The following is a 65,400-nucleotide window of genomic DNA, read 5'->3' on the forward strand; positions in this document are numbered from 1 at the left end:
ACTTAATAGAGTTAAGTTAAACCAAGTGACAAAATACATAAAGCAACCCAGAAACCTTAAAGCACTATATAAATGGTACCTATTGTCATTATTATTAATTAGCTGTGTGACATTGGGCAAGCCATTTTCCTCTCTGAGACTCACTTTCCTCATTTGTAAAAGGCAGTGGGGGTAGCTAACTTCCAAGGTTCCTCTGAATGATGAAATTTCATAAGTCCATGAAATTACCTTGAAAAATAACACAAAGGGACAGAGAAGTCATGTGTTTCCATGTTTTATTTTTCACTTGAGAAAAAAACAACAACATATACATATTACAAGTCAATATTAACCCCACAGCTTTGGTCAGAAGCAGCTGGTAGAAAGGCACTTAGAGGGGGAGGTTTGTACATTGGTTTTCAACACTTAACACAAACCACTGAGGACAGGGAAAGGGAAGGACTGAAAGGCAGACAATTAACTTTTCGTCATTGGTAGCCATAAGCCATTTTGTGTGTGTTTCTGAAGAGCTAAGTCAGAGAGGACCTTACTCCTGCTTGGAGGAAGGATATGTCTGAATAGCACTGTCACCACTTCAAAGGCCTTTGGGACAATCAGCAACTGTCTTGCATTTCCCTCACCTGTCTACAAAAGGCAAAGAATCAAAAGGTTCTGACTCTGACCTTCTTCTAACCTGATGGACGGTTGTGACCAGCAGGGGTTGGGATTTTTGTAAAAGACTCAATTTTCTCAAAACTTGTAAACACTGAGTTGGTGATTTTTGAAAGGGGTCAATAGGTTTTTCTCTCTTGCAGGACAGAGGGGCACATCTTTGCGCTTTAGAAAGCATGTATTTCCCTATCCTGGCATTCAACAGAAACAATAAATATCCAGTCACAGCTGATGGAGCCATGGAATCACCCTTGAGAGATTCCCACAAATCACCAGCCTAGGACTTGGAGCAGCTGGAACAGCTGGAGATTTTGGAAGAAGGAAGATGTGGTTTTACTATGTCAGCTTCCACCGACTGCGTCAGGTCACTCTCATTGGCAAGTATGTGCTTCACCAGGCACCTGGAGGCTTCGTCGATGTTTATATTTTCCTAGAGGGGAAGAGCAAAGGACATTGCTTAGGCAGTATACAAAGATGACCACACATGAGTCATAGCCCCAGTGTGATTGAGGGGTGTACTTTAGTGGCTGATTTGAAAAAGCCTTTTTCTCTAATCTCCCCACTTCCCTCTTCATCCTATTCTGCTTTCACTCCTACTTTTCCTATTTAAACCGTTCCAGATTTTAGTTTTTCAATTCAACAAATGCTCATGAGCTACAAGGCATTGTTCTAGGTAATAGTGATGCAAAGGCAATACAACCTAGAACCTTTTCTCAAGGGGTTACTATTAAATAAAAAAGATGTAGCAAAATAATTAAGCTAAGGGAGACAAGTGGAAAGAGTGGTAGAAAAGGGCCAAGAGAATCAGAGGAAGGAAGGATCACTTTCAGGTAGGGTGGAGGAGGGGGTATGTGAGAGGGCTGCAGAGAGGAGGTGGTACCTGAAACCAGACCTTGAAAAACAGGAAACACGTCAATAGACAGAGAGGTAGTAGACTCGCAGAAGGAGATACACATTTTTGGACATGGCTAACGTGGGAATTTGTTTTGTTTGACTAAGCAGATTTGTTAAGAGGTTTTTCTTTTCCTTTTTCAATGCGGGAGGGAGGTAGTAAGAGAAAATGAATGCTTACTGAAAAAATAATTAAAAAAAAAATAGGGCGATGATAAGGAGTCCATTCCATAGGGAGGGGACGGTGCAAGCAGGGTCTGAGTTCAAGTAAGGTCTAGTTTGGGGTGGCACTCTATCCCATGTGCCACCCACTCCTAGTTCCACGTATTCTTCTGCAGAGAACAAGGCGCCTTCTTCAGATTCTATAATTGCTCCTTCCATTGTCCCACAATAGTATCTCCCACATCGAAGGATTAAACCAAACTAGGGCTGACTTTCTGTGTGATATGGACCAACCTACCCCACTTCCTTGGGGCCTGTTTTTTTCATCTGTAAAGTGAAGGTGCTGTACTAGCCTAAGGGTTCTTTTTGTGTCATGGACCCCTTGGATAGTTTGCAGAAGCCTAAGGACCCCTTCTCAAAATAATCCTTTTTAATGCATAAAATAAAATACATATAATTATGAAGGAATCTGATTATTTTGAAATATAGTTATCAAATATTAAATAAAAACAAAAAATAAGTTCACAGAACCCAAGGTCAAGAATCCCAATATGAGATAATCCAAAAGGTTTCTTCTAGTTCTAAAGTGTATGATTCTATATGCAAGAAATTCTTTAAATTCATAAATTTATGTGAGTTAAGCAGGCTTTTTTCTTTCAAACATGGGAATTGTAGGCCATTTATAAATGGTATAAAATTGAAGGAGAATGTAGACAGATCAGTGCAAATTCACTTTCATTCCCTTTCAGAAAAGCCACTAAAACTCTTGAACTATTAATTTTGGGTCAGCTGCATCATCATCATCATTAAAATGTAAGCAGTATTTTGCAATGGAACTAGATCCAGGTCTAAAAGAGCCCAGCTAAGTAACAAAAGCAGACATTTATTAGGCATTTTATGGTTACAAAACACGGTCATATACACCACCTCATCTGAGTCTCCCAAGAACCCAATAAAGAAGGGATGGCAGATATTACCGGCCCATTTTTTCATGAAGAAGGCCCCTGAGTTTCAGAAAGAGGGAGCAATTCACAAAAGGCCACAGAGCTATTAAGTGTCAGAGATGAAATCCAATTCTTAGGGTCTACGGATGATCATTCAAAAATATAGTCCAAATCATTGGGTTTCCTGTGTGTAGACACACCATTGGCCTAAATTGTGTAAAACAGCCCAGCTCCTGCACTGGTATTTTCAGTAACATTTGTACCTATGAATACATAGTACCACCATCAGCAGCAAGTTCTCTGTGTATGAACTGCCTACACACACACACACACACACACACACACACACACACACAATGACTGAATAAGAATAGGGATTATTTACATCCTTACAGTGTGAAAAGATACTGAGAATGCCTAATACTCTAGGCTGTCATCAGTCTGTTCACTTGCTGTGCTATGGTTTAATCATTGCCTCTACTGAGAATATGAGTTTTCATATGCATGGATTCCTTAAAAACAGGCTTTAAAAACCACCCACAAATTGTCCTTAAAAACAGATGTGCTAAAAACGGATGAAGGGCATTGTGGCTCAGTATTTAATTTTAAATCAAGATTGAACGCGTTTTCAAAGATGTTATTTTTATAAAGCTCTGACTGCAAGTTGTTGTGGAAAGAACAACAGATCTGGAGTCAAAGAACATGGGTTCAAACACCAGGTTCAGACATGTATTACCTGTATGACCCTAGGCAAATCATTTACCTCTCTGGGCCTCAATTTCCTTTTCAGTAAAATAGATTTTAGAATGGTTGCATTAAATATCTAACTCACAGGGCTGTCATAAAGCTCAGGCAAGATAATAGTCATAAAGAGATTTAAATGTCAGCTATTATAAAGTCATGGGATGTTAGCATGGAAATGACTTTGCAGAATATCTGTTCCAACCCTCTTATTTGCTAGCTGTATGATCCTGGGCAAGTCACTTAATATGCATGCCTCAGTTTCCTCAACCGTAAAATGAGGATCATAATAGCACCAACCTTCCAAGGATGTTGCGAGGATCAAATGTGATATTTGTAAAGGGTTTAAAGTACAGATCCTTGCACACAGTAGGCACTTAACAAATACTTATTTCCTTCTTCCTTCATCCCTTGAACCTTCTTTCCTTAAACCCTTCTCTCCCTCCCTCTCTCCCTCCCTTCCTTCCTTCCTTCTTTCCTTCCTTCCTTCCTTCCTATCTCATGTTGAAGATGAAGAAAATGAGTTTGAAATGACTTGTCCAAAGTCATGGAGTTAGGGACAGAGCTTAGATTAGAACCCAGTTTTCCCATTTTCCAGTCCCTGGATTATTGTGTTTATTTTTTTTTAAGGCAATTGGGGTTAAGTGACTTGCCCAGGGTCACACAGCTAGTAAGTGTCAAGTGTTTGGTCTGAGGCCACATTTGAACTCAGGTCCTCCTGACTTCAGGGCTGGTATTCTATTCACTGTGCCACCTAGCTGCCCCCCTAGATTATTGTTTTAAGAAACGCTATTTGATAGTTTGAGTCCAGAAAGTAGTGATTTTAATCTCTCTGCAGGGGTCCCTAACCTTTTTTGGATATGTGTCACAGACCCTTTTTGCATGCTGATGAAGCCTACAGACTCTTCAGAATGTTTTTAAATGCATAAAATAAAACACAGATGATTACAAAGTAAACCAGTTAAACTGTAATTGTTCTCCATCCATCCATCCATCCATCCATCTATCCAATCTCTCTCTCTCTCTCTCTCTCTCTCTCTCTCTCTCTCTCTCTCTCTCTCTCTCTCTATCTACCCACCTACCTACCTACCTATCAGTTCAGGTACTGAACCCCTGTTCTATAAAGGAGTCCATAAACAATAGGTAATAATAGCTAACATTTATATGGTGCTTACTATGTGTCAGGCATTGTGCTAAACAGTTTTACAATTATTATCTCATTTGATCCTCAAGGTGCCATTATTATTCTCACTTTAAAGATGAGGAAATTGAAACAAACAAAGGTTAAGTGACTTGCCCAGGGTCACACAGCTTTTAAGTATCTGAGGCTGGATGAAAATTCAGGTCTTCCTGACTCCAGGTTTGTTCCAATACCAGATTCTAAACAAGTGTCAGTTCTTAATGAATTCACAAAGCCCCTTTTTCAGTACTCCAACTAATCTCAAAGAATCACAGAGTTGGAACATCAGAAGTCAATCTATTCCAATTATACTCCGATATCCCCAACAAGGGATCATCTGAACGCTGCTTGAATATCTCCAGGGATAAGGAACTCTTTCCTTCCCAATGCAGCCTATTCCACACAGGGGCTGCCCTGATTGTTAAGGTTCTTCTTGAAAGGACCCAAACTTTGCCCCTCGGTGACTTCTCCTCATGGCTCCCAGCTTTGCCTTTCTGGTCCAGACTAATCCCTTTTCCCCATAACAATCCTCAAAAGACTTGAAGACAGCTCCAGTTCCTTCAGCTCATCCTCATACAAGATTGGTGGTCAGTTTCCAGTTTGCTTTTCCTGCCTAAAATAGGCCTGGCACTGAATACGATCCTGGGCAGTTCTGAGTACTAAGTTTCTATTACTGGAGGCTAATATCATGCTATACTTTTTAGCTAGCCATGGCACTTGCTAAAACATACTGAATTTGTAATATACTGGCCCCCTCCTTCCCCAGGTTCTTTTTACATGAAATAGCCAAGCTCCCCTATCTGGTACTTGTGAAGCTGATTCTTTGAAACCAAGTGCCAAGTTAAGCTATTTTGCCAAATGAAAACAAAACAAAGATCTTCCTTGGCACTCATTCAATATTTATATTTCGTGCTCCCTTAGTACTGTGATGCAAGAAAAGCCAGGGACAAAACATTTATATTCATAGTCAAAAAGCTGATAGGGGTCCATCTTTCCTTTCTTTCACCAAATAAACCAGATGTAAACGAAACACAAGTCTTCTGCGTGGCTGTGGCTCTAAATTCCTCAGCCCCATAGCAAGATTTTTCACAGTGCTGTTAAATTTAATTAGCACAAACACTTATAAACAGCCCCACTTACGGTTCTGCAGTGAGTGAAGAATCTTTTCAAACTGCCACCACAAGTGTTCTTTTCCAGAAAACCGGTCTTCCTAAAGTGCAGGTCTGACCATGTCACTCCCTCCCTACTCTGTTCAATAAACTACAGTGACTCCCTATTACCCTCAGGATCAAATATAAAACCTTCTGTTTGGCCTTTAAAGCCCTTCATGATCTGGCCCCTTACTACCTTTCCAGTCTTCTTCCATCTTCCATCTTCCTCTCCTCCATTTACTCAGCAATCCAGTGACAAAAGCTTCCTTGCTGTTCCTTGTCCAAGACACACCATTATCTGCTTATGTGCTTTTCCTCTGGCTCTCCCCCATGCCTGGATTTCTCTCCCTCCCGCTCTCCAGGATTCTCAGACTACCTTCAGGGCCCAGATAAAATCTTATCTTCTGCATGAATCTTTTCCTAATCCACTCAGAACTTGAAGCTAGGCCTTCTCTCTCAGGTGATCTCCAATTTATCCCGAATACAGAATTTTGTTTCTACAAAGATATTCACACAAGGGACTGTTGCTCTGCCTTTGTATCTCCAGATTTAGCTCTGTGACTGGAACATAGTAAGTGATTAATAAATACTTGCTGACTTGATTTGAGTCTCTCCTTGGGGTTGGCTGCATTGGCAACTCCCACAACTAAGGGTTAATCCAAAGCAAACCAGTTCCATGGAGTGGTGGGCCGAGTGATGGACTTGCAGTCAGGAAAACTGGGGCTTAAATCCCACCTCTTGCCAGGTACTAGATGGGTGACCACGGACAAGTCATTTAAAACCTCTGTGTCTGTTTCCTCTTTTATAAAATGAGGGTGCTGAACTCAATGACCTCTAGACCAATAATCCTTCATGCTGTAAATCTATGATCTCTTGGAAAAGCTAGTTTTTCACAATTAATGGATGTTTCAGGTAGCTTCTCATGCTAAGGCTTCACTGACACACTCAGAGGGAAATGAAGAATGAAGACAATTATCCATGGCGAACATATATCATTCTTCAATATGTTATTGAGGAATGCAGCAACAAAAAATTTGACTCATTTGAATGACTCCTCCACCAAAATCCTCCTCTGATGTCTCTTCAGGGCCTGGAGATGACCCTGGGTTCCTGAGGGCTAGGTCAGCAAGCTCTTGAAGGTCATATGAAGAAGAAAGTTTTGATTATGAGCCTAGTGGAAGGCTATGTTTCTACTGTTTGAGTATCAGCCTGGCAACATGTAGAGAGGTTCATTACCAGGTTAGGGTCAGGTAGATATGGAATAGTGGACAGATTACTACACAGATGTGAGGAAGCTCAGAGTGAGAATTCTGCCTTACATATTTATTGGCTGTGTGATCTTCAACATGTCATAATCACACTGCGGCAGCTAGGTGGCACAGTGGATAGAGCACCAGCCCTGAAGTCAGGAGGACCCGAGTTCAAATCCAGCCTCAGACCAAATACTTGACACTTACTAGCTGTGTGATCTTGGACAAGTCACTTAACCCCAATTGCCTTTAAAAAAAAACATGTCATGATCACAGAAGCATAGGAAAGGAGCTTAGAGGCAATCTAGTCATACTTGTGGTTTTATAGATGAGGAAACTGGAGCACAGAAAGGCCGAGTGATTTGCCCAGGGTTAAGGAGCTAGTAAGTACCTGATGCAGGATCTGGGGCCCACTTCATTTCCTGAGCATTAAGAGCAGTCAAGCTAGTCCAGTGAGGAAGCTAGGGCTACCTTTACAGGGGGAGAGGCCAAAGTCTCTTCCTGGGGTGGATAGGGGATAGGAGAGTGAGGAGCTTAGGATTTTCCTAAGGAGGTGGCAGGCTCAGGGCTCTTCACACAGGAGTGCTTGACTTATATAAGTTCACAAGCACTCTATAGCCTCTATTTGGATTGGCTTGGCCCATATCTGGGGTGGGAGAAGAGGGCACCAAGGATATTCCATGTTAGGTTGAGGGACCAGGACTCTTAATGGAAGATGGCAGGATCCCCAAGGAGCTAAGGGTCCCAGAGCCATCCCTACCATTTGGGTGACTATAAATACATCCTTCCCCCCCCGGACCTTTTTTCTCCTCTATTGAAGGAGAAGTGAATAGGATGAACTTGAAAGTCTTTTCCAACTCTAAGACACCAAGTTCCTATGATCCCTTATGAGTCCCTATGATCCCTTATGAGTCAATGATTGGCTCAGGTCTTTTCTTTAGAGTCAGGGACCCCAGTGTTATCCCTAGAAGATGAGAGGCCAGGATGACCCCTAAGAAGTAGTGAAGAGTCAAGAACATTCACAAGGTTGGAGTGGGGCACAATTCAAGTCATGATACAGGGCCTACTATGTGCCAGGTGCAGTTTACTGAGGACTGAGGATAGAAGAACAAAGCAAACAACACAGAAAGGAAACAGTCCCTGCTTTCAAGGAGCTCATGGAAGAGACAACGTGCCAACAACCATGGACAGACAAGACACATTACAGGACAAACTGGAGATCACCAACAGAGGGGAGATGCTAGAATTAAGGGGGATCAGGAAAGGCTTCTTGCAGAATGTGAGATGACCAAAGACCACCCCTAGCAATACACACTCATTGGAATCAGACCTACCTCTGGGCAGAATAAATTAGCAAAGCAGTGGACTTGAAAACAGAAGAACTGAGTTCAAGTTCTCACACAGACAACTCAGAGAATTTCTGAAGGCTAAGATTCCTCATCTTCAAAATGGGGACACAAATATTTATACTACCAATCACACAGGGATGCTCTGAGATTCAAATAAAATGCTACGTGGAATAATGATAATAGCAGATTTCTACGGTGCTTTAAGGCACTTTACATAGGTTATCTCATTTGACCCTCACATCCTAGGGGACGAGTATTATTATTATTCCCATTTTACAGATGAAGAAACTGAAACAGAAAGGTTAAATGATCTGCCCAGGGTCACTCAGCTAGTAAGTGTCTGGGGCAGGATTTGAATTCAGGTCTTCCTGATTTCAATTTCAACATTTACTCCCCTGTGCTACTTTACTTACCTAGAGAGAATATTTCTGCTGTAAAGTACTATATAAAAGAGAAAATCATCATGTAATCATTGATGTATCACAGTATAGAGTATATGGCCCTCTGAACTTAGGTTCAAGAAGACCTGGGTTCAAATCCTACCAAAGAAATTGGCTGGCTGTGTGACCATGGATAAGTTGTTTAAATTAATTCTCTGTGCTTCATTTTCCTCATCTGTAAAATGAAACTGGGCTTTTCCAGGTCAATCAACATCGCCTCCTTTCCAAACGTATTTGACCAAGCCTATATTTATGTACCAAGAACCAGAAAATTAGGGGGCTGTGTTTCTGTTCACATCTTAGTTCGCAATCTAATGAAGTATTTTCTTGGCAATCCTTAGCATATCGAGTATTTTTACAACATATGCAGTAAACACAAACACAATTTATCACTTAAGCTGGCTTAACAGGCTTATTTTGACGTGTTAGCAGCCCCTGATGAAAAGAAAAGTCATCAGTTAAATAAATCTATATCATCAGATTGAGCACGCAAATTTCAACATGGCATAATCAAATAGTTTCATTTATTTATGGACATCAGCTATGAAGTAGTTTACAATTCACTTCTGTTGTGAGTTCAGTGGTTTCACTGTTACTATTTATAAACATCAACCATTCTTAATGGTATCATTGTGTCTCAGATGGTCAGTAAGCAACTAGAATTAGAACTAGTCCCAGGTAGTTCTCTTTGCATAGTTTCCACCAGTGGACTTTGGGGGCTCAGATGCTTGCTAAAGGTTCTAAATAATGATAATCCTTAGAGGCAGATGAATAACCAAAAATGAAATTATATAATAATGGACTGTGAGAGCCAGAAGAGACTTCAGACATCCTCTACTTCAAAACCACCATTTATATGGAAAGAAAAATACAGATGTATGGGCTCAAGATAATATATTAATCGAGATAGTGGAAAAAGTGTTGGATTTAGGGTCAAAGGACTAGGGTTTACATGTGAGTTCTACTGCTTACTTGCTGCATGGCCTCAAGAAACTTGGACTGCACTATTCACCAAATACTCAACTTATGTGGGTAGGGATCATCTGTGTCACTTAGACCTCTATGACCCCTAGCAGTCACTTATATTGGCTCTTTAGTCCTCAGCTCCCATAATTCTAAAATGAAGGACTAGACTAGAAGACCTTAAGAATCTTTTAGGTTTAAATCTTTCATTATAGTCTCCTGACAATCCTAAAACCCTTTCCTCCCAACTGATTAGGCCAAGGAATAGTTAGATGAGAATAATAATAATAATAATAATAATAATAATAACAACAACAACAACAACAAACATGTATAATCGGTTAGATAAAAAGAAGAATATTCTGTTACCAAGGGCTTTTAGACACTGGGGTGGGGTCTCCCACTACAGAGAATGAAGAGCCTGCCAGCCTAATAATGATGGGCCATAGGATATGATATAGAATGATAGGATGATAAACTAGACCAAACTCATTAGGTTTGCTCCTATTCTAGTGCTTTCAAAACACAGCATAATGTTTTATAACCAGAAAAGATTTTAAAGATTATTTTGTCCAATTCCTTCATTTTACATAGCAGGAAACTGAAGCTAAGAATGGTATAATAAATTGTTCAAAGTCATGTGTTTAATAAACAACAGAGTCTAAGGCTGGTGCTGGCCTAAAACTCATAGCTCAGCACTATCAGGGCAACTAGGTTGCGCAGTGGTTAGAGCACCAGGCTTGGAGTCAGGAAGACCTAAGTTCCAATCTAGTCTCAGACACTTACTAGCTGTGAAACTCTGGACAAGTCGCTTAACCCTGTTTGCTTCAGTTTCCTCATCTGCAAAAGGAGCTGGAGAAGGAAATGGCAAACTAGTCCAGGATCTTTGCCATGAAAACGCCAAAGGGGGTCATGAAAAGGCAGACATGACTGAAACGACTCCACAACACACTATCAGTGTCTTGATGTGCTTCTATCAAGGCTTCTCTCTGTGTTCACTTAAAAGACCTCTTCTTTTACACACATGTGTGTCAAGCTGTCTTTAAGAACTCTGACAGGACTATGTTTGTTTATCAAAGTACGGACATGTAGCACTAAGGACCATGTGCCAGTTTGTCAACTGGCAAACCTGATTAGATGTACAAGGAAAACATGTCCATTTGGAACCTCAGCGAGAAAGGGCAAGCTCCCATAATTCTGAGAATGGCTCTTCAAGCAAAGACAATCCAATCAACTTCCTTGATTGTACAATTTTAGATTCTTTAGCCATATATAACAAGTCACTTTTAAACTACAGCAGACTGACCAACTACATTTAATAGAGAATTTACTTCCTGTTTGTTGATAATATGGATCCCAATCTTCTCCATGAAAAGATGACCTCCATACTCAGCATAATTTGAGAAGAACAACTTGACAGCACAGATAAGTCCAAGGTGAAGTATTTGATCTGAAGGAGCAATGCATCTATCATGAAACCCATATGGTGCCTCATTGAGATTGTAATGTCCTCGCTAAGTGATGAGAGGTTAACAGCCTAAGGCACATCAACCTTTTCCTTGAGAAGAGTAAGGAACCAACTTAAATTGCTTTGCAGCACTATTTCTAAGCAGTCTCTTTCCTCAGGATGACCTATTTTTAATGCAATTTCATTCATTCAAAATAGATGCATTAAGGGCCAGCTGTGTTGAGAGTGCTGAGTACACAAAGGTCCACAGACTCTGCCGTCAAGAAGCATATGCTATAATAGAAGGAAGATGTGCACAGACAGCAACGATATGAGGAAGACTGGGGCGATAGGCCTCTGTGTACCTGGCTTGGCTGGTCTACCTCTAGAACTAAACAGCCTTTCCAGTTCGGAAGGGGGTGCCTGCTAGCGACTGCTGAGGCTGGGCACTCGGATGAGCCACAGGGATTCTGGCCACACCCTGTGGGAAACCTAAGCTATCCTTACACTACACTCCGTCCTAGCATTCTCCAGCCAGAGCAGCACAGACCTTGTGCAAGCTGTAGTGGGGTACTTGGGAGACAGAGGAAACTGTCATAGGCTAGAGTTTTCCTATTCTATCTTCCTTCCTATTCTATCTAGTTACAGTGCATGTCACTGGCTACTACGCCACAGGGAGACCAGTGTGACATGGTTATAGTTCCCTGGGAGTCTTGGGAGGTCCACAGTCAGGACACAGAGCATGGCTAAGGCAGGATATGGGCAGTGATAAAGCATCCTGAAGACCTGGCCGCAGAGCTGCATTATCTGACCCTTTGTGGCCAATCCCTCATCAACAGGGAAGACTTCCCAGGGGCGGTATCTTTGTGATAGAGGATACCTGCCAGAGCTTATGCTCCACTGGGATAACCTTTGAGACCCCTGTGTCACCTTGACTCCATGAAGCACAGGAGGAGGACTTTTATAGAGCCCCCCCCAATACACATTTTACAGAAAGCTGGACACCACTGTCTGATTCAGACCATCTATTTGTTGTATTTCTAGAGCATCTTTCCTTTGGTATTATGGGAAAGCACAGGACTAAGTATACTAATCCTTCAAATACCAGTCAGCTCCTGTTATATGCCATTTGGAGATTTTATTATAGCTGTTTACATTTCTAATACGCTTCACAAAGCATTTTACTTTGGCCTCTGGAAACCCCTAGAGTAAAATCCAGCCATTTTCCCGCGTCCCTGGATAATTCTTCAAGGTGTTCATTTGAGCCCAGAAAGCCTTAAAGGCAGCATGGGATTTTCACCATTTGCCACAGAGTCATAAAGCGGATCCAATTTGCTGTGGGAAAACCTATGGGAATTCTTCCAAGTTCTTAAACTCATAGGCGAGTCTGTTGCCCCTTTCATAGTAGACCAGATAAACCATAGCCTCATGCATCACCTATCATACCAAACGCCCAACATAAATAATGGAAGGTACAGAAGAGTACACTTTAATAGATATGGGAATTCATTTTAATTAATTTCAAGACGTTTTTATCAGATGCCTATTATGCCAAGGTATTGTGCTGCATTCTAGCAATACAAAGACAAAAATAACACTGTTCTTAGGATGAGGTGTGGGGGACAAAACATCTACCAAGGTAAGTAAATAGAGAGTACGTACAAAGTTAATACAAAATCATTTCAAAAGAAGGACGGTATTCACGCACAATTGGCATCTGCTCTGGCTGTTGAAGGGATCTAGGGATTCTAAAAGGTGATGGTGAGGAAGGGATCCATTTTAGGCCTGTGCCAGGGTACACAAGCAGGAGATCTAGTGCTGTTATGTATGAAGGACATCACGGAGGGCATTTTACAAATGAGGCAGCTAGGCCCGCAGTAAATGGCCCAACTGGGACTCAAGCTTCTATCTGTAAGTCTATTGTGCTTTTCACTCCATAACAGACTACCCAAATTGTCTACAGAAAATCTTTTTAAATCTCAAGGAGGTAAATGTCTGAGGTGGGCTTTGAACTTAGGTCTTCCTAATTCCGGTCCAGTGGTCTATCCACTGTGCCACCTAGTCACTTCTAGTTATAGCTGGCCTGTTCTTTCTTGAAAGGTCTCCTACAGCAGGGTGGCGGTTTTATGTAATGCTCACTATATCGTTGATAGCAATCTGTGGTCCCCTGTATCATTAAGGTATGTTATAGAGTACATCTGTGTTCATTTCTAGAGTGGTTATAAGGGATGAAATTGGTATAGTAGAAAGACCACTAGATAAGGAATCAGAAGGCCTGACTGTCACTGCAATCATGCTGATAATAACTTGCATTCTTTAAAGCAGTTATAGCAATAGTACCTACCTCACAGGGCTGTTGTAAGGATCAAATGAGATAAATGCACAGCAATAAACAAATACTAGCTGTTATTATGACAATGCTGATGCCAAATAGATAAGCTCACGTGTTCGGCCAAAGGCAATAGGGAGCCACTAAAGATTCTTGAACAAGAGAGTGACATTGTCATAACCTATTCTTTAGGAAGATTATTTCCTGGATTGTAATCATCATCATTATTATTAGAGTAAGCATACCATAAAGTGAGCTGTATCACCAATCCTATGGCTAATGGGTCAATCATAAAATGAGAATCGAACATTTTTGCTTACCTTTTGAAATTTAAAAAGGTATTCCGCAGATGAGATGGACAGCAGCCTATTGTGGAATACAAAGCTCACTGGATTTATAGATAGAAGCCTGAGTTTGAATACTAGACAGTATACTTGCTATGGGCCTGGCTTCCACATTTGTTAAATGGATGTGATAATACCCAAAATAGCCACCTCAAAAAGATGGCTGTAGTGATCAAATGTCATAGTGCATATAACCATTTTATAAATGTGTTATCATTATGTATCCTTGTACTTATGACACAGAAGGTATCCTCAGGGTTAATATATTAAGACTTTATATAAGTAGAAATCATGAAATGGAAAACCTGTGACAATGAGAAGCCAATGACATCACACCCAACCTAGACTGACATCTGTCACCCATCCATGTCAGCAATGGGTGAGGGGGAAACAATAATTGAGGACTTTGTTCCATATTCAAAAGACTATATGTCAAAAAGAGTCATTGATGTGAACAAAAGCATAATAAATTAAAATTGTAAAATTATATACCAGGTAATATAAAGTTAGGATTCCAAACACCTTTAGAGGTCTCCTAGTACCACCTAAAATTTCACAAATAGGAAACCCTATCTTACAGGGTTGTTGCAAGGAAAAGAGATTCTGTAAACTATAAAATATTATACAAATGACATTAACAATCATAGCTGACATTAACACAGCATTTTAAGGTTTGCTAAATGTTCTCCATACATGCATTATCTCATGTGATTCTCAGAACAAACCTTCCAAGGAGGGACTGTAGATAATCTTATCCCCTTTGGTAATTAAGGAAACTGAGGAAACTAAGACATTAAGTGACTGGCCCATGGTCACGTGGATAGTCCAGGCAGAAAACAAATCTAAGTCTCCTTGACTACAAGTCCAAATGAGAATTGTTCTTACTATCATGGAGATATTCTTATTGCAGTTACCAGTGGGGGGGGGACTCCAAGAAGCCAGAGAGGACTTAGGAACAAAGCCAATTGTAAGCGTCAGGCACACGGGGATGAAGGGACTTTTCAGGGTGATACAGCTAGTAAGCATCTGGGCCAGGATTTGAATGCAGGTTATAACCATCAGTATGACTGCAGTGACAGAGCCAGGCCTTCTGACTCCTCACCTATTGTCCTTTCCACCATACTAATTTCTGCCCTTATGAAAATTCTAGAAGGGAACATAGATGTGTTCTATACCTTAATGATACAGGGGACCACAAGTCACTATAGCTTATACAGTGAGCACATAAAAACACTCTCCTGCTGCTTCATAATTCAAAAAAGAGCAGCTGGCTGGCTTTAATTAGAGGTGACCAGGTGGTACAGTGAAATAGAACACTGGACTTGGAGTAAAGAAGACCTGAGTTCAAAACCTATCTCAGATACTTACACACTGTGTTACCCTGGGTTAATCACTTAAACTCTCTTAGCCTCAGTTTCCTAATATGTAAAATGAAGATAATAACAGCACTACCCATCAAAGTTGTTTTTAGGATCAAATGAGATAATATATTAAGCATTTTATATGCCTTAAAGCTAGTTATTATTATTAACTATTACAATACACGGCAATTAAGTATTTAGTTAACGAGGAATTTACTTTCTTCAAATGTGGAAGATGACTTGGATAGCTCAGAGCACTTAAAAAAGCTAGATAAATTTTTCTGTAGTAAGCATACTGGTTGCTCTTGGCCACAAATTACCAGAGCAAATTCTTTTGGTGGCAAAAGTCCTGAATTTTGGAGATGGGAACCCAGGTTATTCTCAGTCTAGATCTGCTCCTTACAAAGCTGTCTGACTTTGGCCAAGACACTAAATAATAGAAATGCTGTGATTATGATTATGACACACATTTATATAATATTTATAAGTTTACAAAGCATTATCCTACAACAAGTCTATGAAATAGGTAATGCCAGTATGATTCCCATTTTATAGATGAGGAAACTGAAGCTCACAGAGATTGGTTTGTCATTATTTAGGAGGGGAAGCCGTGATCACAAAGCACTGGCATTGCTTCACCAACTCCAGGTTATACAAGATAGGCCTTCTTTCTTTTTTTATGGGGTTGCTAGACTAGTAAATCAAAGGGATGTTCTAGATATGTTGTTGTTGAGTCATTTCCGACTTGTCCAGCTCTTCATGACTGCCTGGCAAAGATACTGGAGTGGTTTGCCATTTCCTTCTCCAGCTCATTTTACAGATGAGGAAACTGAGGTAACCAGGAATAAGTGACTTGCCCATGGCCATACAACTAGTATGTGTCTGAGGACAGATTTGAACTCAGGTCTTCCTGACTCCAGGCCCAATGCTCTATCCTCTGCACCCCCTTGCTGCCCCCTTGCTCCACATACAACATACTTTATATTCATTGTGCTACCTAACTTCCTCTACAGGATGGTCTGTAAATGCTGAAGTCCCATTATTCTTTCTCCCCAGTGCCTCTGATTGTGCTTCAGCTGATGTCCTCAGAACCCCTGAGCCCTGTGGAGAAGGGAACCCGGATGGAACAGATCACCTTCTTTTTCATCCACAACTGCTCTGCCATCTAGTGAAGTATTGATTTCTTAGAAGAGCACACCAGGGAGAAAATCAATATTCCATTAGACATAGTTGAGGAGTAGCCCTGGTAATGCATCAGCAGCCTGTCCACTGTCCTAATGTTAGGTCAGCCTCCAGAAATTGAGTTAGATTGAAGAGTTCAAGGATATTTGGGAGTAATTACATTATCTGTACAACCATGTGTCTGGAAAGCAACTGATGAAAAAAAAAATCAAGCTGTGAATCCCTTCCATTGAATTAAATCATAATAATTTACACTTATATGAAAGGAGTTCCAGAGCCCACAAAACATATTCCTCCCAACAGCCTCTGTGTGGTTGGCAGTAACATAAATAACATTATCATCTTACAGGTATGGAAACGGATGCTCAGAGAGGTGAACAAATGAAAAATATGCCCACAGCAGCACAACTGAAAAAGAGAACTATGTCCTGATTAGTGCAAATAATGAATCCTATAAAGCGGATGCATCATTTGAATTTATACTACATATTTCCATGGGACTGGAACCAATTATCATAATTTGCATATAATTATATATAATTTTATATATAACTTCAAGTAGTGCAAAATTCAAATAACCAGACAAATTTACAGGATTCCTTGTCCACACTGACTGGGACCTAGCTGAGCCAGGATTCCAGTGGGATTTTAGGACTCCAAGTCTATACATCCTGTAACAAAGCAGGACCACACAATAAAAATGAATTTGGATGTCAAAGCATTCTCAAAGGAAAGACATATCAGTTGGAGACTTTTGACAACTCCTTGCAACACTGAGCTGCTTTAGAAGCAACATACTTTAGTGAAGGAAGAAACTCTGGACCTGGAGCCAGGAAACCAGCTTCTTTGCTATATGTTACCTCCGTAGGGTGGGACAAATTACTTCATCACCTCTCTGTGCCTCGGTGTCCTTGTTCCTAAAATGGGGATAGTAAACTTTACTTATAATAGGTATGAGGAAAACACTTTGTGACCTTCTAGGGCTGTACCATACAAATAGAAACAATGATTGCCATTATTACATTCTGAATCCAAATCCAATCATCTTTCCACAATTCTACTGTGCCACTCATATTGAGAATCTTTCTGTAATATAGAGGAAGCAACCTCTAAACAGAAAAGAAAAAGTCACAAAAAGACAGAGGTAGGTCTACCATGTGTGACTGAGGCATGTATGATCCCATTACATTCCCAATGACTCCTCTCCCCTCCCTCTGTCACACCCATTTTTAATCTCTCCCTCCACATGTAGGTTCCTTCCCAGCTCCCTACAAACATATTTAGGTTCACAGAATCTTGAAAGAAAAATAAAAAACTTTCCCTTGACCCTCACACCCCCTTACACTACCATCTTATATATCTCAACCTCTTAAGGGCTAAATTCCTAAGAGCGTTATCTTTTGTGTTTCCTATATGTGCTCACCACTTAGTCCTCTGTGCCTTGCAATCTTGCTTCTGATCCACCACTCTATTGAAATTCCTTTCTCAAAGGTTACCTTTAAATAACTAAATCCAATGGTCTACTCTGAAATCCAAAAGCATTTAATTATGTTCCTACTGTGTGCCAGGCATTATGCTAAGCACTAAGGATACAAATAAAGGCAAAAAACAGTCCCTACCTTCAAGGAGAGTACAGTCTAATAGGAGAGACAACATGCAAACAACTAAACACATAAAAATATGTACAGGAGGAGGCCTGTGGAAAATGTGGTTGGGGATGTTGCTTCTGCACTCAGAGGTTGGATAACTGAGTGACAGCATTGGAGTCAGTTTAAACTGGGAGGGAATGCAAAAATGCAATCTGAGGGCTGGGTGAAAGTTGAACAAAGGGAGCTTAAAGCGGAATTGGTGGTGAATAGACCAACCAGTGGAAAACCAAGGGCGTTCCCAAATAGGAGCCAGGGTCACTGAATTGTGGGCAGTGGGAGATGTAATTAGGGGCGGAGACTCACGTGGGGAAATGAGGTGCTTCAGAGAAGCTGTACCTTTATAGCACCCAGCCAATGGGGAAACAGGGGAAGGAAATTCGAATGGGGAGTAGGGAAGAAAAAGGTGTGCATCGGTTGTCACATGTGCTCTCCCATGAGTGCGCTCACACACGTGGGACACCCGGCCTTCCCAGGTCGTTCATAAAGCTCCTTCCTGATTCAACAACAGCTTCATGGAATTCGTGATAGAGACAACAGGCGGCGTCACCGGATGACCGAGCACGTTGCAAGGAGTAAGGTGTAACAAGGCCGGAAAGGCAGAAAGGGTCTGGGTAGGAAGGACGAGGAGGGCCCGGCTTTAGTCTTCTCAGTGCCCTCTCTGCAGCCCTTGATTCTGCTGGCACCCTCTTCTGCATACCCTCCCTTCCCCTGGATTTCTTGATGTTGTTCCCGCTTGGTTCTACTCCTAGCTACACTAACCTTCCTTCTCTTTTGCTGGCTCATCCTCTCCTTGCCGGGGGCTCGGTTTCCTTATATGAAAGATAAAGAAGTCCGCTTTCCAAGCCTAAATCTATTATCCCAATACCTCTCTGGGTAAAAGCGGCCCTGCTTCCCTCAAGTTTCCCTAGAGCACTTGGCCTTTTTACATTTTGTATTGTATAATATTTATCTCCTTGTTTCTGAGCACAGGGACGATACAGTTCTTACTGTCGCCCAAAAACCTTGCATAGAAAATAAATGTTTGTTGAATTGGATATAATTATTTTAAGTTTGCTTCCTTTTTATTACGGCCCAACCATATTACTTCCCTACTCAATAAACTTCAGTGGCTCCCTGTTACCTCTAAAGGGCCAAAGTTCTTTTATAAGCCTCAGTGAAAGGAAGAAAAGGGAGCCTCATGCAAGCACAGTAAACTATGACCGTAGAACCCAAGTGCTCATGATAGACTATGGAAGGACAACAATTACATGCCAATTATCACTACTGCCAGTAATTAGGCTGACCTCCTAAGACCGGTGAGGACAAAATATGGATCATGATAACTGGAGGCAAATAAGTATTAGAAGCCGTCCTTCTCTCAACTTAGCCATAAAAATCAGTCATACTAGGGGTCTCTGAAAACTTATTCTGTTGTGAGACTTACCATGGCTCCCTTGGTGGTAAGGCAGTTCAGGGTGCCAAACAAGGCATGAACACCCAGCTTTGTATTTCTGAGACAGCTGGGTCTATAGCACAAACTCATGTTCATCTTGGCCTTGTTGGCACAGCTTAGCTGTCAAGTCAGCAAGCGTACATTAATAATAACATCAATAATTAATATATAATATGTTTATGATATAAATATAGCATAAATAATATATGATACAGATATATAAATATAATGATCTATTTATGACATAAGTATATAATATAAATATAATAATATATTAATAAAATTATGTGCCATAATAAAATATAGAACATTTATAAATATGTATAATAATAATTAATTAATAATAAGACCAAAACAGCCCCTGCCCTTGAGAAGCTTACAATCCGAGGACATGACAGGTAAACAAAAGGGTAGAAACCACATATATACAGTAAAAATTAGTGATAATCTCAGAGAGAAGGTAGTAGTGTTAAGGGGGCCTGGGAAAGACTTCCTTCAGAAGGTTGATTTTAGTTGAGACTTGAAGGAAACCATCGAAGACTGAGGTAAAGATTATACACTCAGAAAAAGCCAGGAAGAGAAGAGTGGCCACTCTGACTTGGCTAAGCTACTTACCTTAACAAACCTTGCTGAACAGCATACCCTCCCCCAAAACAGAGAAGACCAGTATCCAAATAAATCTGAAACCAAGGTCTAGAATGATCTCTTTGTAATACTTCAGAAACTGAAGAAAATTTGGAAAGGTCCCTTTCTAGAATGGAAGTGCTATACGTGATTCAGCAGCCTTAACTCCTGTTGTTTTTTTTCTTCTAACTTTTTTTTACAGTGAGCCATTTCGAGTAGGGGAATGTCAACCCAACCGATACTTGGAAAAGACCCATTTGTAATTTCTCCATAAGTTGAAATGGAGGAAAGAGAGCCTGGAAGCACACCAATGAGTCAGGAGGCTACTATGATAATTGCTTAACACGTATATTGCACTTGAAGGTTTGAGTCTAACCTCTGAACCAAGTGAGAAGAAAGATCGGTAGATCAATGGAGTGTTCAGTTCAAGCTGTGACTGAATCCTATAAAGGTCCATCTTTATTTTACTAAAATGTATAAGTCACAGTCAAAGGATTATAGGCTCGTAGATCTAGAGCTGAAAGAGACCTTAGAAGTTTTGGAGACTGAGTGTAATGCCCCTCCCCCCCACCCCTGCCACCTCCACCATTTTACAGATGAGGAAATTGAGAAATTAAGCAATTTGCCCAAGTTCATACAACCTGTAAGTGACAATGCCTGGATTCAAACCAAGATCTTCTGACTCCAAAATACAATATACTTTCCACTATATCATGCTTCCTTTAAAATGGTTTTCAAATTAAATAACATTCTGAAAGCACACCTCCAAAACCTTTGGACACTGATTAGCTAAAGATGTGAAAAATAAAAGGCTATTAATGGTTTGAACTGCTCAAAGTGGGCAAGTGGGCAAGATTTCCTGGAAGACTTTCAGAAAACTATTCCCATTCTCAATATAAAGCCAAAAGGGCTGAATCTCTTGTCTGATCTAATGACTGAAAGAACCATGCTCCACAAATCAGCCTCTGTCATGTGGAATCAGCTTGAATTTTAAGTACAATAAACATCTCTGAAAAAAATATCTGCTGTGCCAGTTTCCACCTTAGGTCTGGACCTTCTTCTCCAATTTGGTAGCCACAACTGGATCCAGGCCATGATCAACTTAATCAAAAATATGAGGTGAATTCTGCCACATGAACCTTCAACTCAATGAAAGCATCAGCTTCCCAGAGTGAATGCCAACATAGGAAGGAAGGAAGGAAGGAAGGAAGGAAGGAAGGAAGGAAGGAAGGAAGGAAGGAAGGAAGGAAGGAAGGAAGGAAGGAAGGAAGGAAGGAAGGAAGGAAGGAAAGCATCTGATTAGGGTAGAGCACATTTGTGCTGCAGTATTCTAGGAATGAAGTCAAGGAGGTTCTATCTTCTCTCTCAAATGGACTGAAAGGCACAAAAGCATTGGGGGATGCAGGAAGCAAGGTGATCAGCTTTTCTTGCGATAATGCTCATTATGCATTTTCTGCTACTGGGCAACTTCAGACTGCTCCATTTCCCTTCTTCCTTGGCTCATATGGCTGAGAGAGTAGATGAATAGCAAACAGGTAAGGACAGGGAAAGAAACACATTAAGAGTTGGAGAAATCAGTGGCAACCATTCCATTTTCTACAGAACTTCAACTCTGAATCAAGGAAGGATTATTCTATTGGATTCATGAGATCCTTATAACAGTCCTAGCAGGGGATCTGGGCATAAAGCCTCACAAGCTAGTTCACACCCAACAAAAGTGGAGCAAGGCAAACTTCTCTTTTCCATAAAGTTAATATTACAAGAGAACCCCTGCTCTACTACTGACCCCTAATACTCTCCACCCCACTCTACTCTCCAGAAGAGCTGCAACTCTGTGGATAACCAAAGTGCCAGGGTGGTGCTAACTAGGATTTCTGCTACTGGAGGTACCCAGGGCTCTGTGCTTTAGATGGGCAGGCTGGGCCCTGTAGTGGTGTTTATGTCATCAGAAGCTATGAAGACTTTAAAATTTTAAATCAGAATTTAGTCATCTCACCTCACTGACAATGCCCAGGAGGAAATGAAACATTATTAAATTTTAAAAAATGGTCTATAACTTTAAAGTAATTCAAAGATTTAATCAAACTTTGGCTACTGATGCCTGGTCCCTTGACTTTTAAAGTTCTCCTCATAGTAATTTCATCACTTTTTGTTGTTCTAGTAAATACCGTGCTCACCAAAAATCTATACAACCTCAGAATTATTTCTGATTATTTCTAGTTTAGCAATCTGTGAGGGATGACAGGCAGACCCTATCAAAAGCTTTTAGAGACTTTCAGTTCTTATACTTAGTACTAGTTGCCTGAATATGGCACTTACCCTCTATGTGCTCTAGGCAATGCTCTAAGACTATAAATTACAAAGAAGTGCTAATTTATGTCAGTTGTTGTTGTTTGTTCTTGTTGTGGAAGAGGACCGTGACATCAGGGAGGTGATGCCATGACATGCGAGTGAATTGGATTTAAGTGAGTGAGGACTGTGCAAAGTCACCAGCTTTACAATCTATGTTAGCAGAGGAGACTTCTTCACTTGGGAGTTCCCTAATACTAAACTGAGTTACAATACAGAGGCCAGTCCAAAGAATTTTAAAAAGGAGGGTCCAAAACTGAATACAAAACACCCTAAGTAGTCTAACTGTGACGTCTCCAAATTTAATTCTGGAGCATTCTAAAGATAACCCATGTAAAATAAGCTCCATTAAATACAACTAGCCTATGTTTAACAGGCCTCCTCACAAAATGTTAGAAATTACAGAACTTCAATGTAGTTCATCTTTCCCTTACATTTTTATCCTTGGAGCATATTTACAATTAATCAGAGTGACGTGGAAGTCTGGTGACATACAGACAAATCTTTATGTAACACCCAAGTCTTTCAATCTAGGCTATTAAAGAACATACCCCATCCTCATTCCCACCCCTACAATACCAGCAGCATTTTGTTTCAGCCCTGTGATATCTGTCAGGGCAATGTTAAAAACACCAGTGGACAAGGAGGGGCAGAGTCGTCCAAATATTCATGGAAGTTCTGGGAAAAACAACTCTGAATTATAGCATCCGAAGGACATTCCCAATATAGCACATCATTGCCTGGGACACTCGAAAGCGTAAGTTGCATCTGCTCGTTCGTTATTTGCTAGCTACCTCTCATGTCCCGGGTCACATCCCACCTCTAGTTTCCATGACCACTGCAGTGGCTGAAGTCATACCTCTCTGCCCAGACCACTTATTGGTAGTTCACTATGTGCTACATTGCAATGGTGCCTGTTGTCTTCAATGGCCCCTTAAATTTCACAGAGTTCTTAAGCTATCACAAGTTTAATTTTGTTCAAAGTAGGCTATACGCTCCACGAGGACAGACTCTGCCTCATTATTCTCTGGATCCTTCCTCATGCCTCAGCACTCAGTTCAAGAGTTATATAAAATTGACAGTCAACACCAGAGCACATACCATTGCAGACAGTGAGCTATCCAAAACCCAAAAGGATCACAAAGCAAATTATGGACATCTATTATTATTAAACTAATATGAGTATCTGGCCTTGAACAAGACACTGCATCTTCTGCCTCTGGATATTTTCACTGGCTGGCTCTCCCCTAGGCCTGGAATTTTCTCCCCCTTCATCTCTGCCTCCTGATTTCCTTCAAGTCCCAGGTAACATACCACCTTCTATGGGAAGCCTTTCCCAATCTCCCTGTCTTTCCCCTGATGATTATTTCCAACCTATCTTGTGTAACTCTTGTTTGTACATAACAATTTGCATGTTATCTTCCCCCACCAGACTGAGTTCTTGAAAGCAGAGACTTTTACCTTTCTTTGTATCCCTACTAGTTAGCATGGTGCCTGGCAGAATGAAACACTTAATCAATGTTTACTGACTGCTGACTGACTGAATTTCAGGTAGGAAGAGACCTCAGTGGCCAGCGACTCCAATGCCCACCTGACCAACAACTTTCACTACCACATACTCAAAGAGTGATCATTGACTACACGCCAGACCACCTCCAATGAGGGGGAACACAATGGCCTCCCGGGCTGTCCACCTACTTATTTAGAAACTTCTCCTTATATCAAACCTAAATGTTCTTCCCTGAAATTTCTACCTATTGTTTCAAGTTCTCCCCTCTGGGACCAAGCACTTCTAATCCCTTTACAACCCTCAAAGACATCTGCCTATTCTCCCTGAATATTTCCTTCCTTATGTTAAAAATCCCCAGTTTCTTCAACCAATCCTCACATGGCCTTTCACTATACTGGTGGTCTAGTCTACCAATATTTTTCTTAAAATTTAGTGCCCAGAATTGAACGCAAAACTCCTCATGTAGTCTAACCATGGCAGAATTTAACAATATTATTAACATTTCTTTACTTTCCAAAGCAGAACCTCTCTTAATGTAGCCCAAGGCTGCACTAGTTTTTCATTTTTTAAAATAACATAATAGTATATTTGTTGACTTATAGTCACCTACAGCACACTAAATTTTCAAATATTTTTCTAGACAAACCTCAATCTAATCTTTCCTCTCATCTGTGTACTTGTGATGTTGATTTTTGGAAGCCAATATTAATATTTTACATCAGTCTCTATTAAATTGCATCTTATTTAATTTGGCCCAGCATTCTAGTTGACAAAATCCTGACCTTGTCTCCCAGTCGATTAACCATGTCTCCCATTATATGTGCCCCTTTTCTGCATTCATTCAAGTCAAAGATAAAAAAAAAAAAAGTTAAAGCAGAAAGGGCCATTTGGACCATTCCACTGCAGACCTCCTTCTAACTTGACATAAAAGCATTAATGACTATTCTTTAATTCTGGAAATCCAACCAGTTCTGAATACACTTGGTTGTGGGATCATCTAGCCCAGGTGGGTAAGGAACCTGTGGCAGGTCCTCAAGTGCAGCCCTTTGACAGAATCCAAATTTCACAGGACAAAACCCCTTAATAAAAGGATCTGTAAAACTTGGACAAAAGGCTGCACCCAAGGACCTAGAAGGCCACGTGTGGCCTCAAGACCACAGGTTCCCCATCCTGATCTAGCCTACAATACTCCATCTTTTCTAAAGGAATAGTAAAAGAAACTTTACCAAGTGCTTACTAAAACCTAGGCAAACTATATCTACACCAATGCTTTAGCCTACCAGTTTAATAATCCTCTCAAAAAAAAAAAGGAACTTGAGTTAGCTTTGGCAGGCCTTCTTCTTGATGAGGCCATGATGGCTCTTTGTGATCACTGCTTTCTTTTCTATAGGTTTACTAACCATCCCTTTAATAACGAGATGGTGAATTTTGCTAGAAATAAAAGTAAAGCTCACTGGCCTATAGTCAACACATTTCATTTTCTTCCCTTATTTTGAAAATTGGGACATTTGCCCTTCTCTGGGCATAACACATAACAATTCTCTTATCCTCTATAATCTTTCAAATTTCATAAGACAAGTTCAGCAATAAAAAAATCAATTAATCAACAAGTATTTATTAAGAGTTTACAACATGCAATGCGCTGTGCTATATGCTCATGATACAGAGAAAAATGAAATGCTACTGCCCTCAAAAAAGAATCTACCATCAAATCTGCCAAGTCTTTCAGTACCTAAAAATGTAGTTCATCTGGCCAGGTGACTTAAATTCATCTAGGGTGTTGTAAGCTTTTTAGATTTGTAATGTGTGTCTATATGTATTACATATAAAGCAGTGGACAGAATGCTGGGCTTAAAGTCAGGAAGACTCATCTTCCTCAGTTCAAATCTGGCCTCAGACACTTACTAGTTGTGTGACCCTGGGCAAATCACTTAACCCTGTTTACCTCAGTTTCCTTATCTGTAAAATGAACTGGAGAAGGAAATAGCAACCACTCTAGTATCTTTGCCAAGAAAACCCCAAATGGGATTATGAAGTGTGGGACAAAACTGACGCTACTCAACAATGAATGAATGAATGAATGAATGAATAAATAAATATATATATATATATATATAATATATACACACATATATATACATATATTATACATGCACACACATATATATATGTATATATATATATATATATATATGTGTGTGTGTGTGTGTGTGTGTGTTTGTTTTACAAAGACCCCTAAAAATACCCCTTCCAAATTCAACAAATTCCTTCTGTGAAGTTTGGATTCAGTCAAAGGGCCACATTTGAGGACCCAGAGGGCCACATGTGGCCTCAAGGCTGCAGGTTCCCCACCCCTGGTCTAGGACATCTTCAAGACAGCTACTGCCTGAAAAGTCAACATCTCCTTGCGATTCTAATGGATTTCCTCTGTATTTTATTCTTATAAATACTATAGATGGTTTTCTAGGTGGACGATCACATTTCAAACCTCCACCTTAGAAACTGGGAAATGTGACTTTTCTGTATCTGATACTTAGCAAGGATTTAAGCTTATTTTTAATGATTTTTACCTTTGCTGAGGTTTCAAACCATCCCACAAAGCCGTTTTCCTTGCAGAACTGGTCCATCTTGAGCCCATTGTTGAGAAGCACGTCTTTTGACTGGTCACACTTGTTGGCTAACAGAACAGCTGACACTGGTTTGCCATTAGGGAGAGTTAATTTGGAGTCCAAGTCACTTTTCCACTTTGTCACTGCCTCGAAAGTGGCTGGCCTGGTGACATCGAAGACTATAAATGCTCCCACGGCTTCTCGGTAATAGACCCTTGTCATGTTTCCAAATCTTTCTTGGCCTGTCAAAAACAAAGAAGAGAACACAGATTTGTAATTTTATTAGAACTATAACTCTTAGGTTGGGCCTGTCTTTTGTAGACCAGCAAGTTTTCAAGAAGTGATCTATATATCAAACCTAGAAGTGAACTTTTAAAAATATGAGCTGGACATAAGACATCCAATTTATCTGTTAGTCAACATCATTAAGCATTTATTAAAGCACCAACTACGTGTCAGATGCTATACTAAGCACTGGGGATACAAAGACAGGCAAAAGGCAAGTCCTGTCCTCAAGGAGCACACAGTCTAATGTGTGCTTACAAACAAGATAGATACAGGGTGGAAGGAAGATAAGCTCAGAAAGAAGGCATTAGCAGTAAGGGGGACCTTCTTGAAGAAGGTGGGATTTTAGCTGAGATTTAAGGGAATGCCAGGGAAGCCAGTAGGTCAAGGTGAAAAGGAAGAGCATTCGAGGTATGGGGGACAGCCAGGGAAAATGTAGAGTCTGGTGATAACGACATAAGAGGAATGACAAAGAGGCCCGGGCCACTGGATCAGAGAGTATACATAAGGAGTAATGTGTGAGAATAGCAGAAAGGTAGGGAAAGAACTGGTTATAAAGGGCTTTAAAACTCTAATAGAAGATTCCATATTTGATCCTGAAGATAATAGGGAGCCAGTGGAATTTATTGACTTTGGTGAGGGTAGGGGAATGTGACATGGTCAAACCTGCACTTTGGGAAGAAGCATTTGACAGCTGAGTGGAGGAGATGGTCTGGAATGGGGAAAAGACCTGAGGAAGGGGGACTCGACCAGCAGGCTATTGTAATAATCCAGGTGTGAGGAGATGGGAACCTGCAGCAGGGTGGTAGCAGTGTCAGAGAAGAGGAGGGCGTATACAAGGGATGTTTGCAAAGGTAAGATGGACAGAACTGAGCAACAGATTAGACATGGGAGGTAAGAAGGAGGAGTAGAGGATGGCACCTAGCTTCAGGTTTGGGCAGTCAGCTTTATTCTCTTACCTTTGAGTGTGTGTGAATGTGTAGCTATCTCTTTTACATCTATCTCTATTATCTCTCTTATATCTATATATCTTTCTTAAATCTTTCTCTATTATCTACCATTGATCTCTCTTACATCTATCTCTATTATTTCATATCTATTTATTATATCTCATATCTTTATTATCTCTCCATCATTGATCTCTCATATCTATCTCTATTATCTTTTATCTATTATATCTCTTATCTCTATCCCTATTATCTCTCATATCTGTCTCTATTATCTCTTTCAAAGTTAACTATTCTATTATCTCTCATATCTATCTCTATTATCTCTCTCTTCTATCTATCCATCTCAAGGAAAGAACAATCTGTCCTGGAGAAGTGGGACAGGAAGAAGGACTTTCTATTAGCTTTTCCATCAGGCTTCTGTTCCAGTGTATCTTTGTGATTCAATCTGGACACAAGAAGAAGACTAGAATTCATTCATATGACCTATGTTTTAAACCAAAGTTCCTGAGTCAATTCACAAAATGTTAGTAAGTGCCTAGTATATTCAAGACACCATGGGCACAAATCATGAGATTTCAGAGAGAGAATGAGCATTGAAAAATTATCTGGCTCTGCCTCCTCAAGTTAAAGATGTTGAACTTGCTTGGCAATGACCCAGCCAAGGCCATCCGGGTAGCAATTAGCAGAACTAGGATTCTAAAACAGCTATCTGTTGCTCCAAATGCAGTGACCTTTCCATAACGCCACGCTCCTACCTCCTGGACTAAGTGTTAGATCTCCAGAGTCTGTGCCATAACCAAAGCAGAATGAAGAAGGTCTGCTAGTTATTTATTACCTGTGTACAATTCTATCTCCCACCTGCATGCCTTTGCATGGGGCTACCTCACTCCTGGAATTCACTCCCTCCACACCTCTGCCTCTCAGGATCCCTAGCCTCCTTTGAAGGATAGCACATGGGCCACCTACTGCACAAAGGTTCTTCCTGAAGATAACAGTCATTTTCTCTTAAACTCATTTTGTACTGTCTTTTTGTCTTAACTTATCTGTGTACCTGCTATCCCCCCCAGAAGAATCAATCAATTAGTAAACTTTTATTCTTTATCTTTTTTTTTTTTAGGCAATTGGGGTTAAATGACTTGCCCAGAGTCACACAACTAGTAAGTGTGAAGTGTTTGGTCTGAGTCCTCCTGACTTCAGGGCTGTTGCTCTATCCACTGCGCCATCTAGATGCCCATAAACTTTTATTAATCACCTATTATGTACCACACACTACAGGACTCCTTGAGTATAAAGACTACTTCATCATTTTATCTTTATATCCTCAGTTGTTTTCAGTCATATCTGACTCTTTGTGACCCCATTTGGGGATTTCTCAATGGAGATACTGGAGTGGTTTGCCATTTCCTTCTCCAGCTCATTTTACAGATGAGGAAATTGAGACAAACAGGGTTAAGTGACTTGCCCAAGGTCACACTGCTAGTGTGTGTTTGAAGCCAGATTTCAACTCAGGAAGATGAATCTTCCTGACTCCAGGCCCTGCACTCTATTCACTGCATCACCTAGCTGCCTCCTATATCCTGCACACAGGAAGCAAATAATAAATGTATAATAATAAATAAATGTATAATAATAAATGCACAATATCCTATGCACAGGAGGTGAATAATAAATGCATACTAAATATGATGAACTGAAGGATACGTAATGTACTGTTGTACATTAACAAGGCAGCATGCTTCAAAATGTCATATTCAAACAGAGAAGAGAACTGTGAGGCAGGCCCATGATAGTCCTGGCAATACTTATTGCAATGTCTATAACACAAAAGTAATATTTTTATTTCTGTATTTTTTTAGTGCAGTCAATCAACGCCATGAAGTGTGTAGGGGCAGGGGATGGGAGAGGAATTCATTCATATGACACTTAACCCCTCAAATGAACTTCTCCCTTTTCCAAATTAGGTTGTGGGTTGTGAGTGTGTGTGTGTGTATGTGTGTGTGTGTGTGTGTGTGTGTGTGTGTGTGTTGAAGTACATACTAATTTCCTTTGATAAAGTTCATCGTGGTTGTGACATTTCAGGAAAAAGTACGGTCATTCAGAACTCTGCTTGCTTCTGGGCTTTGTAACGGTCTTATGATCCATTTCCGTGAACTAATCAGATGAGGGGCTAAGTCATGTGTTATTCAATAGGCTCCTTGTGAGGAGGTCTTCCATTGTAGAGTAAGGTGGCCTTTGAGAAGAAAGATTGTGTTTCATAGCATAAGTTTTATAATTTTTTTTTCAGATTATAAGAATCAAATGGATATCTCTGTGTTTATACTCATGTACATGCAGGAGAAAAAAAAAGATGTGGGGGGAGAGGAAGTGTAGGAAGAAAGATAACTGGTTGTAGGAGAAAAAAACTTGACTGTTGTATATATATTGAGGTCACTGGGCTGTCTGACTCTGAGGTTTGCCTTTCAAGTTTTTCAGCAAAGAGATCACATTCACACTACAGACAGCATAGATTCTCAAATTTGGCATCACAAGGTTAGAACAAGAAAGGATCTCTGAGGTCATTTGACCCCTCCCCTGCATTTTACATTTGAGCAAGCTGAGGCTCAAGTGAAATGACTGGACCAAGGTCAAAGACCTAATAATAATAATAATAATAACAACAACAACAATAACAATAATAATAATCAGCAGTAGCAGCAGCAAAACCAAGGGCATTTAAACTCAGGTAAACAAAATATTTTATACTGCATCCCACTTTGTCCTCTCTTCCATCACTTCAATTCAACAAGTCAGTCAATAAATATTTATTAAGCACGTACTGTGTGCTAGCACCAATATGCGCAAGGTGTAATTTCAGGTTATGGTAGGAAAAAAAAATGAAAAAAATCACCATAGTCAAAGAGCTTATGTTAGGTTTTGTCTGAAAAATTAAGTTAATATTAAAAAAAAGACAATATGGCCCTTGTTTGTCATTCATTTTCTATGTGCTGGTAAAGATTTGAAACAAATTATGCTGATTATTTGGGGGAGGGGAACCCAACATAGAAAGGATAAAAAAAAACATGAAGGGAACTTTAGCATATACTGGGTATCTTTACTGATTAAATATCAAATCATTGCACAGTGGTTGATTTTCCACCCATGTAGACACAATCTATGTCACATGGGCCATGATAAATGACCAACCAGGGGTAAGGGACCTGGGGCCTCAAGGGCACATGTGGCTCTCTAGGTCCTCAAATGTGGCCCTTGTGAAGTTTGTGTTCAGTAAAAAGTGGCCTCAAAGCCACATATTCCCCACCCCTGGAACAATGAAAATATCACTGGCATCAGATTTTGTTCCATGAAGGTAAAGTGTTTAATCACAAAAATATACTTTAAAGAACACATGTTTTTTCTTTATTTAAATGATGGGTTTACTCTCATTTCTCTTCATTCTTTTTGGATCCAAAGTATATAAAGCAATCTACAGTGAGGACCAAAGTTAAAATCCTAATTCTTTCAAAAGAATTTAAATAAATTTGTAATTTTCAATTAGAGTAAGAAGTTAATTGTTTTGATGGTTTATAATTGTGTTTTAAAATGCTTTGCTATTTTTCACCTAAGTATCTCAAAGTACTTTAATAATTAGAATTCTGGATGCTAAATACCTATTCCTAGTTCAGATTTCTAAACCATTAAAATATTTAGAACTTTTACTAGATTTTCAGCTATAAAACACAATGATTTTAAGAGATTTACAGGGAATATAATGTCTGTAGTCTTACAATTATATTCTAATATTAGACAACATATTTTTTCTCTCTTAATATAATTAGGAAATGTCATTAACTGTGAACTTTACTGCTTTAGTGATGCCTAGCATATTTCTGAAAATGCTGAATGTTGAATAGTGAAACAGGAAGGGGTAGGAAAATCATGGGGAGGTAGGCAGCACAACCTGGTCATGATAGAATGAGCAGAGAACTAAGAGTTAGGGGTAATAGGGTCAAAGCCAGTGCCTGACCCTTCTTAGATGTGTGATCCTGGTGTGTCATGAAGAAGCATCTCGTAAACCATAAAGTGCCATAGAAATGTGAATTATTATTTCAGAGTGGGAATGGTATAAACAACATGGTATGGAGCGCTGGTCTTGAACTTAGGCCTGGGCAGAGGTGGGGAACCCACAGCCTCGAGGCCACATGTGGCCCTCTAGGTCCTTAAGTGTGGCTCTTTGACTGAATCCAAACTTATTTGAGGACCTAGAGGGCCACATGTGGGCTGTAGGTTTCCCACCCCTGGACTGGGTTCAAATTCTATCTTGGCTTACTTACTACTCGTTACCACAGATTTATCACTTAATCTCTGCCCTCAGCTTTCTCATCTACAAAATGGGGATAATAATATCTTTAATACCTACCCCATAAGGTTTTTTATGAGGCTCACATGAGATAATACACTTTCTAAACTATAAAGTGTTATATGAACATCAGTTACTATATTAAGGACTTGAGAGACAGCCTAGAATAATGGATAAAGGAAAGACCTGGGTTCAAATCTAGCTTCAGATACATATCAGCTATGTGACAGTAGGCTAGTCACTTACCTTGACCCTCAGACAACTCTCTGAGAGCTTAAGTAACCAGACAGTTACATGGCTATAGAAAGTGTTTCCTCAACTACACTGGTAAAATCACAGATACCAACCAAAAAATAATAGTATGAGACATAATCCAGTCCAATTGTGAGCTCCCTAAAGGCAGATATTGTCTTTTGCCTCTTTTATTTTTAAGTTTTAGTCTTTTAAGGTACTTTAATAATAAATGTAAAATAAATAAATTTAATAATACTTTTTAAAAATATTTTTAATCCCCAAGGCTTAGTACAGTGCCTGGCAAATAGTGGGCACTTAATAAATGTTTACTGACTGACCCTCCTCGTTTCATAAAAACTGAATCCCAGAAAAGTAAAACAATAAAAATAATAACAGAAGCTGACATTTCTGCATATCTTGGGGTTTGCAAAGCAGTTTCCAGTATCTCATCTCAGTGAGTGGTGGTCATACAGTTCGTTAATGGCTCAGCTAGGTTTGGAAGCCAAGAGTTCCAACCCCTTCGTGTTCTTTCCACTGTGTCACTTTGTGAAACTTTTTGTTGTGTGAAATTTGGGTTGGCTTAGCTATTAAGAATGCACAGCACGGGTTAATTATATAAGTAAGCTTAGGTGTATGTTAAAGGCAAAGCTGAGGAGTTGTCAACCATTAATAAAAAACAGACTTGTCCTGTGCATCAATAGTTTCACTCTGAAAGCAGCACAGTTGGACTTCATCACAGTAAAAGGGTGGACACCAGAACCAGGATACCAAGTTGGAAACCAACTTGGCTTTGGTATCACTGTAACTGGGTTCAACCTCTGCCTCCAATGCTTACTACCCGCGTAACCTTGGGGAAAAAAAAATCATTCAATCCCTCTTGGGCCACAGTTTCCTTGTCTGAAAAATGCGGTTAGACCGCATGGCCTCTCAAGTCCCTTCCAAAACCAGATCTGTGTTCCTATAACCTGATAATCTTGTAATAAAGAGAGGCAATGGGACAGATGGACTGGACTGGACTGGGAGGCATGAGGCCAGGCTGAGGTCCCTGTCTTAGCACTGCCTGGCTGTGGGCAAATCATTTCATCTCTCTGAGCCTTCATTCTTCATGTTGACTATAAAATGTGGGGTTGGGGTCCTTGAACTATGGAACAGAGTTATTATGAGGAAAACACTTTAGACAACACTTGATCATTGTGAGATATTTGGAACAAGATTCAAAATTGCATTAGAGGAGGGACATTGGTATCCCTCTATACCCCCAAATCATCAGAGGATCCTAGTTATCAATCGACAAGCATTTACAAAGTGCTTACTCTGTGCCAGGTACTGGGCTGAGCAGTGGGGATGCAAATAAAAGCAAAATTAAATCGTTTTTGAGGTGTAGTGAAAAGCTGAGGTGTCCACTAATGACAGTAGTTTTAAAAATATCCTGAATATGTATCAGAGATTTTAAAGTGAATTCTAACACAAAGCTCAGGTGATCATTAATAGTAATCTTAAAAATCTATTGAATATGTAGCACAGATTTCAAAATGAATTTTAAAAGATTTTACATAGATACAATATACCCTTTTGGCTTAAAAGAAGTAAGGGTGGCATAGCAGACAGAATGATGACTTTGGAGAAAGGGAGGCTTAGATTCACATCCTGCCTCTTACATTTCCTAGCTACCTGATCTTGGAAAGGTCACACGATTTCTCTGTGCCTTGAGAAACTCTCTATGATTCATCTATTAAGTCACAGATGCATAGCAATCTAGTTCTGAGTTGGCGTATAGCTGTAAAACATTTTATCATTGTGAATATTATTTTGGAACAAGATGCATTGAATTACAGAAGGGCCATTGGGATCCCTCTATCCCCTCCCCAAAATAATAAGGATTCTAGGTGTCAATAATCACCAAGCATTTATAAAGTGTTTACCATGTGCCAGGTATCATGCTGAGCAGTGGGGATGCAAAGACAAAGTTAAATGAATAGGTTTAGATGTGTACGGAGTTTCTGGAGTTTCCCCCAAACTAGCAAAATCATAGATCTTAGTATAATTTAAGATTATTTATTCAATAAGAATTTATTATATATCACATATGTACCAGCCACTGTGCTAAATATCAGAAGTATAACAGCAAAATACCAAATCATCCCTGACTTTGAGGAGCTTACAATCTCTTAAGAGAAAACAGTACATATTTAAAAAAAATTAAATACAAGACATAAAAAATGGAAAGCTCTTTAATAAAATTGGCCTTATTTTATTTGTTCTTACATACTGGAAGTAATGGAATTATAGACAGAAACTGACCTAGATTTCTCCAGTCTGATCTACTGTGTAGTGATTACTCTGTTCTTTGGGGAGTAGGAAGGAGGTGGTTTGGAGATTTGGATGAAAATCCAACAAAAGGAGACTGTTAAAGGCAGTCGGAGAGGAAGGAGGAAAAGCCAGGACAAAATAATGTCACACAATCCCAAGGAAGAGAGATTGTCTATGAGAAGGGCATGGGACAAGTCAAGAAGGATGAAGACTGAGAAAAGATGATCAGATTTGGCAATTAAAAGCTCCCTGGTAACCTTGGAAAGAGCAGTTTCTGTTGAATGATGAAGTTGGAAGCCAGAAAGCGAAGGTGTTGATAAGTGAGTGGGAGGTGAGAAAGTGAACACTGACTGTAGAAAGATTTTTCTAGGACTTGGGCTGCGAAGGAAAAGAGATGTAGACAGTCCTGAGTGAGAAATGGTAGGGTCCAGCGTAGATTTATTAAGGTTGTTTGTTAGCACTAGGAAGGAGCTAGGGGATAAGGAGAGATGGGAAATTAGAAGAGAAGCAAAAAATGAGGAGGCTAGTTCTCACAGGAAATAGTACGGGATGGGACCAGGGGCAGAAAGGTAGGATTTATAAGAAGAGACATTTCCTTCTTGGCAGATGACATAAGGTAATTTGAAATACAGCACTGAGGAGGTGAGGGTGCTCAATTTTTTCAGAAGTGAGGTGCTCTACTAAGAGGGAATGGGGAGGGTAGGTCTGCGTGACATGAGAGAAGGGAATGTTTGAGAAAGACCTGAGGGGGAATGGAAGAGAAAGTCAATCAATTAAGGAACAGTAAAAAGGATTGGCATAGAGCAGTGAGGGCTCAGCAGAGGTTACCTAAATTTGTCCTGGATCCAGTCAGTATAGTAATAATAACAATGATGGCAACAATAATAGTAATAATAATAACCACAATAACAATAAAAAGTTCACATTTATACAGCATTTTGAGGGGTTTTTTTTAAGGATCTAGGTCAAATGAGATAACATGTGAAGTGCTTTGAAAACTTTAAAATGCTAAAACAAAACAAAACTGGAGGGGGTGGCATCTAGGTGGTGCAGTAGATATAGCACCAGACCTGAAATCAGGAAGATCTGAGTTCAAATGTGACCTTAGACACTTGACACTTTCTAGCTGTATAATCCGAGGCAAGTCACTTAACCCTAATGCCTTGAAAAAACAAACAAACAAACAAAACCCACCAACTTTAAAATGCTATGTAAATATGAGTTCTTTATTATTATTTTAATTGTGGTTATTATTATTGTTGTTATTATTATTATTATTATTATTCTCCCCATTTTAAAGATGGGCCTGAGAAAGTTTAAGCAACTTGCCTAGGGTCACACAGGCAGTAAGTGTCCAAGGCAGGATTCAAATTCAGAGCTTTCTGATTTCAAGTCCATTCATTGCTTTCTCCACTGTACTACCTAAAAGATGTCTGTAACAATAATGTGTCTTTCTTCCATAGATGTTCAGTAACACATGTGTAGGGAGCAAAGTAGGTGAATGGCAGACGTAAACTCAAATTACAGTTTGGAAAAAAATAATTGGTAAGAAGACAGTATAAAGTTGAACCAGTTAACTCCAAAACAGAGACGCTGAAGGGAGAAAATTGAAACCAGGTGAGAGAGTGATGGCTTAGGAAAGCAGGGAGGATTGGGGTGACAAGCTCATGGAGAAGAGAGGATAGGTATAGGAGGCGTTAGGCACAGAAACAGATAGAAGGATGAGAGGTTATGATAAGATAGAAGAATTTCAAAGTTATGGATGGTGGATGTGGAACACTTGTGAGTAATAATGAGATTAAAGATCTGGTTTATGTATTCTATACATCATCTATATAACTATATGTACTTTGTACATAGCTGTACATATCTAACATCTTATTCATAGTTGTTCGAATGTCATCTCCCACATTCAACTGTGCTCCCTTTGAGGGAAAGGATCTTGTTTTTGCCTTTCTTTATATCCCTATGCTTAACACAGGGCCTGGCACACAGCAGTAGGCACTTGTGGTGGTGATGATGATGATGATGATGACGATGATGATGATGACCAACGTCCAGATGTTGCTCAGGTTAACTAAAATATGCTGACTATGGAAATTGTATAATAAAACTTGAAGATCTCACCACATGGGCATCATAATGTTTCATTACTTTTTTGAAGTAACAGGTCCTTGTGCCTTGTTTTTTTAAAAAGTTTTATAAATAATACTCAAGATGTTTATATTAGGAGCTTACTCTTATAGATGTGGCTTTTCAGGTATGATTTTGGTTTAGAGTTTTCTTGGATAGGACTGACTCGTGATTTCATTAATGGAGGAAATCCCTTCCTCTACAATATGGAATTTCATTTACCAGTGGAGAGGAAATGAGGTGTCTGAAACTTTGTCTCAGATTGCTGAATGGGGCACTTTGAAGTGGAGTGACGTCCAAGTTCACAAAACTAGTGGGTGCTTGCTCTTCCAAATCTGCCAGACTCCAAGGCCTGCTCTTTAGCCACTACAACAAGCTACCTTAAATAATTCTCTAGCCATTAGGAATTGGTAAACCATCAATCTAAAAATTCCCATTGAATTTCACAGATTTAAGATAAGTTAAAGATCATCTAGTCCAATCCCATCATTTTACAGATGAGGAAAATGAGGCCCAAAGGGGTCAAGTTATTTATTCAAGTTACAAAGTTAGTTAAGTGGCAAAGCCAGAATTCAAACCCTGGTCCTCTGACTCCAAAGCCATCATTCTTTCCACCATAACACACTGTTAATATTTGGTTTCAGCTCTCAAATTACAGATTTGTGTTTCATTGGAAATGATGTGTTTATTTAAAAAATAAAGTATAAAGATGAGCCCTAACAGACCTGGTCAAACCAACTGTGTCTAAATAATTATATACAGTTAGGTCCTTACTTCACTCTCAAAATGCCAACATATGAGGTAAAAAACTCACTACTTTAAAATACTGTGTATATACCTTCTAAGAACCAACCTTCCATCCCCTCCTGGGCTGTGAAAATGCATTTTTTTGTATTAGACTACAAGATGCATTAAGTTCATGGGAGACAATGAGAAAGTACTTCATGTAGCAAAAATACTGAACAGAGCCTTCCAGGGCTAGTGATTAAATCATTTCGATTCATGCTGAATTTCTTTTTAATTACTCAAACTCTCAAGTGTTTTCCTACAGCCTACACTCACCTGAGGAGGTTCATGGGGAAGTCAATCAACTTTTATCACTTTTTAGGAGAAGGGGGCATAAGGCAACGCCTACAAGATAATTAAATGGCAAACCCAAATGTGAACAAGGAAGAGAAAAGTAAATATTTGATTGGACAGATAAAGACTGCTGTTGTCATTACTGACATTTGATCATTCATTCATTCATTCCTTAAGATTTTTTTTCCTCCCTAATCACAGTATTTTCTTAGTTCTGTTTTTATATGTGATGGCTTCTATCAACCTCTTCTAAGTATGGTTATCCACCAAAGATTGGGGATTAGCCCTCTATTCTTTTTTCACCATATGAACTTTCTATCATGCCTTATCACCTTCATGATTCCTACTCTCAGGTCTATGAGTCCTAACCCTATACCTCTGCCCTGGTTCTCCTTAGACGTGGCTCTTTACTTCCAAATTCTACAAGACAGTTTTACTACAATGTCTGTATCATCATCATCCCCAACTCAACCTGTCCAACTGGTCTGCCTGAAGCCCTTCCTACTTCCTAATTATTGTCAATGGTATCACTCTTCTTTCACTGCCAAAGTGAGAAGCACTTCATCTCTCTCTCTCATCCAATGTTACAAAATCTTCATATTTCACAAGTAATGGAAGAAGGTCTCAAACCCAGGTTTTCTAATTCTAAGAAGCTCCCTCCCTCCACCACAAGCTTCTACTTCCTTCTGGCAGATCCTCATTACTTCTCATCAACAAACTTATTAAGTTCCTAAAATGTGCTGGGCACTTGCAATACAAAGACAAAAATGAGAATCCCTGACCTTGAGGAGCTTATAGACAAGGCAGAGAAGATGACATTTACATACAGGCTATGATTATTGCAGAGTCATTTCAGTCATGTCTGACTTTTCATGACTCCATTTGGGGTTTTCTTGGCAAAAATCCTGGAGCGGTTTGCTATTTCCTTCTCCAGTTCATTTTACAGATGAGGAAACTGAGGCAAACAGGGTTAAGTGACTTGCCCAAGGTCACACAGCAAGTCAGTATCTGAGGCCAGATTTGAACTCATGAGCATGAATCTTCCTGATTCCATGCCCGGTGCACCACCTAGTTCCCCACTTACATATAGATAGGTATCTACAGATATCAGGTGATTTTGAAGGTAAGACAGTAGTAGCTCTCCTGACCAGGACAGGCTTCATGTAGTGCTTTGAGCTAGCCTTGCAGAAACCTATGGATCCTGGAAGATGGAGGTAATGCATTCTAGGCATAGGAGGTCAGCAATGCATGAAAATCCAAGTATTATTTCTGAGGAACAGAACGAAGTCCGATTTGACTGGGCCACAGTGTACATAAAAGGGAGCAGATATGTAAGGAAACTGAGGAGGTAGGCCAGGTTGCAAAAGGCTATAAATGGCAAACAGGAGTTTACTGTTGACTCTAGAGGCAATAGGGTGGCCCTGTGTTTTATCGAATAAGGATCTGGCATATTTAGATTTGTAGTAGATGAAGGTGATGAGGGAGGGCCTGAACAAGGGCTTGGGTGGAAAGAAGGGAGCAGATGAAAAGAGATGTTGGGAAGAAAGACATGATAAGGCTTAGTAACCAGCTGGATTTGGCGGGGTGAGAGAGAGGGAGGAGTGGAGTATGAACCGAGACTGAAGCTAGGTGATGAGGAGGACGTTGGTGTCCTCACAGCAAACAGGGAGTGTTTGGAGACTGAAAATTTGTCCTGGATAAACAGCCTGAAATGTCCAGTAGGCCCTCAGTGAGAGAGATCTTGACTCAGCTCTGCTGGCCTTCCATACTCTGCTGAATCCCATATGCCACTACTGAAAGAAGCTCTTAGCATACATGAGTAAGAGTAATCTATTGATGCCCAGGAGCTGTGCCGACAAAGAAGCATTTCTCACCAATTGTGTGTTCCTAGCCCATGCATTTAGTATCTTAATCTGCTCTTTCACTGACTAACAAAAACAGAACAAAACAAAACCAATCTATCCCGAAAAAGTGTATGATTGTGTGGAATCTCTGTTCATCTGCTCCAATGAAAAAATCCTTGGAATGAGAGTCAGGAGACTTGGATTCTACTCCTGGCTCTGACCCCAACTCCCAGAGTGACCTTAAGCTAGTCACACCATAGCTCAGTTTCCTCATCTGGAAAATAATGAGGTAGAACCATATGGTGTCTCTCTAAGATGCCTTGCATGGCTCTAAGCCTAGGATGTTAGCCCCCTAGGGCTGCATTCCTGTCAGCCTCATTCTCTCAGGAATTTAACGAATTATCAAAAATAAGTAGACTTTCTAAAAAGATTTTTAAAAAATATTCACAAATAGAATACTTCATTTGTAGCCTTAAAAAGGAGTGAGGAAGGATATTAGAATCAGATAATTCTATTAGGTAATTAGAATTAGGCTATGATTTTAGGAAAGCAGTCCTTATAGATAACACACTAACTTTCCTGATGTTCCCATTTAGTCCAAAGAAGATGTAAGAAAATAATAATAATCACTCAAGTTTAATTGTAATGTTTTCAAAACACTTTTCTCACACATAGATAGTGCATGTATCATTACACCTATTATACAGATGAAAACACTGAGGCTCAGAGAAGTTAGGTAACTTGCCCGTGGATTACAGTTACCAAGACCTGAATGCTGGACTCCTGGATCCAGGTCCAGTCCTCTTTCTACTACATAACTTCTTCTCTATGGGGGATTAATTAGTTTCTGGCTGCAAAGCCCTTTTGATGATAATTGGATCTGAGTCAACTAGCATTTATTTATTACTGCACTGCACATCTTTGAGTCTTCTGGCTGGGCCTGATGCACGGCAGCTCTGGCTGAACAACTGGGCAGAATGGAATAGGATGAAATTTAGCAGGGATAAATATAATTAATGTTTCACATCTGGGTTAAAAAATCAAGTAACTAGGCAGACGTTTACATGTAAAATATCTTGCAGTCCTAGTGAACTTAAAGCTCAATATTCATCAAGAGTGTGATATGGCAGCCAGAAAAGCTAAAGAGATCTTGGGCTACATTAATAAAGGTATTTGTTCAGTTGTTTCAGTCACGTCTGACTTTTTGTGACCCCATTTGGGGTTTTCTCAGCAAAGATCCTGGAGTGGCTTGCCATTTCCTTTTCCAGATCATTTTACAGATGAGGAAACTGAGGCAAACAGGATTAAGTGACTTATTCAAGGTCACACAGATAGCAAGTATCTGAGGCAAGATTTGAACTCCCAGAACTCTATCCACTGTGCCACTTAGCTGGTCCCAAGCTAGTTCACAGTTTTTTTACATGTTGTTTCCGCCTTAGAATATGAGCTGCTTGAGAGCAGGGACTGTCTTTTATCTTTCTTTGGATCCCCAGTGTTTAGAATCATGCCTGACATATTGTACATACTTAATAATAAATGTTTATGGACTGACTAATTGGCCCTATGAGCCAAAACTAGAACCAATGGGTGGAAATGACAAATTTAAGTTTAAGTTAAGGAAAAGCTTTCTAATAAGTAGAGCTCTCCAGAATAGGAATGAGCTACATCAGGGGGCAGTGGGCTCAACCTTTGTGAAAAGCATTAGCTGAAGTCTATCTTTTGCCAGGTATGCGGCCACTGAGGCTCCTTCCATCTCTCAGATGCTGTGAATCTATACATTCTTCATCTGGCCCTTTGTGTGTGAACACCTCACCAAATTATTATGCCGCTTCTCAGGTTCTCAATTAAAGATGGGAGCTTTTCTCCTTAACTGAATAAAACTGAATCTACCAACTGTGCATATCAACAGTAGAAACCATTGTCTGAAGCGATAAATTTCTTGCTAAACTATTTTTCTTACACAGGATGCAAAGAGGAAAAGGACTTCTCACAGATCACAGGTTACTTGAGGCCAGGACACTTGACTAGATTCAAAATCCATCTGTAAGATAACTGATCATAGTCCTCTATACCTTCTCATTCTCTGTGTAGGGAAAAGGGGAGGGACTGTATCTATGATTTCATCAGCATAAGGAGCTCTTGATGAGGAAACTCCCTTTATAAAAGCAGGTCAGCAAATTACAGTCTTAGAGAGTCATCCACAGCACTTGGTTAAGTGACTTGCCCAGAGTCAGAGCCACAGTACACCTGGAGGAGGGAGCTGAACCTAGGTTTTCCAGGATACAAGCTCAGGTCTCCATCAGGTCTCCATATACAGAGCCAGCAGCAATCACAAGCTGTGACTGATCATCTATGGTCAGAGAAAACTCATTCTTTAAAGAAAGTCCAGAAAGCACTTCTGCTGGATTCTTCACATATGCTTTCCAGTGTATCAAAATTAATTCTGCAGGCCTGCATCGTGCCTTTTTTCCACAAAATCACAGAATCTTCAAATTGCAGCAGAGCGCAGGACCTTCTATAAACCATGACTGTCATCTACTATACCCTCTGCAAAGACCACCGGGAGTGGGCAGCTCATTACTTCTCTCCAACACTCCACACCCCAGGCAACCTATTCCATCTTTGGACAACTCTCATTGTAAGGAAATGTTTTCCTTATACTGGCCTAAGAGCAGCTTCCCTGTGACTATCAATCATCATTATTAATAACGTGTTAAATTACATAATTAGTGTACCTATTCTTTTAACATGGAAATAAGTTGTATTCTCTATTCCAGATAGCTATTTCTTATTGTTTTTCATATAACCCAAAGCACTTACTCGAGTATTAGGTAAACACTATGAGTCCTTCACCGTCTGAATAAAGCTAGACAAGGAGGCAGTGTTGTACATTGACACTGGCCTCCTGGCTGATTCACATTCCATCTCTCAGCTCTGGGCATTAATGCTCTGTCTCCTTATCTCTGCCTACTAGCTTCCCTGCTTCCTCAAGTCCCAACTAAAATCTCATCTTCTACAGGAAGTCTTTCCCAACTTCCTTTAATTCTAGTGCCTTCCCCCTTAATTATTTCCTGCTTATCCTATATATTTTTTGTTTGTATATGTTTGTTATCTGCCCCTATTAGACTGTTAGTTCCTCGAGAACAGAGATCATCTTTTGCCTCTTTTTGTATCCTCAATACTTAGCACAGTGCCTTGCACATAACTGGCATTTAATAAATGTTAATTGATTGATGGAATGAATGAATAAATGAATGCACACTAGATCCAGAGTAAGGAGAGACCTGGCTTTGAATTTCACCTTAATTCTTACTAGCAGTAGGGCTATGGCTATACTTCCTACATGGGCTACCTCCCATACCAAGAATGCTCTAACTCCTCATGTCTATCTTCTGGCTTCCCTGCTTTGTTCTGGTCTCGGTTTAAATCCAAAGTTGTTGTGAGGATCAAATGAGATAATATTTGTAAGTCCTATAAGCCTGGCACATAGTAGGTGCCACTTTCCTTCCTTGAACCAATAAAGTATTATTATTTTGCCATTCTGATTGTGAAGATTAAGTAAATGAGGTGGCTTTATAAAGCCCAGAAGACCATGGCACACTCTGAATTTCCACTCGTATTGCTCATCTGTGAAAATAGACTCTTTCCCTTCCCAGGAAGTACCTGGGGGAATGTAAGTGGTCTATTTTCATCCCCTGTCTTACAGTAATTTTCTCCGATGTAAACTCAAGTTCTGTTATTGAGCCTAGGAACTCCACCAGCCACATAGTATTAAAAAAAAAAGTGAAGTAAGCAAATCAGTAGGGAAGGGTAATGAGTTTGGACCATTAACTAGATAGACTGCAGAACTCATCCTGAAAACTAAGGTAGTTGTCTTTATATAATATGCAGGCATATATTATAGACTTCACATTCCCCAGATCTCAGATACATTTCCCAGATAACTATATTCCACCATCTGGGTATTCTATTTTCATTTCTTCAACACACCCAGAGAATTCTGGAAGAATAAAATACTTCCTCTGCATCTTATAGCAAGACTGCTTCATTTTCTGTCTGTACTCCTAGCACCCAGCACAGTGCCTGACACGTGGTGGGTATATAATAAGAAAGAATGAAGTTATAGGTAAATTTAATAAATGGTCAGTTAACTGACAGGATTTTAGAAATCACCTAAGTCCAGCCCATTTCATTTGATTCAAAATAAATAAATAAACTTGAGACTTAAGAGAAGCAGGCCTGATATTAGAGCCTAGGTCTTCTGGATTCTAGGTCAATATACATTTATTTCCCTAATATAACTCTTCACATTTATACACTAGCTTAAAGCTCTCAAAGCCGTTTTCTGACACCAGTCCTGCAAGGTACACAATGTAAATATTATCATTCTCATTATAGCTATGAGGGTACTAAGGTTCAGAACAGTTGAGTGATTTTCCCAGGCCCATCCAGGTGAGACCTAGAGGCAGGCAGGTGGCCCGGTAGGTACAGTGCTTCACAAGGAGTCAGGAAGACTTGAGTTCAAAACCTACTGCAGACACTAAAGACACAGGGCTATAACTATCATGGTTGGTCTGGATGCTTAATTGAGGCTTAAGAAAATCACAAGGAGGTAACAACTCTTGCATATAAGAAGATAATGATCCACGTGAGGTCAAGCTTGGGGTTCCCCTAGCCCAGCACTTTAGATAGTGACAATCTCAGATGTGTCATAAGAAGGCACAGCCAATCTGAACCTCAACAGAAACATCCTAATTTCCTTTCAAAGGGAACGTTACCAGCTCAGTCTCAATTCCCCATGGCCCAGGATCTGGGACAGGTCAGAACTATAAGGACAGCCCAGGGAAAATTCAAAGATGATCAACCCCAACCCTGCTGCCTCCAACTCCATTATTTTATTGTCTTTATATAATTCATTCCACACATTATTTCTTCCAACCTTAAAAGAATGTATATTTCACCCTGGATCCTATAAATCTGAATTCAGAGAATTCTGTACATACCAGGTAGCAAGTAACCTATTAATCAATTGCTGCAAACCAGGGGAAGGAAGTGTGGGTGCAGTGGAAACAGTAATGACTGGTTCTGAGGTGAGAGAACCTGGGTTAAAAATGCCACCTCCAACACTTATGAGCTGTGTAACCATCAGCAAAACACTGAACCTCTCTGAGCCCCTTCAAAAGGGAGTTATTAACACTCTTCTTACAGGGTTGTCCTAAAACTCAAATAACAGAGGCTTTTAAGATCATAGACTCAAGGTTAGAAAGGACCACAGGGGACATTTCACCCAACCCCCTCATTTTACAGATAAAGAATCTGAGCCCCAGAAAAGTTAATTGGCTTGTACAGTACTAGAGTCAGAATAAGAACCCAGGTCCTCATCAAATCTGGCATTCTTTAAATATGTGTACAAACAGATAGACACACACAGACATTGTCGTATATACACAAATACTCCTATATGTCTAGTATTGTAAAAGAATGGTGTATAAGCATGGTGTTAGAAAAGTTTAGAGGATCAATTCCAGTGGGGGAAGTCAGAGGAGGCTTTTTGGAGGAGGCACCCTTGAAGGTTGAGTAAGAATCTGAACAGGGAGAGAGGAGGAAGAGGGAGGGGAGAGGATGATGAAGCGACTCACTCGATAGCCAGTAATTTATATAGCCCTTGGCACTCAGCGTCTTCACCACTTAAATGGATGGATATATTCTCCAGCTTCGTGTCTGTTGTGTCTATGAAAATTCCTCCCTAAAAAGTTCAGTGTGGTCTTTTTCAAAAGAGATTCAAGGTCCATGGGAGCATCTTTTGGCTTTGTCTAATCAGATCCCCTCAGTTTCTGCAACCTGTTCCCAAGGATCACCACATGTCTTAACGTGAAACTAAAATTCTGTTTTCAAATGGCTCCTGCTCCCTCCCCCAAACAAACAAAAACTGCCCACTCAAGGGGAAAGGAGGTGTCGGCAGGGAGTAAGATGGCATGGCTCGACCTAAGAATTTGTCTGCTGACAATCTCTAGGACCTGGGATCTACCAAAAATTTCCAAAGCAAGTGATGGCCAATTGTTCTACCACCTTCATTTACCAAACGTGTTGACAGTAATTAATATTAACTTCAGAGAATTATAATAAGAGCTAGCATCTATATATTGATTTAAAGCTTGCAAAGCACTTTATATTACTCATTACTTATATGAACTCATTTGATTCTCACAACAACATAATGAGGTCAATATTATTATCCCAGTTTTACAGATGAGGAAATTAGGGCTAAGAAAGCCCTGCCATGGGTAGGTAACATAGCCGGCAGGGGCCTGAGAAAAGATTTAAACTCAGGTTTTCCCAGTGCCAAGTCCTTCACTCTAGTTAGCTGCCTCTAACTACAGAATGTTAGAGCTACAAGTGAATGGTAAGACATGGCTGTCCCCTATGCCTGGAATGTTCAATGTTCTCGCTCCACTCCAGCTACTGACCTTTCTGGCTTCCTTTAAAGTCCCAACTAAAATCCCACCTGCAGCAGGAAGCCTTCCCCAGCCCCTCTTAATGGCAGTGCCTTCTCTCTGTTAATTATTTCTTACTTATCCTGTATACAGCTTGCTTTGTATATATTTGTTTGCATGTTGTCTCTTCCATTGGATTGTAAGTTCCTTTGTATCCCCAGAGCCTGTGCCTGGCACATAGTAGGTGCTCAATAAATGTTTATTAAATTGAATTAAATGAAGAGTAATCAAAAGTTGCAACAACATTACAGGCCACGTAGAATTACAGAATCTCAAAACTGGAAGGGTCCTCAAGGGTCACCTAGACTGAAATGTCACACTGAAAGAAGAGCCACTAAACCATATGTAAGTATTCCTGTGGGCTACATATTCCCTCTTAAGTATTGAGAATGCAAGCTTATTGAGTCCAGGGACTCTCTAGCATGCTTTTATTTCTATCTCCAGCCCTTAGGACAACTGCCTAGCACATAGTAAACATGGCCTGTTATATGAAATGGGTAAATTACTTAACCACTTAGAATCTCAGTTTCCCCATCTATAACCTGGGAATAATAACACTCATATTACCAAGATCCCAAGATTATTATAAGGAAAACAGCTAGGTGGCACAGTGAATAGAGTACCAGGCCTAAAATCAGGAAGACCGGAGTTCAAATCCAGCCTCAGACACTTACTAGCTGTATGACCCTGGCTAGGCAAGTCACTTAATTCTGTTTACCTCAGTTTCCTCATCTGTAAAATGAGCTACAGCAGAAATTGGTAAACCACTCCAGTATTTCTGTCAAGAAAACCACAAAGGGGGTCACAGAGTCAGACACTACTGGAAAATGCAACAAACTACATAAATGTGATTTAGTATTATTCTGAACAACTCTTAGAGAATTTTATTTTTCCTTACATGAAACCTAAGTTTGCCTCTGCAATTTCTACCTGCTTAGAGAATTTTAGACCTGAATTCAAATCCATCCTTGGACACTCACTAGCTGTTGTGACCCTGGCTGGGCAAGGGTGAGTTTGCCCCTACAATTTGTACCTCTCCTCCGGGGCCAAGAGGAACAAATCTAATCTTTATTCCACAAGACATCTTGTATAATCTTCTCATTTTTATAGAGGAAGAAATTTTCTCCACTTCTGCTTTCTGTATCTATTCTGCCAGTGGGTAGAGATGTCCCAAAGTCCAGAAGCCAGGACGGAGAGGTCAAAAGGTCTAAATGACTCATTGATTGGATAATCAGCTCCTTCAAAATGGAAAGTTGACCCAAAGAAATTGTTCTTCCTTATTGTAATCTCAAATTTAGGACAAATGAGGATTCACTGAAGGAACTGGGATTAAGCCCAGAGTAAAGATCAGTGGGGCAGCCAAGGCGTCCAGCGGATACAGCTCTGGGCCTAGAGTCAGGAAGATATGAAGTCAAATATGACCTCAGACACTTAGAAACTGTGTGTGAACCTTTGAAGGTCCTTAAGCTCTGTCTGCTCTCAGTTTCCTCAACTGTAAAATGGGGATAATAATAGCATCTACCTCCTAGAATTGTTGTGAGAATCAAATAAGATGACATTTGCATAAAAAACTGAAAGGGCTTTTAGGACAATACTTGGCATTTAGTAGGCACCATATAAATGCTTATTCCCTTCCCAGGTTGTTGTGAGGAGCAAACAAGATAACTTCTTGGAAATCTGCTATACAAATGATACCTAATATTATTATCTAAATATTATTATTATTATTATTATTATCATAGTTGTGTTCAGATACTTGAAGGGCTGTCATAGGATCACAGGAAAATCTCTCCATCTGGAAACTGAGAGGTCCTTAGTCCAATTTTCAAGTCCTTAGTTCATTAGCCATTTTGCAGATAAGGAAATTCAAGTGACTTGCCCTAGGTCATACTGGTAGTAACTTGGATTTGACCATGCCCTCCTCTCCCCAATTCTGCCTCCAAAGCCAATGGTCTTCCCATAGGACTGTAGCTGCCAGAAGGAACAAACCAGTTCTGTGCTAGAATTATGGACAATGGGTAGGAATTGCAAAAGGGCAAACTTAGGCTTGATGTCAAAAAGACCTGCTCATTCATGTGCTTCAGGAGATAGTGAGCTCCTCCTATTGGAAGTCTTCAAGCAAAGGCAGGATGGCCGCTTACTAATAACTGACATAATGCTTTGAAAGGGGCTTGACACACTATAGGGGGCATCACAAGCCAGCCAGGTTAGTACTACAGTTATTATTATTCCCATTTTACAAATGAAGAAACTGAGGCTCAGAGAAGTAAACCAATTTGCCTCTGGCCATCCAGCTAATAAATGTCAGAAGCATTTGTTAGAGCATGCCATTCTAGCATTATACACTGAGTCACACTGCCATTCACATCACTTGGCAGGTATATTGTAGGGTATACTTTTTCAGGTATGGAATAGAGTGTTGCTGAAGACCCATCCAGGAAACTCTCTGATTCAGTAATTTACAATTTTTTTTTATATCCTCTAGGAAAAAAAAAAAGCTCATGAGGGTGAGAGTATGTGTGCAACATTTTCTAATAGGGAGATATAGTACTAATTTTGAGGGTCAAAAGATCTGGTGCAAGCCTGGGCTCTAATCTCTACCCCTTAACCATATCACCTTGGTTCAGTAATTTACCTATCTGAGCTCCCATTCCCCTATCTAAAATGGGGATATAATGACTTGCACTACCTATCTCTGGGGATCATGGTGAAGAAGACTATTTTTAAAAAGAGAGATATGAGTGAGCATTAAAGCTTAAGTGATGGCACTGGCTAGAGGTTGGGCCTTTGAGACAGGAAGATCTAGTACTGCCTCTGACACAAACTGCCTGGGGCGACCATGGGTGGGTCAACTGATCTGTGTCAGTGTCCCAGGCAATTAATTCTCTAAGACTGTAAGTTACATATCTCAACTTGCGCACTGATGGAAAGCATTTCCATACTGGGAACTTCCCTCACAGATAAAATCACAGTTCCAGACTAAAGCCAAATCAAAACAAGCAAACAAACAAAAAATAAATAGTGAGCTACTGACATTGCCAAAGCACAAGACAGCCACCTTTGGTGACACCTTTCTACATGCATTAGCAACCACGTAATAAATGTTTGGTTCATCCTTTAAATTTTTGCTCACTATAGCTTGGATTAGATGTTTCAGCAAACTCAGAGTTGCCTTGACAGAGCTTTATATCTTTATGTTCCGGAGATGCCTGGTTAAGCTGGCAATCAGTTCCGTCTGTAGGGCTAAAAGTATTCTTCCAAAATACTTTAATAATTGTTTTCACCTTAAACTATAAAAAACTATGCAGATGATTCCCAGATCCGTATGTCTAGCCTTAGTCTCTTCTTAAACTTCAGTATCAAATGATTAATACTGAATCATTAATTAATTAATACGGATACCAAGTGGACATTTCAAACTGGATGTCCTGGAGACATGTTCAGCCCAATATATACAAAACGGAACTCAGCATCTTTCTCCTAAAACCAGCCCCTCTTCCGAACTCCTCTACTTCTTTTAAAGGTACCATCATTCTTCCAGTATCCCAGGCTTACAATCTTGGTGTTATAATGGCTTGCTGACTCTCCCTCACCCCACAAATCATATTAATTGCCAGCTCTAGCCCTTTATATCCCTATAACATCATTCACATTCAACCCATTCTCTCTACCTACACAGCCACCACCTTCATCACCTCAAGATCAATGGTGTCAAACTCAGCTAGGAACAGGGTCACTAATCACACACAGGGATCCTTTTTTGCTGCATAATGACTTGATTTTCAAATTCGATATTACCTGATTTTATTATATTTCATTTGGATAAATATTTCCCAATTACGTTTTAATCTGGTTCTACTACACTAAGGAGTATTATGGGCCTCATGAAGCCCCAGGCATTTTGTTTGACAACTCTGACCTAAATTATTGCACAACCAATTGGGCTTCCTGCTTCATGTCTCTCCCTTTTCCAGTGCACCTTTCACACAGTTGCCAGACTGATTTTCCTTAAGCTTAGATCTGGCCATGTGACTCCTCTACTCAATAAACTCCAGCAGCTCCCTATTGCCTCCTGGGTAAAATATAAAAACTACTATAACAACCTGGGCCCCAAACCTAGTTTTCCAGGTTCACTGTATATGACTCTCCCTTCTATGCTGGTGCAATATAACCAAACATGCCTTGTCTCCATTCCTCCCACCTCCCTTCTCCAAGCCTTTGCACTGCCCATATCCCCCAGGCTGGGAATGCACTCCCTCTGCTTCACGGAATTTCTCTTCCTTCAAAGCTCACATCAAGCATGACCTTCTACACAAAGCTTTTCCTGATCCTCCGAATGACAATGTTCTCCCTCCCTAACTACCTTGTATTTAACTGCCTATTTGTCCCTTTTATGTTTATTCTGTGTAGTCTTATATATGTACTTGACCCACTGGAATTTAGGCTCCCTGAGTGATGTAGTGGATAGAGGGCCAGGCCTTAAGTCAAGAAAACCTTAGTTCAAATTAGGCCTTCAACACTTTGCCTCAGTTTCCTCATTCCTAAAATGCACTTTCCTCCCAGGGTTGTTGTAAGGATCAAATAAGATCACAACTACAAAGTGCTTAGCACAGTGTCTGACATATATACACACATGTGTGTATATGCACATATACATATATACATACACATATATACACATGCATATATATTAGATATATGCCACACCCATACTACATGTATATATACACTTATATATGTGTATGTATGTATATGCATGTATGTATGTACGTGCATGTAAATAAATGTTAGCTATTATTATTACTGTTGTTATTTTTAGTACCTAGTATAATTCCTGGGACATAGTAGGCACTTAATAAATGATGATTAACTGAAAATTGTTTTCAGTACAAATATGTCTGACTTTTCAATGAAGGATTGCTGGTTTGGGCTAGCTAGGTCTATGCTGCTGCAGACACTCACATCAGCCCATTGGTAAAGACCAGATCAATGATTTAGGTACTGAAGTGCCAGAATTTGAATGTCCAGCTTAGGTGGAATTTGTAGAATCAGATTAAAGTGTGATAGAAGGGGAAAGTTCCTAAAATGGAGAGAGATCCAAGTCTCCAAAGTGGAATGGGCTGCCTTGGGAGGTGATGGGTTGCTCCTCATTGAAGGTCCTGAAACAAAAGCTGAATGACCAACTTTTTCTACACGTTGTAGTCCAGGTTTAGGTTGGACTCTGGTTGCTGAGGTACCTTTCAATAATGGGGGGGAGGGAGCTGGGGTGGGGAGGAGAATGCCTTAATTCTGTGATTCTGCATTGCAGAGGGATTCTTTCATATTCAGACAGGTTTGGGCTCTAGATGTTCTCTGGGGTTCCTCCCTCTGAGATTCTTTGATCTGTAAAAACCCTCACTGTGCCCCTTAGGCCCCAGTGCCCGACCTAAGTGAACAAAACCCACTTGTGATTTCAAAAGAAGTCAAAAATCTTATTTTCCTGGTCTCTGCATATGAAGTTCTGGGCTGAGTCAAAAAATCCATGACTGGCTGAGACAGCAGGTCAGGGCATGCCTTCAGAATTTGCCTCGAAAGTATTTTCAATCAAGTCCTGCCAAGACTTTAACATAAAAAAAAGAAAAAAAAATTCTAGTAACCCCTATCTCCCTGACTTGACTGGTATCTGAAATCTTTAATGGCTGAGTACACATAAACTTGCCAGCTTATCTGGCATGGCTGGTCTGAAGATGCCAAGAGGTGACAACCCTACCTAAAGCACGTGATAAAAAAGGCTAAGCAGGAAATGGATAAGCCTAACACAGTTTCATCATAATTCCAGGAGCAAAATGCAGGTCAAGGTTGGCTCTCCCTGACTTGAGAATTGCTGGGCATTTTGCTGCAGGACAGTTCCTCCTCCCTCTCCCTTGCTCAGCTTTCTGCTGTTCCTCAGTCACTGTCATGGGGCAGAAGGACCTTGGGAAGCAAGTCAAAGGGAAAATATGAGCAAACTAGGGTGGAGAGAGGGTGGGGAGGGCTGGGAAGAGGATTGCAACTCAGGCCTGTGCATCTCTCCCAGTGGTACTGGAGAGACAGGAGAAAGAGGTCTAAGGACAGAGAGAGAGAGAGAGAGAGAGAGAGAGAGAGAGAGAGAGAGAGAGAGAGAGAGACAGAGAGAGAGAGACAGAGAGAGACAGAGACAGAGACAGAGACAGAGAGAGAGAGAGAGAGAGGAAATGCATGTATGTGTACATGTATACATGTACACACATGTATATGTGCTTGCATGTATAGGTATATACATGCATTTGTGCATATAGACACATTGATATATGAAGCTAATGCTGGAATTTGTTTCCCCTGACTATGCATGTTTGTTGCAAGGTTCCCCCCCCCAACAGAGGAAAAGGGGCGGGGGAACAAGACAGATTTTTGTTATTTGAAACATAAATCCGAATGTTTAATTTTAAAAAGGAGAGCTCTAGGGCCCCAGAGAGCAAGAACTCCCAGGAAATCTGGCTGAAGCAAACCTAAGAAACGAAATAAATCATTTGAGACTCATTTGCTCAAGTTAGAGATAGAAGGAAACTTAGTCTCTCTCGCCTCCACAAAGTTCTGCACCAACTCTGCGAAGTTCCCCAGGCAGCAGCCCGGGATTAGCCTTAGAAGCAGGGCCGCACAAGCCCGTGCTTGGCCCCCGAAGTCCGGAGGGAACCTGGGCCCTAACCCCGGCCCGCAGGGCGGCGGCGCGGGCCCTCCGGGCCTCACTCACCCGCGATGTCCCAGAGCTGCAGGCGCACTACGGTCTCCGGGTCCCACTGCAGCACTTTCAAGGCGAAGTCCACCCCGATGGTGGCCCGGTAGTGGGAGGAGAAGTTCTGGTGCACATAGCGCTTGATGATGCTGGTCTTGCCCACGCCCAGGTCACCGATCACCAGCAACTTGTAGAGATGCTCCCTCGGCTGGCTCTGCATCCTCCTCTGCGCCCGGGCCCGCGCCGCGCGCACTGATCGCATGCCCGGCGCACCGGGCGCTGGGGGGCCGCAGCGGGGGAGGACGGACCCAGGAGTGCGTGGGAGTGTGTGTGTGCGTGTGTGTGTGTGTGTGTGTGTGTGTGTGTGTGTGTGTGTGTACGCGCGCGCGCGCGCGTGTGCGTGAGTGAGTGTGAGTAAGTGAGTCTGTGTGTGCCCGTGAGGAGCCTGAGGAGGAAGGGAAGAGAAGCAAGGAGGAGAGAGGAGGCGGGGCAGGCGGGGCTCCTCTCCCCCGGACCGCCCTGCCCACCCAGGGGCTTAATGCTCTTTAAAATGCATAACTCAGCCCCGTCCTGAAGGAGGTGAGGGAAAGGAGTGCATCAGGGGGATGGGACACTGGAGGCTAGCACCGGCGGAGCCTATGGAGGGGGTGATGGACAATAGAGCGGGTTCTTAAGCGCGAAGGGACAAGGAATGGAAACTCCAGACGCCTTCCTCTTTTATTAATCTTTGTGTCTCTCCACCTCTCCTGGACTCCGCTAAAGACCTCCTCTGATGCTAAGCTGTGGCCGGGAGGTGACCTTGTGTAGGGGGAGAGCAACCTTTTCCCCAGGCTGAGCTGAATTAAATTGCAAGCCCTGGAAGATGTGTCTGCAAAACTATTCTGTCAAATTTATGAGCGTGTTGTTCCCTTGGTGGAATACCAGGCTTCACTGCCGCTGACAAGTTGCTAATCAAAGTCTCTTTCTTCTCAAGAGACAGGTAGGCAGTGTGACTCACTTTGCTTTTTGAAAATAAAATGCTAAAGTTCCCGTAGGACGGAATTTCTAATCCTTGATCCATACTATGCTACAGTAAGCAAATAACTTCAAATTTTTCTATGCCTCACTATAAAATGTAGGTGATAGTGCTTATGTGTCAGAAGGTATCGCTAATTAAAATAATTAGGAATTCTTTTATAAATATAAACGTTGTTCCTTTCCAACTCTTTGTGACCCCATTTGGGGTTTTCTTGGCAAAGATACTGGAGCAGTTTGCCAGTTCTTTATCCTGCGCATTGTACAGATGAGGAAACTGAGGTGAACAGGGTTCAGGTGACTTGTCCAGGGTCACACAGCTAGTGTCTGAAGTCAGATTCGAATTCAGGACGTTGAGCCTTCCTGAATCTATGCCTGGCACTCTATCCTCTTCACCATCAGTAAATGCAAACAATGAACTAATCTTGCTTTTCTTTCTTAGGACTCCTCTTTATTGGGTCAGTAATTCACTTCTCTACCTACAAGGTTACTCAGTTGTATTTACCTTTGCCAAAGTGAGAGACCTAAGGAATCATTCCTTGGCCCTAGTAACTTTTTGGTTATTAGTAAGAAATGTCAGGAGATAGGTGTGAAATAGTGGATAGAGGTCTAATCATAGAGAGAGGAACAACTGATTTTAAATCCTGTCATTGATATATGTTAGCTCAGGGGTGGGGAACCTGTGGCCTGGAGGCCATACTTGGCCTTCTAGGTCCCTAAGTGCAGCCCTTTGACTGATTGAGGGCCACACTTGAAGACCTACAAGGCCATGTGTGTCCTCCCGGCAGCTGGTTCCTCACCCCCTGTGTTAGCTGTATAATCGAGGGCAAGTCTCTTAACCTCTCAATGCCTCAGACAATTTTCTAGTTTGGTTGTTGATATACATCTATGGATGCAGTTTCCTTAATGAGAGTTGCCCACACCAGCGAAATCGCTGCCCTGATATGAGGGGGAAAAAAAGTGTAAATGACAGCTAGAGAATAATAATAACAATTATGATGATAATAGCGATAAAAGATATTTGTATAGTTCTTTAGGGTTTACAAAGCATCTCGTTGTGTTTTCAATATGGAGGAGGGCAGGGACAAGAGCAAAGGTATGAACTGTTTTGTGTAAGGAGATGGGGCCAATCCTGCTTAAATTAACACCATTATTATTGGGGTCGTTAAAAATCACTAAACTGAAAAACTGCTCTTTCTAAAAACTATTACATAGTTATCAGATGTGATATACCACAGGCACATAAAAATACCCCAGATTACTATTTTAATAGACAGTCATGGCAATTAAAAATGATGTTAACCTATCTTTGCTTCAAATTGCTATTATCCTTTTATCCAGTAAGACATCAGGCAAAGCTCTTCCCTACTTGTCTGGGATCTGTACTAACTTGCTTTGCAGATGGTATCTGTCTTGAATTCAGGGCTCCAACAGAGATTGTCAAACAGGAAATGGCTTTGGTTTTATCTATGAAGAAGGGAGAAATGGGTTGTGGTTGCAAATTTGCAGACATTTTTGAGGATTTAGACTAGATAAGCTCTTCTACAGAAGGAGAAGAGAAAATGTCTGTTACCTGAACTCTGATTAGTTGATGGAACCTGAAGCAATGGGCAGAAGTTGCCCAAAAAAAGGGGGTTGGGGAGGGGAATTTGGGTTTGATGTATGCAAATCTATCAAACAATTGGAACTATCCAAAAGTGGAATTGGCTGTCTCAGAGACAGGAGACTACTTGTTAGATAACATTGTGGAAAGTATTCTTGTTCATGTGTGGATTGGCAGCTATATAAGCCCTTTGTGATTTCTTACATTTCTGAAGTTCAATAGAAAACATAGACTATTCCTCAAATTTATCTTTAGCAACAGTTTTGATCTCCAGTAAAAGATTTTTGTTGTTTTTGAGATAAATGATTATTTGTCCTCATAATAATAATCAATTATTGAATTAAGACCAAGATTTTTTCAGAAGCCCGTAGGTTCTTCAGTTTCTGAAGGACATTGCTGATAATGAGAATGAATTAACTTTCTCCTCAATCAGGTCAGACTGAACCCAACTTTACAAGCAATTCAACCTAAGGGGAAGCCCATTGTGCTCTACACAGGTATGAGTAGGGGTAAATTCTTTGGTTAGATTGCCCAACTGCTGGGCAATTTAAAAGTAAATGACTTAATTGAAGTTACATTTCCTCAGCCCCTCATTAGAATAGATGCACCTCTCATTGTAATATTCATTCTTCTCATTAATTGTTAACCAATCAGAGTTGATTACCTTAGGAATACCCACTCTTCCAAGGGTGTATAAATCATGAGCCCACCGCCATAATTTGTCTTTGGCATTTGGCCAAAATAGGTCACTGACCTATTTTATTAGCCATATGATAATATTATATTAGCAATATGATAATATTATTAATAAAATAATTACCCAGAAATTATATTTCTCAAACTTTTTAAATGTCACATTTTAAGTTAGTATGGTATACTGGGAAGATCTTTGGAGTCAGAGGACTTCGTTTTGAATCCTGACTCTGCTATTTAGTTATGTGATCTTTGGTAAGTCATTAACCTCTGGGAACCTCAGTTTCATCTGTAAAATGAGAGGGTAGACTAGATGACCTCTAAGATCCCCTCCAGCTCTAAATTTTATCATCTTTTTTTAACAGACATGTTGGTATAGTAGAAGGAATGCCACATCTATAGAAAGGGGTTCTCATCCTAACTTTATCTTTTGTGAGTTGTGTTGCATGGAGGAAATCATTTAACTTACCCTAGCCTCTCTTTGCTCATCTTTAAAGATGGGAATAATAATACTCAGCTCATTTCACTCCGTGATCCACAATATCTCCTCACCAGTCTTGCCCACTTCTGTTCTGGTCTTGCCCTATTGATTGGCGAGTCCTGGGATGACCATATCTTGAGAAGCCCCAGCCATACTTGCTTCATTCCCAGCCCAAGTCATTCTCTGGACTACTGGACCTCCCCACCAGCATTACCCCAAGGCAGGCACCCTTCCCTCTTCCCTATCTCCTCTTTATATTGTGTCTTCCTCTGTTGGAGTGTAATCTCCTTTGGAATAAGGATCATCCTATTCTCTTGTGTTTATATCCTTAACACTTAGCACATAAGTGCTTAAAATTCTCTGTTATCATATCTATCTATCACCTATCTATTTATCTATCATCAATTATTTTATAAGCAGCTAGGTGGCACATTGGACAAAGTTCTGGGCCGGAGTCAAGAAGGCTTATCTTCCTAAATTCAAATCTCGCCTCAGACACTTACTAGCTGTGTAACCTTGGACAACTTAACCCTGTTTGCTTCAGTTCCTCATCTATAAAATGAGCGGGAGAAGTAACTGGCAAACTACTCCCACATCTCTGCCAGGTAAACACCAAATGGAATCACAAAGAGTCAGACACAACTAAAAACAAAACAACAACATTATTTCATAGAGGCATTGTGGGAATCAAATGAGAGAATATTTTTGGTGAAAATCCTTTGTGACCATTAAGTATCATATAAATATAGATATTTTTATTATTATTATTACTATTATAGGTGTTGCTCACACTTTTGAAACATCAATTTTTAAGCTCCTTTTTCTTCCTCTGTCAGCCCATCAGATGGAAGTGGTAATTAGGAATGAAATAGTCCTAATTCATATATCTTGGAGTTGAAAAGGGGGGCAAAGGATAACACAGAAACTATATCATTAGCTCACCAAGAGCTGAGTTGATTCTAGTTCCATTTTGAAAAGGCTAAGGAACCCAGGGAAGCATTAAACAGAGATGGAAAGTAGTTAAGTCTGAAAGTTGTATTTCCAACCTGTGTGGATACTTTGCCAGGTAAATGTGTCATGCTCAGTAATTAGTGGTGAGGCTTCACATAATCACTGAATCTCAGAGTCAGAAGAAACTTTAAGAGATCGTAGTAACTAGATATCAAGCTGAAAGAGACCTTAGAAATCATCTCTTCCAGCCACCTTATTTTACATATCCAAAAACTGAGGTCCAAAGAGGTTGGGTCACACAGGTAATGAAGGCAAAATAGGTCAGTTAGTTCCATCCTGCAAATATGGGCACTGGTAGAGAAAAAGGTTCCACTTTTTGCTTCTAGAGAAGGTAGCTGGTTAGGTTGAATAAGCTCCCTGGGAAGATATCTCAAGGCTGTTGACACTGTGGCCAATGTTCTTTTCACCACCCTGTCCCTTAGAAAGATCTGTTGGAGGTTGATGCTAATGTTAAAATGAACATGGAGCATTTATTTTTAATTTTGCCAGCCTGTATTACGCTAATGCTAATAGTACAGCTTGCAGGCAGAAGAAGGCACTTCAGAAATATTGTACTGATGAAGAATGGCCTTACAGAGGAGGTTTCAACCTTCACTAAGGCCTCAGTCAATTAAAAAAAATAACAATATTTCTCGAGCACCTAGCTTGTTTTGATAGTGTGCTAGTCTGCTGGGAGAGATTAAAAAAATCAAAACGTACCTTCTAGGAAGTGGCTTATTGGATAGAGTGCCAGCCCTGGAGTCAGGAGGACCTGAGTTCAAATGTGGTCTCAGACCAGACACTTGATATTTACTAGTTGTGTGACTCTGGGCAAGTCACTTACTCCCAATTGCCTCATTAAAAAAAAAAAAGGAACAATATATGTAAAACACTTTGCAGAACCTAAAATTTTATGTTTGCTATTATTTCTAATTAGATAGTCAAAACTTGAGTACCTAAGGAAGTGGGGGGGGGGAGAGAACACAAGCATTTATTAAACTCCTAGTATGTTCCAGTCATTGTGATAAATTCTCTACAAATATCTCATTTGGTCCTCACAACAACCCTACCAGGAGGTAGGTAGTTAATATCCCCATTTTACAATTCAAGAAACTGAAGGAGACAGAAATTAAGCGACTTGCTATACAGCTAGTAAAAGGCCAGATTTGAATTTGGGTCTTTCTGATTCCAGGCCAAGTAATAAATAATACCAAGAGGAACTTCAGCCTCTTAGAATCCCTAGCTTCAAACAAGGTTGAGCTCATGTACCACCTCTTACAGGAAAGCTTTCTAGATCCCTGTAGTTCTTAGTCCTCAATCCTTCTTCAACTCTCCTGTGTACAGTTAGCTGTTTATGTATTCTCTGATTCCCTCCCCTATCGGAATGCAAGTTCCTTGAGGACAAGAGCAGGATTTTCTTTTTGTCTGTATCCCCAGAGACTAGCACAGTGCCTTACACACATAAAGGAAGCTTAATAAAACTGATGGGATTGGAATGTTTGATTACTGTCAATAGGCAGCACATATAATAGAAGCAACAGGAATTCAGAGAAGGAAGAAGGCAATATGGACTGGGTTACGGGGAAGGGGTGGGAGTGGGAGGTAAAAGGAGAAAGCCTCCCAGAGGAGATAAATCTCAAAAGATAAGTAGGGTGCCAGATAAGCATAAAAGAAGGGAAGAAGACATGGAGGAAGCCCTGGCAAGAGAAAGGTAGGAATGAATGAATAAACCCTGTCCTGAGAATAAAGTCATAGAACTGTTGGAGATGGAAGAGATGTAAAAAGATTAGTCATTTAGTAGAATCCTCTAATCTTACAAATGAAGAAACTGAGACCGTGAGAAGTAAGGTGATTTATCCAGTCTGTAATGACAGTTAGTGGTAGAGCCCAGACTAGGACTGAACTGTCCATGTCCAGCAATCATTCTTTCATAACAAACTGCCAACCTGTTTTCAGCAGAAGATTTAAACAGGAGAGAAGTAGGAGATGAAAGTGGAAAAGTCATGTGGGAGCCTTATTGCAGAGGCCCTTTAATACTAGACTGGGGAATTTAGTCTTTATCTTACTGAGAATGGAGAGCTCTTTAGTGATTTTGTGCAAAATGACATCGTGAAGCCACGGTTAGGATGATTAATCAGGCAACAGTACAATAGGTTCGACCAAAAGTAGGAAAGATCAGAGGCAAGCAGAACAAGCAGGAGGCTGTTGCAATAGTCCAATTATAAGACGATAAGAATCTAAACTAGGGTAGTGTCAGTTTGAAAGGAAAGGAAGGAATGTGTGAGAGAAGTATTTGAAAGGAAGATTCAACAGGTGTTGTTCACTGGCTAGATGTGTGGGCAAAGGAGAATGAGGAGGCAAAGATCATATAATTGGAAAAGTTCCCTGGAAGTATCATAGTACTGGATTTGGGCTCAGAAGACCAGGGTTCTGAACCTTACTAGCCTTGTAACCTGAGGTAAGTCCTTCCTCTCCTGGAGAGTGTCAGGTGTTTTCATCTTCAAATGGTGATAATATTCACACTGATCTCACTGTGTTATAGCAAGAAAAATGCTTTGTAGACTTTAGAGTGTTATTTAAATATGAATTACTATCTAGTTCAATTTCTCCCCACATTTATTCAACAACTACTTATTAAATACCTACTGTCTACAAAAATACTGTCTTCAGTGCTGAGAGAGATAACGTAAGGCTGAGACAAGATAAGGCTGAGGCCTTGCATTCACAAAATCCACCTTGTAGAATGAGAAGATATAAATACAGATAGATATGATAGCCAACATTACCTGACAGGTGCAATAGGGCGCCACAGGAAAAGCTTCCTGCAAGGTCCTAGAGGAAGAAGAGTCATTACCAAGGGGTTAGGATGAGGATCAGGGAGAGCTTCTTGGAGAAGGTGATATTTGAGCTGGGTTTTAAAGGATAAGTAGGCAAAGAGGAATAAGGAGGATGTTTCAGGTGTGGGGAAAAGTGGTGAGCAAAGGCATATATGGGTGCATGATATATTCAGGGAACAGAGAACAGACGAGCTTGACCGGACTATCAAGTGCATGGTGTTTAGCAACATGCGATAAAATTGGAGTGGTAGGATTTGAAGACCAGACAAAGGTGAGATATGAAGTCACTAAAGATTGCCAGGCAGAGGAGTGGCACAATGAGATCTATGATTAAGAAAGATTATTCTGGCAGCAATATGAGGGACACGTTGGAGAGTGTCCAAGGTTTCAAGCTTGTTGGCCTGGGAGAGTAATGGCCAACTTTAAAATAAATAAAGAAGTCAGAAAGGGAAGCCTGTTTGGTGGCACAAGAGGATGGGTTTAATTTTGGAGATGTCCAGGTTAAAGTGATAGTATTGTTGCTTTACACATCTCTTCAGAGGTGAGAGTCACTCTAGATCAGTACAATGAATCCTGTCAGACAGGTCCTGGGCTGTCACATTGTGCCACCCATATTGAGGACAGTGACTACCTTCAGTGATCCCATTGATTGGAATCAGCAGGATCAAGATAAAGAATTTTCCCAGAAACAAAGAAAGTAAAACCTAAAACACCAGATACCAGAAGTAGTGAGCGCTCCAACTGTGTCCAGGCCTGGCAACGAGGCAGTGCCATTTATGGGGCTCTACAGAATGCAGAGGGAAGTCCTAGAGGCTTTAGGGAGCTGGAGTTGAAGCCACGGTCACAGGGCCTGCAATTAGGGAACCCAGCACCTCACAGGCAACAAAGAACAAATCCAACTGTGACAGATCTGCACCTCCCCCTCCTCCTTCTTATATCTTGAATTTCATCAATAAACATTTTGTGGAAATTTGTTTTCTCACATCTTTTATAAGTACCTATATAACATCCTCAATTTTGCCTCTTGGTCCACAAAGTCTAAAATATTTACTAAGTAGCCCTTTTCAGAAACCATTACTGGCCCCTTGTATATACTTAAGAAAGTAATGGTGCAAATGTTGCTTATACAGGTTAAACTTAAAACTGTGTCCTGTACACATTTTTTTTTCCTGGAGAGCTAGTTGTTAAACTTTGCCAGTATGCTACTGCCCTGTTGTCTCAATTTATCGCAATTTTCTCCCACAAAAAGCCTCAGAACAAAACTATTTTCATATAAATGTCAAATATAGAAAGAGGCAGAATGGCATAATGGATAAAGAGGGAACTTAAGAGTCAGAAAGCTATGTATTCAAATCCTGCCTCTCACATACCAGTTGACAGAAGGCTTAACCTCTCAGTGTCCCCGGGCAATTCTATAAAACTGTAAGTTACAGAGAAATTGCCATTCTGTCTTAATAGAGGAAATTTCTGACAAAATTCTCTACACTGATGAAATCCCAGGGCAAGTAAAAGAAAAAAAAATATGATACATACTTCACAGTGCTTTTAAGAGACACCTCAGGTCACAGTGATGCTGAAAAACCAATAAAGAGGGCTAGAATGTGGTCATTGAAGAAAACAAAGGATATAAAAAACACTTACAGGAAAAATGAAACAGACAAAAAACTCAACACTGCATAAGGCATCAGGAAGCCCCAATACAAGCCACTTACTCAAATGTGACCTTGCCCAAATCACTAATTCTTTCTAAACCTTAATGCTCTTATTTGTAAAGATGAGATAGCCCCTTACTTGTCTAAAGATGTGAAGCTAGACCAGGTGATCCTTCTATTTCAGAGTTCTACTACAAGTAAAGATATATGTACACACACACACGTGTGTGTGTGTGTGTGTGTGTGTGTGTGTGAATAGTTGCTAGAGAGGTTGGGTCACTACAGGCCAGTCTGGGGAGGTATCAGGAAGTTTTGGAATGGGGAGGTATGCAGTTTGGGAAGGAATATCCCCACAGGGAGTGGAATTATGGAAGCGTGGATATAGAAAGGTTAGCTTGAATAGAAAAGTGAGTAGGAATCAGGGTGTAACAGAATAAAGACACTAAATAGCGAGGAGAAATTTGTTGGAAAGCCTTGAATCTGATGATTAAAGATTTCCATTTGGTGGAAAAGCTCTATAGAGCAGTTATGGGATTCAGAGCAAGGGAGTGACATGATTCAAATGTCACTCGGGAAAGATAACCAAACAGCTGTGTATAGTGAAATTGAAGTAGGAAAGCCTTGCTCCATTAGCTAAGCAAAGAGGAGAGAGAGAAATCAAAACAGACTCTGAAGCTAGGAACATGGTAGATGAGAGTGACACTGTCTAGTTCAACTAGGTCTCTCCCCCAAATGCAGTGGTCTCCAAAGTAGCAGAAGAGGGGAAGGGAGCACCCTTTGAGGCTGTGGCTCTAAGGGGGCCAAGGTTTGACCTCAAGGGTTGTGTCTCAATAGGATTAGAGGCTAAGAAGATGTCGCATCCCACCTTCTCCAGGATGATTAATTGTGAGGCTCACCTCCAACACAACCACACCTATTTTTCACCCATTGCAGCTTTACACTCCCACACTCTACCTCTTCCCACTGCAGTCCAGCTGCAAACCTTCTTCTTAAGCTAACATAGACCGCTAAGGACAATTATAACCTAATCCCAACCAAGTATCCATAATAATGCTGTGCCATTGGGCAAATCCTCTCTTTGCCTAGCCTCCACTGAGTATACATATAAAGACAAAAATACTTAGAAAGATAAATGATCACAAATTTTGGAGATCATTGCCCTAACAGGAAAATCTAAGACCTATAGAAAGAAATAGTTAAATGACTGATAAATCAGGAGCTCTGATATCAAAGGAATCCTATTCCTATGTTTATCCTTATTTCATCTATGCATGATTGGTATATTCAGAGGTGGCCTTGATGCATTTATATATGCCTCCAACTTCCTTCATCTATTTCATTATCAAATCCCATACAACCTTGCCTTTCCAAGGCCATCCAGAGCCAACCCACACAGTTCTGGGCAGAGGTGGTTGCCTGAAACTATCATTCATGTTGCTTTGTTTCAGAGCTCATATATCCTCAATATCTTCTGTCTGATATATCTATTCTTACACGAACAATAAGCCTCATGGTTGGATCAACTGAGTGTGACTCTGTGTCTCTGACTTTGAAACTCAGGACTAGATTGGCAGAAAGAAGAAAGCAATACTATTGAAAACAACAATAATAATAACTTCTGACATTTATGTAAGTACTTTACATGCATTATTATCTCACTTGAGCCTCCCCAAAACTCTGTAGCACTAAGTGCTACAGGTATAATAATCTCTATTTTACAGATGAGGAAATTGAGGTTCGGAGAAGTTACATGACTCATGACATGTCACATATGGAGACACAGGTTGCTATTAGTGAGCCTATCACCTCATAGGGAACAAAAAACAAGTACAACTATAGTTGTAGGGTTGAGTAGAAGGGATGAGATTCAAACCAGATCTTCCTGACCCTCGAATCTGTCATTCTGTCCAGTAGATTACAGGGCCACTAAAGTAAAGGGGGAATAGTGGATTGTAGGTTTATGGCTGAGACAGACCTTACTTATGAGGTCATCCAGTTCAACCCCTTCATTTTGCAAATGAAGAATGAAGACACAGTTGAGTTGACCAGCTATTTGTGCAAGAGGGAAGTGGCAGAGCCAATGTTTGAAATAAGGTTCAACCTCTAACTAAATCTAACATTCTTTCCACGGTATAATGCTGCCATAGGATTGTAGGTTTTCAAAGTGAAAAGAGACATTACAGGCCATCTAGTCTATAAGGAGGCATGGTTTAGGCACAGATGATTTGGGGGTGGGGCAGAGCCAAGATGGCAGAGTGAAAGCAGTGACTTGCTTTAGCTCTCCTCCAAACCCCTCCAAATACTCATAAAAAATGGCTCTAAACAAATTTTGAAGCAGCAGAACCCAAAAAAAGGCAGAATGAAACAAATTTCCAGCCCAAGACAACTTGGATGATTGGTCAGAAAGGTGTATCATGCCGGGCTGGGAGCGCAGCACAGCATGGGTGCACAAGCCACAGCAAACCTGGAGCAGGCCTCAGAGGACTGAATCTCGGGCAGCTGTGGAAGTTTCCAGACTCCTCAATCCACCAATGCCAAAGACAGCTTAGAAGGTCAGTGGGAAACATCTGTTTCTGTCCTTGCTGAGACAGTAAGGCGGGTTTCAGCTCCATTCCCCAAGAGCATGGCCCTGGGGGGGGGTGGCTGCTGCTCCCCAAACTTCCGGCCTACAGACTGAGGGGGAATCCAGTGGCTGATCAGAGAGGGACTGCAGGGATCTCTTTGCCAGTGCTAGGCAGGAATCTCTCGCTTTGCCGGTGTTTGGATCTGGGTCACAGTTCTGGGCGGTGGTGCTGGGGTGAGGAGGAACGCTGGCATGGTGGAGCTTGTAGTGGCTGTGGAGAGGCACCTCTCCTCACAGTTACAGGACAGAAAGGAATACTTGTGGTCACAGGCCAAGAAAGGAGTAAACACCTCTCCCCTTATCATACCACCTTAGAAGAACTGAAAATTTACAGGATCCTACAAGTATCTCTGAAAACAGCTGTACAAACCCCTGAAGCTTGGGACAATACATTCTCCACATTGGAAGCAGATTCATACCTTAACAAAGAGTTTAAAACTCAAATAATTGGCTGGGATCATGAGCAAGCAGCGCAAAAAGAGTCAGACCATAGAATCTTACTTTGGTGAAAAAGAAGATCAAAATATACAACCAGAAGAAGACAACAAAGTCA

The 65,400-nt window shown here is 40.6% G+C and overlaps 1 protein-coding gene across 1 annotated transcript; it reads right to left on the reverse strand.

Moving 5' to 3' along the window:
• Positions 1 to 258: 258 nt before the first annotated feature.
• Positions 259 to 53,519, reverse strand: RAB38 (RAB38, member RAS oncogene family). Its single transcript, XM_020993821.2, has 3 exons — positions 52,973 to 53,519; positions 26,520 to 26,800; positions 259 to 1,081 (listed from the first exon to the last, which is right to left on the reverse strand). Exons 1-3 carry the CDS (start codon positions 53,214 to 53,216, stop codon positions 929 to 931), a joined length of 678 nt encoding a protein of 225 aa, XP_020849480.1. The 5' UTR covers positions 53,217 to 53,519; the 3' UTR covers positions 259 to 928.
• Positions 53,520 to 65,400: the final 11,881 nt, after the last annotated feature.

Source organism: Phascolarctos cinereus, unplaced genomic scaffold (genome assembly GCF_003287225.1).
Source record: "Phascolarctos cinereus isolate Bilbo 61053 unplaced genomic scaffold, phaCin_HiC Scaffold_726;HRSCAF=1367, whole genome shotgun sequence".
Lineage (NCBI taxonomy): Eukaryota > Metazoa > Chordata > Mammalia > Diprotodontia > Phascolarctidae > Phascolarctos > Phascolarctos cinereus.

What these genes read in the sequence shown, in the direction of transcription:
- RAB38 (XM_020993821.2), bottom strand. Translation starts at nt 53,216, where the DNA reads ATGCGATCAGTGCGCGCGGCGCGGGCCCGGGCGCAGAGGAGGATGCAG. An exon ending in GCAGCTCTGGGACATCGCGG is followed by an intron (nt 26,801 to 52,972) that starts GTGAGTGAGGCC and finishes TGTTTTTGACAG; the next exon opens with GCCAAGAAAGATTTGGAAAC. An exon ending in GGTTTGAAACCTCAGCAAAG is followed by an intron (nt 1,082 to 26,519) that starts GTAAAAATCATT and finishes CTTCCCCTCTAG; the next exon opens with GAAAATATAAACATCGACGA.